Raw genomic sequence first — 72,089 nt, forward strand, 5'->3', positions numbered from 1 at the left:
AAAATCTCCAACTAAAATCCATGGCTCGGAATCAGAAATACCATTGTTGATTCGTTGCAACTGATCACATAAACACTTGTAAGTACTCTCCACTGGGCTCCCATAAATAGCTGAGAGGAACATGCGGAAAGACCCATTCTCAAAGAGGCAACAATAAATAAATTGGTGACGGTTTTCCAAAACCGCACTGTCCATTCATCCTTCCACAAAACCTATATGCCCCCAGAAAAAAACAGTTGCCTTCACCCTGTGAGAGAATGGAAAATTTAACTTCTTGATCACTCTTTCCGCTTTTTCACCACTAATAAGTTTCCAGCAAGATTTCTAATTGCATGTGGCCAATATAAAAATTATAAAAAAAATTTGAAAATTCATATAAAATTATAATATATAATCATTGAATGTAACAAAATCTAGCATTTATATGTATATATTTCTACTTATGTCCAAGTTACTAATAAAAAAGAGAATTTCCACGCATAAAATGGCCAATAACACTTTTTTTTAATACTTAACACTATAACAAAATTACTAAATATCGAGAGAATGATTTCTATATGTAAAGAGCTATCTTTGTATAACTATTATATTCTTTGTATAGTTGTCCTATTCCCTTACTTAGATGCACCCATCATAGTGTCGTAGCTTTATTGTTGGCAATGATTATCTTCTTTGTATAGTTGCCATATTCCCTTACTCCTAGTCATGATAGATGCACCCATCATAGTGTCGTAGCTTTATGGTTGTATATTTTATGGTTTCCATCATTACCTTTTGTAAATCACATGTATTTATATTTGGCTATTCATGCCTAAGAGAATATACAATTTTGCTCTTTCTTCATGGTATCAGAGCAACCAACCCACATGGCTTCAAACATTCAAACTCCAATTTCGGCCACTACTACCTCACATCATGCCTTTTCAATCAAGCTCACAAGCAAGAATTATCTTGCCTGGAAAACTCAATTTCTACCTCTTCTAAATTACCAAAATTTAATGGGTTTTGTTGATGGCTCTACTCCAAAACCCCCTACCATCATAGCTGACTCTAGTAAACCATCTGAAACTATTCTAAATCCTGCATATCAAACCTGGTTCCAAAAGGACCAGATGCTTCTTTGTTGGCTGCTATCCTCCCTATCCGAGGAGGTATTCCCATATATTATTGGCATGACATCTTCCCAAGAAGTCTGGTCAGCCCTAGCCAGTACATTTGGCTCAATCTCTCATAATCGACAGCTTCAACTGAATATTGAATTACAAGAACTCAAGAAGAATGACTTAACTGTATCTCAATATCTCCAACGTGCTAAATCCCTTGCTAATGAATTAGCTGCTGCAGGTCGTACCATGACCACATTTGAATTCAATGCCATTGTTTATCGAAATATTGGAAGCGAATACCACAACATCATTACAGCATTAAACCTTAGACCTAAACCTGTGTCATTTAACGAACTTCATAGCCATCTATTAGCCCATGAAATTCTTTTAAAAAGTGCCCAAGAATCACCCATAGCCAATCTTGCTCAGCGAACACCCACTCAACAACAAATCAACACCACGCAATCACCAACTTCATCAAACACCACCAACAATCGCAACCTAAGACGATATCGGGGACCTTGTCAAATTTGTAACCTTCGAAATCATACGGCAGACCGCTGTAGACGTAGGTATGAACCTCATCCCATTTATGGAGCCCAAGCTAATTTTATCCAGTCATCTCATATCTGACCTCCTTATATCCAGCAACCAAAACAATCATTTCCTTGGATAGTGGACTCTGGAACCAACTATCATGTCACACTTGACCTCGCCTCACTCCACATTGCTAATGACTACCATGGTGTTGATCAACTCCGGGTTGGAAATGGTCAAGGATTGGACATTGCACATGTTGGTAATGGTCAATTACTCTCTCCTCAAAAATCTTTTTCTTTAGAGCATGTTTTACATGTTCCCACAATTTCACAAAAATTGCTTTCTGTCCATAAATTTTGCCTTGATAACAATTGCTACTTTGAATTTTGGCCCTCATTTTTCTTTGTTAAGGATCAGGTAACAAAGCAAATAATGTTCAAGGGAATGAATAAAGATGGCCTCTATATCATGCCTGGTGGCAAGAGGAAGGAGGCAAATATGGCAGCGGTATTTTTGTTTGATGAGTGGCATAATAAATTGGGTCACCCTCACTCTAAGATTGTGTCCAAAATAATTAATGAAAATAATTTGGTTTCGGTCACCTCTTCGCCAAGTTCCAAATGCACAGCTTGTTGTATGGGAAAACTGACGAGAACTCATCTTCCATCTGTGTCTCATACTAGCACAATGCATTTGGAACTCATTTTCTCCGATGTATGGGGACCGTCTCCTACCCTATCTAATTTAGGTTTTAAATATTTTGTTTTATTTGTTGATGACTATACCAGGTTTACCTGGATCTATTTCTTAAAGAACAAAAGTGATGTGTTTTCCTCATTTCTTAATTTTCAAGCTCTTGTTGAGAAACAATTTAATCTACCCATTAAATCCTTTCAATCTGATTGGGGTGGAGAATTTCAAAAATTACAATCTCATTTTAAACGCTTAGGAATTCTCCATCGCGTTGCATGTCCTCATACTCATGAGCAAAATGGTGTAGCCGAACGCAAAATTTGACATATTGTTGATTCGGGTTTAACTTTATTAGCTCATAGTCAAGTTCCTTTCAAGTATTGGCCATATTCTTTTCAATTATCAATTTTAACTATTAATCTATTTCCCACTTCTGTTTTAAATGGGCAAAGTCCTTACACTAAATTGTTTGGCAAAACCTTTGATTTTCATCAATTGCATGTGTTTGGCTGCACCATTTTTCCTTTGCTTAGGCCATATAATTCTCATAAATATTCTTTTAGAAGTACTCCTTGTGTCTATCTTGGTTCTTCTCCTAATCATTCTGGACACATATGCTTGGATAAGGATTCGGGTAGGATTTACATTGCAAAACATGTTTCTTTTAAAGAAAATGAATTTTTATTTCACACCAGTCAAACTACTGCTACCCAGGTGTCACCTTCCTCAATGCAACCGTGGCTGCATCTTTGGACATTTCCTCATTTATCAAGTTCTGCTTTGGACATTGCCTCACATTCACCGAGTCCTAGTCTTCCTTCATCTCCTACTCACCTTGACCACACAACCCCATCTGTTCAACATTCAAATTTAACAACTCCATCACTTAATTCTTCTCCCAACCGCAACTTATCCTCTACCATCCCAGGCCTTAATTTGTTAGTTGATCTCGCCCACTATGAAACTTCATCATTCCTCTTCACCTCTTCCTGCCTCTCCTCTGCATGTTCATCCAATGTCCTTATGTCCATCCACCTTGGCTAAACGACAATCTCATTTTTCCACTCTCTCGTCCGATCCTAAAGCCAAAATTGACTACAGCAATGTGGAGCCCATCACCTACACCTAAGCTAAATCCTACCCTCAATGGCAAACTGCAATGCAAAGTGAGATTGATGCCTTACTTGCTACTAAAACTTGGACCCTTGTTCCTAAGCCACCAAATGCAAATATAGTCGGAAATAAATGGGTTTACCGCATTAAGAGAAAACCCAATGGCACAGTTGATCGCTATAAAGCACGGCTAGTCGTAAAGGGTTACCATAAAAAATCTGGAGTTGATTTTCATGAAACATTTAGTCCCGTTGTCAAAGCCACTACCATAGACCATTTTTGCTTATGCTACAACTCAAAAGTGGCCTCTTCGACAACTTGACGTTTCAAATGCATTCTTGCATGGATATCTTGATGTTGATATCTATATGGAGCAGCCAAAAGGATTTGTTGATGCTTCCAAACCCCATTATGTCTATAAGCTTGCTCGTTCTTTATATGGTCTCAAACAAGCTCCACGAGCTTGGTTTGAGCGGCTGAGCACGTTTCTATTTTCTCTTGGTTTTATTTCATCCAAAGTTGACACATCTCTATTCATTTATACTAATGGTGCTACAAAGATTCTTATTCTTGTGTATGTAGATGATATTATTATCACAGGTACTTCTGCCCCTGTGATTCAGTCCTTTACTGAAGCATTACAACGAGAATTTCCAGTCAAGGACGTAGGCAATCTTTCCTACTTTTCTTGGAATGGAAGTCATTCATACACCAAAAGGATTGATTTTGAGTCAACAAAAGTACATTCAAGATCTTCTACAACACACGGGAATGGCTAATGCAAAAGGATGCTCCACTCCTGTTGCTACTGCTCCTCCGTTAACTAAAGCTGAAGGTACTCCACTTGCAGATGGTACTCAATATCCCCAAACTATTGGTGCCTTAAAATATGCCACAATCACTCGCCTCGACATCACCTTTGCCGTGAACAAGCTATGTCAATATATGCATTGTCCAACTGAACTTCATTGACAAGTTGTCAAATGATTGTTACGGTACTTAGCTGCTACAATCTCCTATGGCTTATTTTTCTCTACAAATTCAAATTCAGATATCCAATGCTATACTGACAGCGACTGGGGGGATTGTAATGATGATCGCCGTTCTACTAACGGTTATGCTATTTATCTTGGCTCCAATTTAATTTCTTGGGTGGCAAAGAAACAACCTACCATAGCACGATCTTCAACAGAAAGTGAATACAAATCTATTGCAAATGGTACAGCAGAAGTTCTTTTGCTGCAATCACTCCTTCGTGAACTTGGTGTTGAATCAGCCACTCCTCCTACCCTTTGGTGTGACAACATTGGTGCTATTTATCTCTCCTCCAACCCCGTTTTCCATGCTCGTACAAAACATATCAAACTGGATTATCACTTTGTCCGTGAGCGTGTTGCTTCAGGTCAACTTCAAATTAAGTTCATTGCAAGTGAGGATCAGATTGGGGACATCTTCACCAAGCCTCTGCCTACAGCTCGTTTCCTCTTTTTGCGCAGCAAACTTCGTCTACTTCCTCGACCAGCATCCGCTTGACGTGGGGTGTAAAGAGCTATCTTTGTATAGCTATTATATTCTTTGTATAGTTGTCATATTCCCTTACTCCTAGTCATGATAGATGCACCCATCATAGTGTCGTAGCTTTATTGTTGGCAATGATTATCTTCTTTGTATAGTTGTCATATTCCCTTACTCCTAGTCATGATAGATGCACCCATCATAGTGTCGTAGCTTTATAGTTGTATATTTTATGGTTTCCATCATTACCTTTTGTAAATCACATGTATTTATATTTGGTTATTCATGCCTAAGAGAATATACAATTTTGCTCTTTCTTCACTATAGGCATTTGCCTATCAATTACCAATTGACAGTAAAAGAGTTCAAGAAATTAAAAATTATTAAACGGAGGAAAAAACGATGACAAAATTCTGTAGGTACTTTGTCACTAATTACTGACAAATACATTTTTGTAGGTATTCAATAGGTAAATTTTGCGGCAATGTTTAGCGGGATAAAATTTCGTGGCAAATAACCTTTGATTTAACCCTTGGTAATTGTTTGTTACTTTTTAATTTACTACCAACCAATTACCGACTAAAAAAATTTAACTTTAAAATTACAAACCAATAATAACGTCTGTTTTCAACAAAAATATCAACAAATTTAACGAGAAATATTACCAACAAAATTAGCTATAAATTTTATGACAAATGAAATTTACTTTTACCAAAAAAAATATTAGTTTGGTGACATAAATTTGGTCGGTAAATTATTGACAGAATATAAATCAGTCAGAAAATATTTTATAATAAAGACCTCACCGATAGAATTTTTCTGTCGATATTCGGTAGGCAATCTAAATTAGTGACATAATTTTCTGTTGATAATTTATGATTTTTTTTGTTGTGTAAATTGCAATTACAACATAATCTAACAAGCTAATGAAGTCCTGGCTTAACATTCAAGCAAAGATCCATATCTAGATTTGAACTTTACCCTCTCCCAATTTAATTTGTAATCTCATTGAAAAAAACAATATTATAACTAATAGAAAAATGTTGCAACCAAATATAAAAAATCAATTTGCTAATCGAAGAGTATTAAGTTTATTTAAAAGTAATATATAAATATTGTAATCAAATATAGAAAAATCAACTTATATTTGAAAATTCTAAATAAAAGAATAAGTTATATCAATTAGTTGTCTACAAATTTACCATAACATGTTATGTATATGGCAAATTATCTATTAAATAATGACAAATTTTCTTCTGCAAAATGCAAAATGAAAGCAAATCTAAGGTTTTATTTATTTTTAGACAATAACTTACGTTTGAAAAATATTTTTCAAAATATATTTTTATTGCTTGATTAAAACATTGAAAATTAATTAAAAATATTGAAATACCATTTAATCAAAAAATGATTACCTATACTAAGGGAAGAAGTCCTCAACATATCGTTTATAGCAAACCTAAAAATTGTTTATAATGAAATTCAGACAAAAAAATCTTGATAGCCAAAGAATTTATTTGACAAAATAAATAAACTTTATGGTATTTTTTCTCCAGATAAAGTAATCATTTATATAGTGGTATGGTAGGATAAAATTTCCATAATGAAATTCTAATTCCTAACTAAGACAGTACAAAAGGGTTATTTGCACAGACGGTATCCCAACTTAGGCGGTGCGCACTTAATTGTGCCTAGATTTCAATTTGTAACTTAAAAATACTCCAACTTTAATTTGATATCGGTAAAAAAAACCTTTGCCTGTTTTTATTGACTTCCGATTACCGGAATGCCATCTGGCAATACATGTGGCTTATTTAATATATAAATTTTAACATGTCAACGAAAACTATAAAAAATAAGTGTTTTCCTAATGCATAGAAAGGAAAAAAATAAAAATCTTGAAAATAAGAAAAAGAAATAAAACAATTATACTGAAAAAAAAAAAAGAAGAAGAAGAAGAATCAAGTGCAATATAATTGCTCAAAGAAGAAAAGGAGAAAATAAAGCCACAAAATTATAAACATAAATAACAAATAGCAAATGGAAAATGAAAGGGAAAAGAAATAAGAAATAAAAATAAATAAAGAAAAAGGGAATTAAAAGAGAAAGAAAGAGAAATAAAAGAAAAGAAAATAAATTTTTTTAAAAAAAGGAAAGAAATTAATAAAAAAAAGAAAAAGTCAGCGCTCCCTTCTCTCTCTCCCCCTTTCCATCGACTGACAGCTAGGCTTGGCCACGGTTCCGGAACCGGCGGTTCCGGTTCCAGATTTTCTGGAACCGGAACCGAACCGTACAGGACCGGTTCCGGTTCCGGTTTGGAACCGTCCGGTTCCGGTTCCGGTTCCGGTTCCGGTTCCGATCCGATTACAAAACCGACGGTTCCGATCGGTTTTCCGGCGAATCGCATAATTTTAACATTTTAAAATTTGAAAACCGGTTTAAAAAAATTTTTTTTTGAACATAAAAAATTGAAAAATACACCTAAAAAATTTAAAAAAATTTCTTTTTTGAACATAAAAAATTGAAAAATACACCTAAAAAATTTTAAATCTTGAAGAACGGTGTAAAAAAAAATTAATTCAACATAAAAAATTTAAAAAATAGAATAAAAAAAATTTAAATTTTGAAGACGGGTTAAAAAAAATTTTTGGAACATAAAAAATTAAAAAATACACTTAAAAAATTTAAAATTACTTGAATTCCATTTATTTTTTTAAAGACTTAACAGTTGAACATAATTTTTTTTTTTAAATTTCAACTGAATTTTTTTTTAATGTTTGAACATAATTAAAAAAAAAAATGGGCTTGAACTTAATTTTTTTAATTTTAAAAAAATTAAGTTGCCTACGTATCCTCTTGGGGTTTAGAGAAATCAAAGCCCACGTAGTTCTTACTTACCTTATACCAATTTCACCCCTTTTACCTTATTCGCTATTTGCACCCCCGGTTGATGTTCCCGTTGAGGACCCATCGTATAAATCATATAAATCTTCATTTTTTTTTGGATTTTCTTGGGCTCTTAGTTCGGCCTTGGTCCAATCATCCACGCATGCTTGTGCTTCTAATGAATCGGGTGTGAAATGATTGCAAATTACATCGTACATTTTCTCACCTTTGAATTTTTTTGTGAAATGAATGGAGAATATGTCGGAACTTTGTCTTGCTCTTGTAAAAATTTTTGCTCGTTGCTCTTGCTCTTGTTCTTCATCTTCTTGAAATTGCTCATTAAATTCGGATTCTTGAGTTGGAATATCCAAACTTTCATTTGGAAACCCCTCAAAATTAAATTGCTCGGGAATTATATTATAGATGTCGTTTGTAGGAATAGATGATTCTCCAATTTTTCCCTTGCCCTTACCCGAATTTGAGTTTCCTCCACTTGCCATTATATGATAATAAAATATAATTTGGAAAATTGAATAAAAAAAAATAGAGACAATAATTAATTAATAAGAGAGATTATAGAGTAGAGAAGAATAAATGAATAATATAGAGTAGAGTGTAGTATATTGTATAGAGAGTAAGTAGAGAGTGTAGTTTATTGTAGAGATAAAGTAAGTAGAGAGAGTTGAGATTTTTTTGTAATTAATTTGTAAATAAAATGAGGTATTTATAATAAATCCAAAAATTCTTTTTTCCCAAAATACCCTTAAAACTAGCCGTTATATAGCCGTTTATAGCCGTTGGGAGGGGTAATTAAGAGATTTTACAACAAATTTACAAAAAAAAAAAAAAAAAAAAAAAAAAAATTCAAAATCTGACAGTTACAACGGCTAGAACCGCCGGTTCGAATCGGTTCGAACCGGCGGTTCTAACCGGCCGGAGAACCGGCGGTTCCAACCGGTTCCGGCCGGTTTTCTAGAACCGCCGGTTCTGGTTCTAGAATATCTGGAACCGGAACCGAACCGGAATCTTCCGGTTCCGGTTCCGGTTCGTCCCGGTTCCGGTTCGCACCGGTTCCGGTTCCGGTTCGGAACCGGTTCGAACCGGCGGTTCCGGTTCCATGAACCGTGATTTGGCCATGCCTACTGACAGCCCCTCCCCCTTAATCTCCCTTGTTTTTCGGCCACTGGCTATGGAATCTGGCAACTAAACACTCAAACTTCAAGTGCTCGTTGTGAGGGACTCATCCATGGTTACCGTTCACGCAGCAAACAACCAAAGCAAGAGAGGTTGGGGTTTGAAAGCTTCACAGCATACCAATCCATTTTTCGGTGATCCACGTCGTTTTCAGCGACCTTAGCCACGAGACATGAGCGAATTGCTTCACCTCCTTCCCCTCTTCCATTTGATGACCTCCAACTCGAGCTTTGTGGCCTCAATCGAAAAATCCAAATGCAGCAACTGACAAAAATTTTAGGGTCGATTTCCGGCCAAATTTTCAATGATTGAATTCGATGGAATCTACTTCTTTCTTTGTTTATGTTACCAAATCAGGAAGAAGCGGAGATGAATAAGGATATTTAAATTTTTTTATGTGAAACAAAAAAAAAAAAAAAGTTGACTTCGAGGAGAATTTTTTATTAATAAAAATCTAAATTAAAAAATCCACGTGTGTTGCCAGATGGCATTCTAGAGACTGAAAGTCGATAAAAACAAGCAAAGGTCTTTTTACCGATGTCAAATTAAAGTCGAAGCATTTTTAAGTTACAAATTCAAGTCTAGACACAATTAAGTGCATACTTCCTAAGTTAGGGAACCATCAGTAAAATTAACCTCTATACAAGACATCCGAATTAGGATTGGTCATTTATATTTGATTTATTATTAATGAAACATATTTTAATTTTATATCATGTTCTATAATATCTACAATATGTATAAAATTCTTTAGGTTTATGAAAATTTATATAAAATTCTTTATGTTTGTTCTAACTTTTATGTCATATAGTTTATTTAATAAATTTTCAGTTAAAAGTAATTTTCTTGCTACATACTCAACTTCCTAAATTAAAATGTGTAATTACAATCTTTTGTAATAATAATTTTTTATTTTGTTTATTAGCTATTAGCATTTAGATTTAAATAGGAAACTAATGTAACCAATCAAATTGGATTATATTTATTTTCAACTAATGAAATTAAAAACTTTAAAGACAATTTTTAATCCATATATTTAGTAGGGATATTTTTGCCAACCTCATATTTTCCCTCCCCAAGTGCGTTCTATGTCAATATTCTGATGGAGTTTAATTAGTAAATTAGTAATCTTCCAAAGTGACAAATTGAAGTCTAAAAATGACAAAGAGATAGGCCATATAATTGAGAGACTACGGATAAAATTAAGGCACAACAATATGCATCCGTTGACTATATAATAAAATTGAAAAAAAAAAGTTTCTTTTCCTTAATTTTTTTTATCAATTCTAAATATTTAAAATTATTGGAAGATATTGGACAATCTTCACGATTCTGTAGCTATTTTCATGATTTTATTTTCCTTTCCTTTTCCCTTCTATAGATACTTTCCTATTGTAAAATCTTGATACTTTATCTTTTAGGAGATTATTCTTGTTCTATAAGTTTAAGAATTTAACTTGTACAAAGAGATTAAGTGAGTTGTAATTCTTGTATATAAATCGTTTTATTGTTAATGAAAGGTAGAACTTTCAGCCTCATTGTTTCTCTGTTTTGCTCATGGTATCAGGGCCATAGTTGATACAAAAAAAAGAAGAGGAGAGTTCTGGCATGGACAAGAAAACTTCGAATCCTTATATACTGAATTAAAATGAAAACCTGGGTAATATAATTACCCAAGTTCAGTTGAAAGGCGAAAAATATGATAAATGGGCATGTGCTATGCGGACTGCATTACGAGCAAAAAAGAAATATGGCTTCGTTGATGGAATTGTGAAACACCAGCAAATGATTCGCTTGAACTTGAAGATTGGTGGACTCTTAACTCCATGCTTGTTTCTTGGGTGTTTCACACAATTGAGCCTACTCTTCGTTCAACCATATCTCACATGGAGAATGTAAGCGACTTGTGGGAGGATATTAAGCAACGATTCTCTGTTGGGAATGGTCCAAGAGTGCAGCAAGTGAGATCAGATCTAGCAAATTGCAAGCAAGATGGGCAGGCCATAGTAACTTATTATAGTCGACTCAAAACAATTTGGGATGAATTGAATAATTATGACAAATACCAATATGTAATTACTTCGGATGCAAAAGCAACATCACTCTTGAATTAGAAAGAAAGCGTGAAGAACAGAGAGTTCATCAATTTTTGATGGGCTTGGATGAAGAAGGGTATGGAGCAGTATGTTCCAACATTTTGAGCATTGAACCCTTGCTGAACCTAAATCGAGTTTATGCCATGATTATACAACAAGAATGAGTGCGGACTATGAAACGAATGAAAGAAGAAAGAGATCATCCTATGAGCTTCGCTGTCCAAACTGGCAGTCGAAATTTGGGGGGGGGGGGGATGGAAAGGATAAAACAACTATTTGTTCAAATTGCAACAAAGAGGGACATGATGCTGATAGTTGCATTCAGTTGATTGGGTATCCGAAATGGTTGTGTAATAGAGCACACACAACCACAACTGCTCAAGCTTTTGGAACTAATAATAGGCATTATGTTGTTTTTTATTCAGATAGAAAAGCACTTATTGGGCTGAATTGAGCAATGGGCGACGTTGCTTGGCATGTTGAGCTCACACAAACAGTACTAATGAGAGGTTGACAAGTAAACAAAAGCTTTTGTCTTGGATTATTGACTCAAGAGCTTCCCACCATATGATCGGAACATTTTCATCTTTAAGAGAAGTACGTGACATTAAACCACGTCAGTAGAATTACCAAATGGAAAGGAGGTCACGGCAATAAAAGAGGGGACCGTGTATCTTGGAGGAGGATTGAAGTTGCAACATGTTCTTTTTGCACCTAATTTAAAATGCAGTTTAATTTACGTATCGCAGCTTCTTGATGACTCAAATTTTATAATTCTAATCACTAGAAAAATTTGTGTTATACAGGACCTAAGTTTGAGGAAGCTGATTGGAGCGGGTGAACGTCGTCAGGAACTTTATTTTCTCAAAAGGAGTGGCTTCAGTGCATGCTTGCAAGATTAATGGTATTTCGTCTTTTGAGCTTTGGCATAGGAGAATGGGTCATCCTTCTTCTAAGGTGATAGAGTTGATTTTTCAATTTAGTGGTTCTAATAGAAAAAATAATAATAAGGCTTGTGATGCTTATTTTAGAGCTAAACAGACTAGAGAGGTGTTCTTTTCTAGTGAAAATAAAGCTAAAAGAATGTTGTGATATAATACATTGTGATTTATGGGGACCTTATAGAGTTTCAGCTTCTTATGGTGCAATTTATTTTTTAAACTATTGTTGATGATTGTTCTCGCGCTGTGTAGATTTATTTATTGAATAAGAAAAATGAGGTGGCTTGTGTTCTTTAAAGGTTCATTATAATGATTCAAAGACAATTTAATAAAGCTGTAAAAATCATTAGAAGTGACAATGGAAGTGAATTCTTGTGTTTGAAAGAATACTTTAATGAACATGGAATTTTGCATCAAACATCATGTGTACGGACGCCTCAACAAAATAGACGTGTAGAAAGAAAGCATCGTCATATTCTTAATGTGGCAAGAGCATTGCGTTTTCAAGCACATTTACCTATTGAGTTTTGGATGAATGTATTCTTACAACTGGATATTTGATTAATAGAATACTTTCTATGCTATTAAATGGTAGAACACCATATGAAATTCTTTTTGGGCAAGTACCCTCCTATAGACATATTCGGACTTTTGGATGTCTTTGTTATGCATATAATTTGAACAAAGATAAAGATAAATTTGCTAGTAGGAGTCGAAAGTGTACTTTTATAGGATATAAATATGAGAAGAAAGGATGGAAATTATATGACTTAGAAACTCGTGAGTATTTTATTTTTAAGGATGTAGTATTTGTGGAGACTGAATTTCCATATGCCAATGATAAGGTTGCAGCTGTTGAGGTAGTTGAAAATAATTCTATGGTTGAGAATGGTGTTGTAGAGAATTCGGAAAATGATGTGGGAGACCAGCATGATTAGAACACAAGTAGAGAGAATTAGGTAAGTCATGATGTTGAGGAAATAATTACTATTGATGGAAGAGTTGATATTAAGAATAGAAGGGATGACAATGAAGAAGGAAATAATGTTGTTGAAGAGCAACTTGGTAGAGCGCAAAGGGTTAAGTAACCTTCTATTGGTTTGAAGGATAATGTGACTAATACCATTCAAGTAACCCCTCGACATGTTCATCACTCAATTCAAATTCCTCAGGTATTGCTTATTCTATAGCATATTATGTGAATTATGATAAATTTTCTTTGCAACATCGATTGTTTTTGGCAAATGTTATTGTAGGTCGTGAGCCTCTCACATATGTTGAGGCTATTAAAGATGAAATTTGGAGAGAATCAATGAGAAGGGAGATACATGCTTTAGAGGAGAATGATACCTGGATAATAGAAGACTTACCTCCTTGAAAGAAAGTAATCGAGAGCAAGTGGTTACATAAAATTAAATACAACTCAAACGGAAGCATTGAACGATGCAAGGCTCAATTGGTAATACTTGGAAACAATCAAGTTGAAGGTATTGACTATCATGAGAGGTTTGCACCTACAGCAAAGATGGTTACTTTACACACCTTTTTTTGCTGTCGCAGTCGCATAGAATTGGGAATTATTTCAAATGGATGTACAAAATGCATTCTTGCATGGTGACTTAAATGAGGAAGTTTATATGAAAATGCCACCTGGTTTTGTTTCTCAAACTTCTAGAAAGGTATGCCGACTTCAAAAATCTCCATATGGTTTAAGAAAAGCACCACTGTGTTGGTTTGCCAAATTGGCAACATCCTTGAAAACTTATGGTTTCAAACAATCATATTCAGGTTATTCTTTGTTTACTTTTAGAAATGGACATGGTCAGTTGAATATCCTTGTCTATGTTGATGACCTCATTATTTTTTATAAAAATAGCTCGGCGATACAAAAATTTATGGATTATTTAAACTGTTCTTTTCATATGAAAGATTTTGGTAAGTTAAAATATTTCTTAGGAATAGGGCGACAAGAAATTCTGATGGTATTTTCTTGTGTCAACGCAAATGAGCGTTAGATATCATTACTGAAGCTAGTTTACTTGGAGCTAGGCTGGCTCAGTATCCTCTTGAACAAAATCACAAGTAGGCACTTGTGAAGGGACCTGATGTTGACGATCCTGCACAATATAGGTGTTTAGTGGGGAGACTTATTTGTCTGACTCTCACACATCCAGAACTATCTTACTGTGTGCATGTTCTTGGACAGTTTATCCAGCAACCCAAGAAAGACCATTGGAAAGCAGCTTTGAGAGTTGTGCGTTATTTGAAAGGAAACCCAGGCCAAGGAGTTCTCTTGCGTGTCAATTATGATATGACATTATATGCTTATTGTGCCTCTGATTAGGCAAGTTGCCCTTTGACTCGATGATCTTTGACTAGCTATTTTATTCTCTTGGGAAATTCTCCTGTTTCATACAAAACTAAGAAACAACAGATTGTACATTGCTCTTTCGCTGAAGCCGAGTATAGATCTATGACGACGATAGCTTATGAACTCAAATGGTTGAAAGGGTTATCAACTCTTCTTGGTGTTGACCACTCTGGGCCTATGCATCTTTACTGTGACAGTCAGGCTGCATTGCATATTGCAGCTAATCCAGTTTATCACGAGCACACGAAACACATCGAAGTTGATTATCACTTTATACATGATGAAATACAAAATGGAACCATTCAGACAACATATGTGCATACTTCTAAGCAACTTGTTGATATTTTTACAAAGGCCTTGGGCAAGGATCAGTTTGATTTTCTTCTTTCCAAGTTGGGCATTTCATGATCTTCATACTCCAACTTGAGGGGGGGGGGGGTATTGGAAGATTTTAGACGAGCTTCATGATTTTGTGGCTATGATTTTCATGCCTTTTTTTTTTTCCTCTTCTTTTCCCTTTTGTAAATACTTTCCTATTATAAAATCTTGATACTTTTTTAGAAGATTATTCTTGTTCCATAACTTTAGGAATTTGCCTTGTACAAGGAGATTAGGTGAGCTGTAATTCTTGTATATAAATTGTTTTATTGTTAATGAAAGGTAAAACTTTGAGCCTCATTGTTTCTCAGTTTTGTTCAAAAATAAGGAATAATATATTAGATCTCATAAAAGAAAAAGTTTTTTTTTAATTACACTTCCCTGAAATCAAATTTGTATTAATTTTCACATGATAGAATAAATAATTATCTAAGGACTTATTTGTAATAATAAAGGACTGAATATTGGTGAACCATAACCTTTAGGGTTAAAAGGTAATATGCCATGGGATTAACCTATTTCGCTATTTGGACAAGGTTTGTACAAACTGACGTATGAAACCACTCATATATTATTGGCTCATATTTATTGCGAGGCGAATTCTTGTGCTGATTGGCTCTCCAAAAGCGCTGGGACTGCTCCTTTGAGCTCTCAGATTCATGACATTCCTCCGGCTGGTCTTTTTCCCGTCCTCTTTAATGATCTATGTGGTATAGCTCCCAGCTCATTTGTGTTCTACCTAGTGTTGTCTAGCTTCTCTTATTTACCAAAAAAAAAAAAAAAATTCTCATTTGATCAAATAAACAGTTTTTCATTGAGAGATATTCTCTCCAAATATTTTTTTTTTAAGAAAATTTCTTGTCATGGTCTCATAGACGAAGTTAATTAAAAAACTTTTTACACCAAGTCAATCAAAAAAATTTTTTTTTCAAATGTTAATTTTTCTCAGTGCATGGTTAGAAATACATTCGTTTGATACAAAACACTATTTGTAATTAGTTTGGTATATGAATGAGTCGATACACTAAGTATAGGCAAGTATTTCACTTCTTTTAAATAGTTATCTCCTCTCACTTTTCACACTATGAATAGAGTACTTTGAGAACCAATCGGCCATTTGGCTAATTTTACAACTCTAATAATAGTTGTGCTGCATTCAAAGAACTCTTAAGAACCAATAATTTAAAATCAATAATCTAATCCTGTTAATCTTAAATTTACTTAAACATAATATGAAATCATGTTAATTGGATTATCCTTTTTTGACATCTAACATAACCCTCGTAAGATCTAATATTGTTTTTTTCAAAGGAAAAGAATTAATACTGTTTACCACCCCAATAAATAGGTTATTGCTCAATAGTTCTTGAATTTATAATATTTATTGTCCATTTCATTATTGTTGCGAATATTTTTTTTTATTCAGTTAGCATGTGCTTAAAAGTTTAAAAGTACCTATTAAAGTAGGCAAATTAGTTCGGAATAACATTTTACATGTCTTTAAGGCCTTTAACAAACAAAAAATCAAACACCTCCATCTCATCCGTCTTCAAAACTAAACAATCTCAACTCCACCATTCCCATCTTTGCTTTCTACTATAGAAATGGATCCACCTGTATCTATAGATGTAATCTCCACCTTCTTTGGCTTTTCCCATCCAAATTCTGTCCCATAAACTTCAAATCTAGGTGACCCAGCAACCCCTATCGCTATTGAATCAAACTCCTTCCCCTTAAGAAATCCTGCATGCACTTCCTTTGCTCCTTCATTATTTATCAGTCCTTTCTCTAACCCCTTTATTTCCTTGCTAAGCTTTTCTGCCACAGTGGTTATCCCATTATCTTCAAGTAAAGCTTCTGCTTGTGTAAATATAGGTAACCCTTAACACAGTTACCAAAATAGTTTTCAGGTATTGGTGGGTCCAAATGAGCTCTACAGTCTGCTACACTGCAAAACGAATATTTGTTTTCCTTTCTAGCATTCTTGCTTTAACGATGCAAACCAAAGTATATGCAAATTAGAGAACGAATGTTGATAAATTCATTGACTTTATTTTATTTTGATCTTCTAATTGAGAAAGTACCTTTCGCCTAAGTTTCTTTATATCTTCATGACACAACTCGAATGTTGATCGTACTAAGCTGGAGAGATCTCTTGGAACTTGCCATAGCTTTAAGCTTCTAGGCTTATCATTTACACATAGCAACCTGGACTCTAACCAGTTGTTCAGAAAAATCATGTCAAGTCCTGAAGGGTCTTGAATAAGTGTTCGATCGAAAAATGGAGTTAGCTCCGGTGATAATGTTGGATTCTTCTCTATTTCGCTCTGTTTACATAAGTAAGCCCGTGCGTTAAGAAACATGCTTATGCTTTTGCCATCAAAGATGGCATGGTGAAAGGAGACGCCAATGGAAAATCCTTGATTTGGAAATAATGTTATTTGAAAGGCTATGGCTGCCGCTTTTGAGTCAGATATAGGCAACTCGGGTAGATAAAAATGTGACTGAATAGCTTCAACCTTTTCGTTGCCAGAAAAACCTGTGACCAAAACGCTGTCATTTGGGCTGTAGAGGATGACTGGTTTAGGGGCATGTGGAGGCCACGTGATTTTTCCTGCTACAGGAAGGAAGTGTAGGAGAGTAAGGGAGAGAGAAGATTTAAGTTTCGGAACGACCGCTAAGTTGAAGAATGACCGAGTTAAATTAATGAGTTGGTAGGAAAAATTGCGCTCGGCTGGGTAAAGTTTAAGCCAACAGGTATCAAAATACGTCAGGTATCAAAATTGCGGTTTTTATTCTGCTCGAATTGAAAATTTTTTATTTTTTTTTTAAATAATAATCACTTAGCTTATTTTATTTATCTCTAAAAGTTTCAATAATATTTTACTATATGATATACTTTACTTCAATTTTTTTTTTTTTAAACACACTGTACTTTAAAAGTTAAGAATCTAAAAAGTAAAATGATAAAAAAAGAGAGACACAGTTAGTCTAAACTTATATTGTTTTTACTTTTTTTTACCCTTTTAAATTATTTATTAAGTTTAAAATTACATTATTTTGAAGCATTTTTCAAAATTTTTTTATTATTTATTTAATTAATAACATTTAAACAAAATAAAGTGATAATTTATTTGATTATTTTGTAAAATTAATTAATTTTATTATTATATGAATATGAGTATTCTAAAATTTATTTTAAAATAAAATTTACCAATATTTTTTATACTCATATTAATATTTTTAAAAGAAATACGTAACATTAAAATTGATTTTTTTAAAAAAATATATATATATCGTCAGAAATCGTGATCGGAAACGCACCGAAATCGGATTGGCATCGACAGTTCAAAAGCTGATTTAGATTCAACATCTTAAAAATTTTGAACCATTAATTAATCTGAAAAATTTTGAACCATTAATTAATCTGAAACTGGCGGTTCAGTGAACCCGCTTTGCCAACAGAGAGTGGAAAAGGTAAATGTCTGATGTGGAGGAGTGAGTGTGCAATAAAAAATATATATAATTAAAAAATTGTATGTGTAAATTATGCGGCATTTGGGTTGATTGGAAATGCTTGACAGCAGAGAAAGGCCTTTTATTATTATATAAATTAATCGATTTTTCGTTCTTCGTGTGTAGATGTGATGTTTAAAAATAAAAATATTATTTTTATTATAATAAATAATCACTTTTAATAATTCAAATATTCATTATATTATAATTACTAATTTCCAAAGAAATAAAATAAAAAATAATATTTTTTCATAGATTCTTGCAAAAGGATCAATATATTAACATATATATACATAAATCAAGTTTATAAAATAAAAAATAATATTTTTGCATAGATTTTTGCAAAAGGATCAATATATTAACATATACATACATAAATCAAGTTTATAATTAATCTTGAATTTTTTATTTTCTAAAAATTTTACTCGGTTTTAAAATAATTTTTATAAGTATCAATTATTATTGAATTCATTTTGAATACATAGTCTAAAATATGGGCATAAATCCAATAAAAATTAAAAATATAAAAAAATTTTCATTAAAGTTTGCCCTGATTTGAAATAGGTCGAGAAATACTGTCATGTACATTCACAAAAGAAAACATACATATCAATTTAATCATACTTTAATTTAACACCGTGAACTGAATATGTTTTGTAATTTCATCATCATAACCATATTGATCAAGCTTAAATTTATTAAATGCCATGAAAATAGTCTTGTATTATTTGCAAGGAATCCATTTTTTTTGTTAAAAGTATGATGCGATTTTTTTTATGGTTTCATTTATATTAAAATAGATGTTTATACAAATTCCGTAAAAATAGAAAAGAAAAAAAAAACGAAAATGAAAGAGAAAATATTAATGACATTGTTAATTATTTATAAAAAGAAAGTCAAAAGTTTTAAAAATATAAATGATATTATTAATTTTATTAATTATTTAAAAACTAAAAGTATTAATGATAATAATTAAATTCTCTATTAATAATATTAAGAATATTTTTTTAAAATATAAAAATTATTTACAACTCAATAGATTAACACTATCACATACACACCTTAATACTCTAAAATGATGCCACCTAAGCTTTTAGGACTCAACTTCTATGTATTTATATAGATAGATAGATTGGAGATGAGGTATTTTTAAATTACAAATTGAAGATATCTAAATGCGTACACATATATTTCAAGTCTTTCCCGTAAAATTAACTTTTTTTCTTTTTTTTTTTTCTCAACTCATCTTTCAAAGTTTACTAGAATTCAAATGCTAAAAAATCATTGTGAACTTTTTTGGTTACAAAACACTTATTATTACTTCAATTATTATTTACCCCATAAAACCATTATTTCAAGTTGACATGAACATGCATTAAATGGATTGCAACTCTCAACCATATACATTGTACCATCTGTCATTGTTGTACAAGATTTTTATTGTCTTTGTTCGGTTTTTGAGTGTCAACTTCAGATTGTAAGATTCTTCTCAATAAAATTACACCATTCTCTAGAAAGTCCATCTTCTTTTTTTTTTTTTTTTTTAATCTCAAAATATAATCCATTTTCTTTCTTTATTATAATTAATTCTTAAATTATTTATTATATCTTTATTAAATTATTTTATTTTTAATAACTTTTGTTAATTATAAGTTATTATTTTAATACTCATGTATTATTTAAAATGAGCATAATAACAAAATTATATAAATAAAATTATCTTTTAATTATATTTTTTAATATGTATAAAAATAGAAAATAAATTATTTTTTAGACAGCCCTAATATATATTTTTTAACACAGAGAACAGCTTCAAAAGGTCTTAAATGACTGACTATAAAGTTACAAAGGTCTCGTCATAATCTATTCCTTAGGATTGTGCGAATCCTTTTTATATCTATCAATCTTCCAACTTGAAAGAAAATGACGTGCTCTTTCCCAAACTTCGAGAAAAAAGGACAAAAATTAAAGTAACATCTTTTAAAAAAAAAAATTCTTTTCAAAAAAAAAATCTTTTAAAAAATATTTTTTTTAAGTAAATGAGTAAATCAAGTAAGCATTTAATTAAGATGGTAATCTTCTCTCTACAAATTAATAGTACTGCTATTTTCAATTAATTTATTATTCATCAATCACCGCCGCAGTCATAATAGCAAACTGCTAGCAAAATCAATAGCATACAAAGCATCAACTATAAAATAAGACCACAAACAAGAAAGAGACCATTTGAAAAAGTTGAAAAAAATTACAATACTATATCATTTTCATAGTATTTTATCTATTTTAAAAAATACTATTTTAAAAAAGCTAATGCTTATTTCATTTGGCCTAACATGATGTGTTTGCCCGTTAAAGTTAAAGTTGTGTTTGACGGTTATTTTAGATAGCTTTTAGTATTTTGATCGATAAAAAAATTAAATTTTATTTTTTATAATATTCAGTAATATATAATTTCAAGTAACTTTTAGAAGTTAAAAATAATGTTTTATAAATGGTTAATTTTAGTAACTTTTAACTTTTAATATTTTATGAAAAGCTACTCAATAAGCTACTAGCTACTTAAACAGTTAAAGGCTACTAAAATAGCTAACAGTTACCAAAATAACCACTTTTGCCGAACACACCCTAAAATAATTTCACATACTTCTTAATTTTCATTGGTTGATATATTTACTAAATAATATAAAATTTAATGTTTATATGCAAATATGTTAAAAAAAGTACACTGCATTCATAAACATATAACATTTTCTTTTAAAATGTTTAAAAGGAATTATAGTATTTAAAAAATGTAATCAATTCAATTTAGTTGAAATTTAATTAAATATGATTGAAACTTAACTTACTCAAATAAGAAAAGTATACCTTTAATTTTAGTGATCTTGAGTTAAATAAAAATTCATGGGTCAGTAGCAATTTTTTTTTACCTACATTCATCAAAAAAAAAAATTTATAAAACTCTTATTAAATTATTAAGAGTTCTAGATATAATGATAAACTAATAAGACCTAATTTAGATAGGTGCTTAAGACTCTGTTTGTTTCCGTAAAATAACTTGCAAGAAAATATTTTCTATAATTTTCCTTTATTTAGGGCGCTAAGAAAAATAAGTGAATGGAAAATTAAGTCATTTTTTAAGGAAAATTAAGTTATTTTTTTAAGGAAAACAACTTTTCATTTTTGAGAGAGTAAAATATTTTTCGAATATTGGCAAATCTTATAAATTCTAATTTTTTATTTATTAATCATCATAGTCACTACCATCAGTCACCATTTACCACCGACCACCACTACTGGCCATCGGCGGCTTTCATAATTTATATTTCTCTTTATATTCTTTTAATATTTAACCATAAAATTTTTAAATTATAAAATTTCTATTATTATTAATATTTTTTATGGTCTTATGAGATAAAAACTTTAATATTTTTAACTAATTTTCAATATTATAACCAAACAATGAAAATAAGTCATTTGGAAAATATTTTTCATGAAAGTATTTTTCAATAAGTTATTTTCTTGAAAATTATTTTACGGAAACAAACAGCGCCTAAAAATTCTTGGATTCTTTTTTTTTTTTTCCAATCATATACTAATAAAATTAACGTAAAATTTATAGATCTAACATTAAAAAAATATTATTTTACTATAAAAAATAAAAAAATTTATGAGCTCAAATTCATGATTAAACATGATGATAATGGAAAAACTTTAATCAATTAATTAAATTTAAATATAAAAATTATTTTACACTCTTGCCTGCTGCATACGCAATAAAGCAGAGGATATGACATGCTCAATACGCAATAAAGCATCTACGTCTAAAAACGTCATGTCTAAATCCATTAGCTTAATGTATACTTTAACCCTCAACTTTAAGCTTTGTTGTAATTTTTTGATTTAATTTTTATTTTAATTTCACTCCAATTTAATCTTTATACTAATTTTACCTTGAATTTTGATCTTCTATTATAATAGCACCCTAAATTATAATTAAGACTTCAATTATAAATAAAAAATAGATTCACTCTTCACTTTAAGCTTAGATTAACTTAATACATTTATGTGAAATGAGGGAGTTTGGGTTAATAATAAGAACACTCTCTATTATTATTTTTATTATTTTTAAATTCTTTCTTTTATTGATAATAAGTCATATTTAAAAATTAATTATTTGATAGATGAATTATTTTTTAAAAAAATTAAAATATAGTAATAATTATTATTATGGTTTAATTTTAATATAAATTTTAAAATAATTATAAAATCTAAAACAAAGCTATATCAATTTATTTGACTCCTAAATTATTAGAAATTATAACATTTTTTTATCAAAATAAAATATAAGATTTAATTATATTCTATTTTTTTAAATATCGAAGAGATTTTCATCTCTTTAATATAAATTTCCTTTTGAGTTTGATTTATTTCAAATATCTATTTTAAATATAATAAATAATGTCTAATTTTCTACTCGTAATTCTTCATACTGCACGTGCGTATAATTATATGTTTAAATAATTTTTGTTATTGAATTACATTACTATTTTATTTTGATTACAAAAAATAAAAATTAAAATGCATTTAAAATATCTTTCTCCCTTTTAATTAGTATCCTTTATAAAATAAAAAAATAAATGGACTACTGTTTCAAAAGAGTGATGAAAAACCGAAAAGTGTACACTATCCTTCCAAAAAATCAAAGAGAAAGAGTATATTTAAAATATATTATTTTTATTATATTTTATTTAACTAATAGAGTCAAATAATAATGTATTTATCCATATTTTAAAAAATTCAGAACATACTTGATTAAAAAAATTAAGTTCAATTGTCAATACATGAATTAAAATTTCCGATTTACTTACTAAAAACAATATCACTTTAGAACTTATAAATTAAGAACATCGAAATATATTAATTATAAAAATCATCGGGTAATGTTACAAGATCAAATACAGAATAGACATATACATATTTTCTCTAATTAAAATGTAAAAAAAAAATTCTAACTGAAAAATTTAAAAGAATAAATGAAATCCATTTTCTCCAATTAAAAGGCATAAAAAACATAATTAAAAAGATTTTCAAAAGAATAAACGAAGCTATTTTCTCCGGTTAAAATGGATAAAAAATCTAACTAAAATGATATATTAGAAATTTTAAAATTATAGATTTTTTTTTTCGAAGGGAAATTATAGATTATTAAGGATAGTCAATTACGTGCCCAAAATAATTTTTAATCAATCAATAAAATACCAATAAAATTAAAAATTGTCTAATTAGAATATGACTAAATTATCCTTAATAATATTTTTAATCAACCAATAAAATTAAAAGTCTGTAGGGCGTTTTAGGAACCCAGTGTTCCCACATTCATACTTTTATATATACTAATCTTTTTATGACATGAGTTGCCCATTTACTATATATTCATTTTCTGTATTCATTTAATTTTTTTGTTTATATAATATCAAAGCATAAGTTTTTATCTAGATTAAATTAATACAATATTTATTTACATTTTACTTTGCCGTAAAAACTTCTTGTAATGTTAATTCTATATACTTAATTCTATCTTATATAATGAAGTGGTCTTAAAATAAAGTTTGATCAAACTCCTAAATCTAATTTCAGCCCATAATTTATACATGCGGATTCTTGAAATCTTAATAGATGTTCCAAAAGTAAATAAAGTCATTATATATATTTATAAAAAAAAGTAAAAAAATGAAAAATTATTTCTTACTACTAGATAAAAGAAAAGAAATGGAAAAGAGATTTCAATTATTTAAAAATAACACGAGCCATAATGCTAATGGTAATCACTTTTGCTAAAATGATAGTATTACTTACTTAGTGCATTAGAAAAATAAATATATTCATATACACGAATTCTTGAAACCTCAAAAGGCGTCTCAAAATAGAAATATATAATTCTAGTTTTTTTTCAATTTCTCAAACTATTTTCCTTCAAGTCAAACAAATTTAGGATATTAAGAGAAAAATATCAAGAAATTAAAAATATTTAATTATCACGAAGCTATCTATTTATTAAATGGACAATACAAATCTATTACTAAATGAAAGTGATAGTAGTTACAATTGATTCAATAACGAAAAAGAAGATAAAAATAAAAATTATTTTTAAAACTCAACATATAATAAGAAACAAATTACCTTAAAAAGATTACGAATTTGAATCTCCAAAATCAACCCCTTCTTCAAATGGAAAGGCCATAATTCAATGAAATTTGATTTTAACGGGGGAAAAAAAAAAAAACCAAAGCCAAGTCAATATATATATATATATATATATATATCCAATCAAATTATACAAATATAAAGAAAAAGTAATATTAAAAATAAAAGAATAAATTTTTTTTTCTTTCCTTTATCCCTCTCCTAAAATAAAATCATAAATTACATAAAAAAAATCTAACTAAAAGGATATATTAGAAATTTCAAATTAAACTAAGGTTATTATTGAAAATTCCATTATTTCCTCTCATTTCCTCATTTATATATAGTATAGATAGATTTAAAATTTTATTATGAAAAATATGTATCCAATCAAATTATACAAACATGAAGAAAAAGGAATATTATAAAAAAAATTTTCCTCATTTATATATATTTGAAAATCTATTTTTAAAATTATATATCCAGCCAAATTATAAAAAAGAAGAATATTATAAAAAAAATATACGTTTTTCTTTTTTTATCTCTCTCCTAAATAAAATTACTTTAAATTATAATAAATAGAATCAAATATTTAAAAAATATATTAAAAATTTTGAAATGTCTCATTACAGATATATTTATTAAAAAATAAATTTAAAAAGATAAAACTTAAAATTTTGAAATGCTTAATTATCTATATGTATTTATTTAAAAAATAATTTTAATAAATTATATCCAATAAATTAATAAAATAAAATTTTCTAATTAGTCATGACTAAAGTTATTTTTAGGATATTCAAATTTCATCAAGAGCGCTATCGAAAATTCCATTATTACCCTCCCTATTCTCACATTAATATATAATATAGATTATAGATATGTTAGGCTTATGAGTTGAAAGATATATTATATATCATTTTTATCATTTTTGTAAACATTATTTCATATTTATGAATCGTTTTAATTGTATTTAAAAAATATTTAAGAATATTATATATTAAAATCGATTGAATCGTATTAAATTCAGTTGAACCCTTCAATTTAGTAAGGCTCTTGCTTTCATCAGTTTAATGATCGATTCAACTTTTAGAATATTGGTAGTAACCATACATCAAATCTATATAAAAGCTAAAAACACAAAAAAAAAAAAAAACATATATTGCTAGTGTGGAGAGGTGTGTAATAGTATTAAAATTCATAAATTTAGGGATAAAGTATGTCCTTTATTAAATTTGGGTAATACAAATACTTTTTAACCCTAAAAATAAAAAGTATTTTAAAAATGAGAATCCACTGATTTTTATAAACAGAAGAAAGAAAAGAAAAGTATTATGTTGAATTTTTATTTTGATTTATTGAAAATTAGGCAAAGGCCCACGTATTTGCGTTGTCACTTTATTTCTTTATTATATATCATTTTTTTATATGAACAATATACTCATTAAAAAAATAAAGATATGTAGAACTTTAAGTAAAAGATTAAAAGTGTAAAAATTTTTAATATATCATCAAGCTATTACACTTGATTTGAAGCAATAATATATAGAATTGGATTATATATTATATAATTATATAAATTTAGATAATCAAACGTTAGAACACTAGATAAAAAACATATGCTAAAGCTAAATTGAAGTAAATAAAGAATATATTACATTTATAAATACAATTCCGAAATTATTATGAACTCATACAGATCCTAAAAAATTAATAATCAATTATACATAGGTAAAGAATTAATTGGCTATATATTTAGGGAAAGAAAAAGAAGCGAGGGCAAACAAAATAAAAAATAATTACCTAGTACAATAAACCAAAGAATTAATTGGCTGCTTTGCACTTATCTTGTTGGCGCTCTTGAATTTCAAAACCTGATTTGCAAGCCAACCCATAGATAAAAAGAGAGATAGATGATTTAAAAGTTAAAAAATTGATTTGCAAGTTAATTCATAGGTAAATATAGATAGGATTATATTTTAAAAGTCCTAATCAATACTTTTTAAACAATAGAGTAAATGATAGATGAATAAAAAGGATAAATGCATGATTTTATGGTATGAAAATTTGTAAAAAGAAAAAGGAAAGATGCAAATTAAACTAAGATTTAATTTAATTTAACTAAATTAAAATAATCATATAAAATAAAATAAAAATAAAAAAATTATAGGAATGCATTAACAAACCAAGAGGGAAACTCTATAATCATAATATAATAACAAAGCAATGAATTATTTACTTCGATGGACTTGAGATTGCTAAGAGAAAAAGATTTCTGTCAAGAAAAAAAAAAAAAAAGAAATGAAAAGAAAAGTAGTCAACATTGACCTAAATTCTAAACCAATGGAAAAAAAGTATTTATAAGTATGAGAAAACCTTCGAAAGCCATGTGTAACTATAAATTAAATCATAGTAATTATAACAAATAATGTCACAATATTTACGACGAATAAAGAAATCCATCTATATATATATCATCCTAACATGTAAAATTTTTTATAAATACTGACTTGGCATCCTCTGGTTTCAAAATTCCTCTTTTTCTTTTTCTAGACTTTTAATTTATTTTTAACAAAAAACTATAATTATTTTTCAATTAAAAATAATATAAGTTTCATTATTATCACTAATAATTTATTTTTAAAAAAAATCAAATTCTAAATCTCTTTAACAATCTCTTTAACTAATCCAATCCTTATTTTCTAAAAATCTCATCTAAAAATCTCAAAATATTTTCTATTTTTTACAAATTTATAAGTTGTAGCTAACTATTTATATAACTCTACTGTTCTCTATCTTTTAAATCTCAAACTAGTCAGTTTGATTCAACGATTGTTTTTTATTTTTCAGTTTCTTTGTTTATCTTTTTGTCTTGACATATTTATATTTCTTTATATTCATATTAAATTTTGCTATTTTTGTTTTTCAGATTATGAATTACAGAGCAATTTTTTCTTCGTAAAGGTAACATTTTCTCTTTTTCTTTACTATATAATTCTTTTCCTTCTCTTCCATTTCTTCGTTTATAATTCTCTCTTTCTATTTTTATTGGTTCATTTACTTTTTTTATTTGATTTGTCATTGATATCATTGTTAAATGAAGAACGGTTGGAAAAAACACTAGAAAAAACATGAAGCTTAAATATGATCAGGTATTGTTTTTGTATTGCTCTTTTATATTTTTTTTCCCATATTTTTATTGTTCGTTTTTTTAATTTTATATGGAATATAAAGATACTCATCCTCTTAAGTCGATTTTTCATTATTTTTAATTATTTTTTATTTCTTCTTCTGCTGATTAATCACAATTACTCTAACACACTCTGTTTATTGATTGGTCTGTATAAGATTTTTATTATGATCGAGTTATTGGGATACAAAATGGTGATTACTCTCCATATGTAGCTTTTACTATGACAGCCTCAACAAGAAATCTCACTTGGTTGTAGAATGCTGAACTGAATTCTTAGATAGGTTGATGGCGCTTATGTTGTCACATTTAATTGGGACTTTTTCTAATTTCAGATCATAGTCTGCCAATTATTGTTTGATCCACAGAACTTGTGCAACACATTACACAGCTTCCAGTAGCAATATATTCAGCTTCTGTAGTAGAAAGAGCAATAGATGTCTGTTTCTTGCTAAACCATGATACAAGGGCGCTACCTAGAAATTGGCAAGTTCCAGATGTGCTTTTTCTATCTATTCTGCTTCTTGCAAAATTAGAATCACTATACCCAACAAGATCAAATGTATCACCTTTAGAATACCTCAGACCAAAATTAGAAGTTCCACAAAGATATCTTAGAATTCTTTTTACAGCAATAAAATGAGATTCTTTGGGACATGATTGAAATCTAGCACATTAACAAACTCTAAAGTGAATGTCAGGTATACTTGCAGTTAGATATAGTAAAGAACCAATCATACTTCTATACAATTTAATATCCACATCCTTACCTTTTTCATCTTTTTCTAATTTTGAGGATGGACTCATTGGTGTACTACATACTTTGGCATTCTGCATTTTGAACTGTTTCAACAATTCTAGTATATTTTACCCTGGTTTATGAAAATTCCATTATCACATTGTTTGATTTGAAGTCCAAGGAAGAAATTTAATTCTCCCATCATGCTCATTTCAAACTCACCCTGCATAATCTTAGAAAATTCCTTACAAAGAAGGTCATTAGTAGAACCAAAGATTATGTCATCAACATAGATTTGCACAACTAGAATATCATGTGCTTTATTTTTAATAAATAGTGTAGTATCAACCTTTCCTCTAGAAAAACTATTTTCTGATAAAAACTTACTTAACCTTTCATACCAAGCTCTAGGAGCTTGTTTCAAATCATAAAGAGCTTTAGTAAGTTTGTAAACATGATTTGGTTTATCATAGACTTCAAAACCGGGTGGTTGTTCTATATACACTTTTTCATTTAAAAAACCATTTAAAAAAGCATTTTTCACATCCATTTGATATAACATGAAAATTTTAAAACATGCAAATGCACAAAGCATTCTAATGGCCTCAAGTCTAGCAACCGGAGCAAAGGTCTCATTAAAATCAATGCCTTCCTCTTTGTTGTACCCTTGAGCCACTAACCTTGCTTTATTTCTCACAACATTATCTTATTCATCAAGCTTATTTCTAAACGCCCATTTTGTTCCAATGATGGAATGGTTTTTAGGTCTAGAAACAAGTTTCCAAACTTGGTTTATCTCAAACTGATTTAGTTCTTCTTACATAGCAAGAATCCAATTTTCATCATTGTGAGCATCTTCTATGTTTTTAGGTTCTAATTGAGAAACGAAAGCAACATTACCAAAATATCTTTTAAATTGAGCTCTAGTCATCATTCTTTCTGAAGGGTTATCCATGATGTCCTCTTGAGGATGATACCTGTGGAATTGCCATTCTTTTGGTAATTGAGAATTTTCATTTTCTATTTCTTGCATTTGACTTTCAGTTACTTTTTGATCTTCATGTTCATCTTCTGATTCAACCTGATTATCAACGTTCTACTCATTTTCTGACTGTTCTAGTTGTTCTGATTATTCATTCTGCTTTTCTTGATTAAAATCTACAACATCATCATTTTCTAAAATTCTAGAAGTAGAGTCAGATTCATCAAACACAACATGAATAGATTCTTCTACAACTAGAGTTTTCTTATTAAACACCCTATATGCTTTACTATTACTAGAATATCCTAGAAACATTCCTTCATAAGATTTAGCATCAAACATAGCAAGGTGATTTTTCTTATTGTCTGGAATAAAACATTTATACCCAAAAATGTGAAAGTAACCAATATTTGGCTTTCTATCTTTATATAGCTCATATGGAGTCTTTTTAAGTTTAAATCTTACCAAAGCCCTGTTTAGAATATAATAGGCAGTGTTAACGACTTTTGCCTAGAAATACTTTGATAACTTAGAATCACTCAGCATGGTTCTGACCATTTCCTAACGTGTTCTATTCTTGCGTTCCACTACTCCATTTTGCTGGGGTGTTCTAGATGCTAAGAAGTTATGGAAGATTCCTGACTCTTTGCAAAATGCATCGAGTTTTTGATTTTCAAATTGTCCTCTATGATCACTTCTAATCGCAGAGATGTTGTATCCTTTCTCATTTTGTATTCTCTTGCAAAGATGAACAAACATGTCATATGACTTATCCTTATTTCTAAGGAAGAGTGTCTAGGTGAATCTGGAATAATCATCTACAATAACAAATGCATAGAATTTTCCTCCAAGACTAGAAGGAGTAACAGATCCAAATAAATCAAGGTGTAGTAATTCTAAAGGTCTAGAAGTAGAAATCATGCCCTTAGATTTGAAAGATGTTCTGGTTTATTTGCCCAATTGACAAGCATCACAAATGTGATCTTTTTCAAACTTTAGCTTTGGCAAACCACGAACTAAGTCTTTCTAGACAATTTAGAAATAAGGTGCATGCTTGCATGTCCAAGTCATCTATGTCATATCCAACTAGAATTGTCAATAGAAACTAAACATATATCTAGGTTATGCATATCAGAAAGATCTACTAAGTATATATTCTCAAACCTTTTTCCAACAAATAAAGTTTTGTTATTATGCATGTTTTGAACGTCACAATAAGAAGGTTCAAAGATCACTCTTTTACTTTTATCACAAATCTGCCTCACATTTAACTAGTTATAATATAATCCTTCTACTAAGCATACATCTTCTATTGAAGGATTAGAACCTACCACACCAATACCAATGATTTTACCTTTTGCTTTGTCTCCAAAGCTCACTATACCTCCCTTTTTCTTTTCTAGTCTGGTGAATTTCTTTCTATCACCAGTCATATGTCTAGAGCAAGCACTGTCCATATACCACATTTCTATTTTCAACTCTCTCCTTAGGCACACCTGAAAAGATCATGCAGATTTAGGTATCCAACTCATATTGGGTCCTAGAGGGTTAGTGGTAACATGTGTATTCAGCTTACTATGATTTTTCTTTTTGTTGAGACTGTCAGATTTCTGATGTTCTAAAGTCAAAACATTAGAAACAACATTTTTCTTATTGGAAACATGATTCTGTTTTGAAATGCTATCATAGCTAAAACTTGTCTTTTCTTTAGAAAATGACTCTAAAATTGACTTTAAAATTCTAATCTCAGTTTTGAGAGATTCATTTTCAGAATTCAGATTCTTACATTTTTCTTCAAAGTGTTTCAGATTTTCAGAAAATTTATTATTACAATCTTTAAGATCTTTGATCTCTATAATAAGATATTTGCATGTAACTTCTTGATAAAAACCATCTTTCAAATGATTACATTCAATTTTTAATTTTCTGAAATCCTTCTTTAGAACTTTATACTTTTTAACAAGCTTTTCAAATTCAGTGCACAGGCTATTATAAGTATCTAAAAAAAAATCATTTTTCAAATTCGAGTTCAGAAATACTTACATTGCTTTCTTCACGCTTTTGGACGTTGCATCTGTTTCATTACTTTCAGCTTTCTATGTTGAAGTCAGAGTGTTGATTTCCTTTGAGTCAGAATTGATAGTGGCCATTAGACAGATATTCGCAGTTTCTTCTTGGTCACTTTGGCTTTCAGAATTAGAAACATCTGAATCACTCCAAGCAGCTATGAACGCCTATTTCAGATTTTCTTTCTTTGACTTCTTTTTCAGCTTAGGATAATTAGGCTTGATATGGCCGGGCTTGTTACACTCATGACAAACCACTTCAGAAGGTTCTTTTTTTGGCAAGTTACTATTTTTAGGTGAAAAGTTCTTTTTAATAAACTTTTTCTGTGGCATATCACTCTTTTTATAGAACTTTTTGAATCTTTTAGCAACAAGTGCTAAATCATCACTATCAAGATCAGAAGAACTTTCTTCACTAGAAACTACTTTCAACGCTAGTCCTTACTTTTTCTTATCTTCTATAGTCAAAGAAGATCTCATCTCTTCTGAAACAAGAGCTCCTATCAAGTAATCATAAGTAACGAGAGTCTCTTTGTAATTCATAACAGTTATTATAGAATTCCATTTTTTAGGTAGAATTCTAAGGACTTTCTTAACAAGCTCATCTTTTGAAATTTCCTTTCCGAGAGTTCTCAAAGGATTAACTATATTAGTAAATCTAGAATTTAATTCAGCAATAGTTTCTCCTTCTTTCATACTAAAACATTTCAAATTCTCTCCAAAAGGATATTAATTCTGGATTCCTTCACTTGATCATAGGTAACTCTAAGTTTTTTTCAGACTTCTGTTGCAGACTTACATCCAGACACTTTGTTGTATTCTATTAGATCTAATGCACAGTGAATAATATTAATAGCTTTTCCGTTTATAGAAATATCATTCCAATTAGCATCAGTATATTCTTCTTCCGTTTTTAAATATCATTCCAATCAGCATCAGTATATTCTTCTTCTGTTTTTCTAACTCTCTCATTTTCTACAATTTTCTTAGGAATACGAGGACCAGTAATAACGTTCCTCCAGTAGTTTATGTCAATTGATTTTATGAAATTTTCCATTCTGGTTTTCTAGTAAGAGTAATTAGAACCATTGAACAAAGGTGGTCTAGAAACAGATTGGCCTTCTAAAGATGTAAGAGGAAGTGGGGCTGCCATGAGATCTTTCTCTCAAGCTGTTAAGCTTCGGTAAGTCAAGAGCCAAAGCTTTGATACTAGATTGTGGGTCCCGTATATGTATGGCACAACCCAAGAGGGGGGTGAATTGAATTTTCTAAAAATATAAATTTAACATTCAAAAACAAAATCAGAATTCTGTTATAGTGAAAATAGAATGCATTTGTGAGAATAAGTTATTAAGATTAGAGCTTCCTCACAAAGGTCTATGTAGAAAATAGAAAGACTTTATAAAAAGCAGCTATTGATTAGAATTGCTTCACAATATCTTAATCAATTTCAAAACTACTTCATGAAGGAAAGTTATTACTTTTTTAAACTACCTCATAAAGTTTAGACAAATATTAAAGAGTATGTAGAGATAGTTATTGAATTTCTAAACTGCTTCACAAAGCTTTAAGTAAACTTAGAAAACTGATTAGAAATCCAAATTGTGAAATATACTGAATATAGAAGAACAGATTAGAACTTGGTATATTCACTATATAGAAGTCCAGAGTTCTAATGTTCAATTAAGATAAAGCTTATTCGTGTTTAGAACAACAAAACAATTAACAACTTATCATTTCTAAAACATTAACATAAGTGTAAATAAAATGGTATCAAACAGAACTTCAGAAAGTAAAAAGATTAACACAGCGATTTATAGTGGTTCGGCACTAACTCGCCTACATTCACTCCCTAAGACTCATCTTGAGATCCTCCACTATGTTATCTCTTTTTAAGGGCAAGAGACAAACCAACAGTACAAGGCAATAGATCAACACCTAGATCTACCCTTTGTCCCACTAGATTTTCCAAAGGTTTTAGTCAACCTCAACCCTTTCTGTTTTTGCAAAGAACAGAAACTCAAATCAAGACATTAGAATCCCACACGAGGAGAAGGTTGCTTGATAACCTATTTCACAATGGCTTTTCACCTAAGCTATTACACAAATATTTTTCAAATAAAAACATGTCTACAATAGATTACAAAATCTATATAGACAGTGAGAAATGTAAATATAAGTACAGGAAAAATAGAAATCAAGATTAAAAAATTGTTTTAAAGACAGAACTGTTTTTCAAAAGAAGTTGTTATAAAATTTTCTTTTCTCTTTTAAAAATAATATGTGAAGTAATAAGATGAAAAGAAATAAGGGGGTTGAGAGTAAGTTTTTTGAGAGATTACAGATTTGATCAATGGACTTATACTCTTATAACAAAAACCCACATATTTACAAGGGAAAGACACCTTTTATAGAGAGGGGTGAAAGTCCTGTTTTAGAAAGTAAAGTCTCTCCTTTTAAATAAAAATATTGACTTTCTAAATTTTTAGAAGATACGGAGATCTTGTTGCCAAAAATTCTTTGAGTCAAAATCTTTTCTTTTAAGGTAAGCGAAATAGAATAAGATTTTAGACTTTCCTCTAAAAATAGTTTTCGAAAATAAATATAAAATTTTTTTAAAAAATGTTTTATTATGGAAAATAATTAAGATAGAATCTCTTTCATTTAGGTAAGTGAATTAAATTTTCGAAAGTGAGAAATTTTGTTACCATAAATGATTAAAAAAAATATCTTTTATTTAGGTAAGAAAATAAAAAAGGATCATGATTTATCTTTTATAAATTAAGGTAATTTCCAAAAATCATGTTGAGAGAGAGACAGAAAAAAAAAATATTTTTGTGCTTATAAAAGAATATTCTCTCTATCCTACAACAAATCCTAATATGCTAACCACTAAAATCTTCAATGGTCTTCATGATCTTCAATTATCCATGAATTTGTTGGAATTTGCCTTGTTTATTATTTTCCATATTTGAACATAAATAAATTTGCATAAAATATTATTAGCACAGATAAAATAATTAAATTTATTTGTTTTGCTTAATCATCAAAATCTTAAGATAAAATTGACACTTGAGCCAACAGTTTAGATTTCAAAAGTTGTCATTATGATTTTAATTATTAAATATTAATTTATGAAAAAAGGAAAAGTAAGTGATTAAAAATTAGAAAATTTGTAAAAAAAAAAAAAAGAAAAAAGAAATAGTCAAAGAGGAGAGTGCCATGTCAAATTTGTAAAGTTTTTTTGTTGCTTCAGGATTATATATCTACTAGATGAATGCTTGCACTTCGCGGGTTATTTATATAATTTATATTATATTAAAAATTATATTTGTCCATGGATTTAGTTATATTCCACTTTTTCCATTTGTTTATTTTATATCATTTGGATAAATTTTAAAATATATGACTATAAGAGTTAAATATGGTGTTAAATTTTGGATAGATAAATGAATTATAAGTTCATTTAACCAAATATTTAATTTTATTGATAAACTCTTAACATAATAGTTTAAAAAGCTCACTATCTAATACCCATAAATTAAAAAAAAAAAAAGAGAGAAAATCACTTATCGATATAATATCTAAACCTAGTAATTTTGATGTTAGCACTTGATATGAGAGACAATTTTCTAATATTATTTCTAATAATTTGAAGTATAAAATGCTTAAAACACCTCTTTAAATATTCTTTCTAACCGAAGGCTTTTCTGCGCAGCAGTTGAAGAACATGGTCGATGGGTGTGTTGCTCTCCTGGATAGGCAATGGGATGTGCGTTTGGCAAAAATTTTCATGGAGGCAAACTTTGTGGTAGATGCTTTAGCTAATGAAGTCATTATTAGTTCCAGGGGTTGCAGGTCCTTCACCTCCCATCTCTTTCGGTTAAGTATTTTCTTGCTACAGATTCTGTGGGGGTTGCATGGCCTCGTGCTAGCTAGTCTTTCCTTTGGATATAAATCCCTCCTGTTTATTTAAAAAAAATAATGCTTAAAACACCTCTTTAAATACTTTTAATATGTCAAGAAATAATGAAACCAAATATTTCATACAATTAAACACAAACATTTCAGTTTTAATATTTAACCTTTTCGAATACTAATAAAAATAATTACAATAAATATTTATAAATTGTGTGAAATATATTATTATTATTATTGAAACATTAATTATATCGTGTAAAGAAATAAATTATAAATTTATAAAGATTTTATTATGAACAAATAAAAATAATCAGCTTTTCATGACAAAATTGTATTTATAATTGCAATTCAACAGTAGACTACTCAAGTACTCTCAATTAAATTAGATCAATTTGTAAATACTAACGTGTCACTTAAATTAGTATTATTTATTTATCTCAATCACTTTAAAAATCATTAATTATTATGAAAGTGTAAAAGTATTAAACAAGGTAATTAGTGTCAAGTTACATAAATTGAATAGACAGTTAATAGTCTAAATGATAGGAGAGCTCCATCTCAGCTTTTTGATTTTTTTTTTAATTCAGGATTATATATATATATATATATATATATATATATATATATATATATATATATATATATATATATATATATATATATATCTGTGTGTGTGTTGATTATTAAATAGGGATTGACTTACCTAAACCTAGTTTATGGAGCACTTATGATCAAACTAGTGAAAAATAATTTTTTTTTTATAAAAATAAATATATTTGTAACCATTCATTGGAAAAAAAATAAAGTGCAAATAATTTTTAAAAATCTCCATTTTGATTGGTTTTCGTCTACAAGTGAACCAATAGATAGGATTAGGCAAGTTTAATCCTATTAAACATTTTAATTTAACAAATTACATTAATTTAATGGTTAATCAGTGGATAGTTAAAATTAGAAAAATGTTTGTTCAATAATTTATATTAAAAATATATCAAAATCATATTTATTGAATATTTTATGAGTAATTAGTAGAACTCTAAACTTATATTCAATACATAAAAATGTTACATTTTAAAGTGTTTGTTAGAATTAAACAAGGCCAAAATAATATATATTAAATTGTTTATTAGAATTAATTTAATCTCAAGAATTAAAATTGTATGTCTAAAATATTAGACTGCTCTATGAATGTGTTATTTCTCATAAATATTTTATTATTAATTTTTAATTAGAAAACTGGGATGGTTTAATTAATTAGAATTAAAATATTTTCCTTTGTGGATATTAAAAAAAAGGAAACAAATCACCATTTTCTAGAAAGGAAATGAGCTGTGTACAACAATGACGTAACTACCCTTCGTTCATTCTCCATAAATTATATTTCTATTCATCGTGACATTTGGCCCCATACTTTCATTTCTTCCTTCTGTCAGATAATTTCAGACCTTTGTTTCAATGGATTCATCTTCCTCCTCCAAAGTTGCCTTGGATCTCTCTCCCATGCTCAAAATATACGAAGATGGCCATGTAGAGAGACTCTTAGGCAACGAAACTGTCCCTCCCTCTCTCGATCCCAAAACCCAAGTCCAATCCAAAGACGTTCTCTATTGCCCACAGCATAATCTCTCTTCAAGACTTTACCTTCCAAAACCCTCAACTCCAAACAAGAAACTTCCTTTACTGGTTTATTTTCATGGCGGTGGCTTCTTCATCGAAACCGCCTTTTCTCCTACTTACCATAACTACCTCAACCAATTAGTTGCAGAAGCTAATATCATAGTAGTCTCCGTTGACTATAGGAGGGCGCCGGAGCATCATCTTCCGGCAGCATATGATGATTCTTGGACTGCCCTTAAATGGGTTGCTTCTCATTTTAATGGTAATGGCCCTGAAACTTGGCTAAATGAATATGCTGATCTTGGTAAGGTTTTTCTTGCAGGAGATAGTGCTGGTGCCAACATAGCCCATCATATGGGTATTAGATATGGGCAAGACAAAATTCCTGGTATTAATATTTTAGGTATTGTTTTAATACATCCTTATTTTTGGGGAAAGGAGGCTGTTGGTGATGAGCCTAAGATCTTGGAGATGAGATCAAAGGTTGAAGGGTTCTGGACTTTTGCGAATCCAACATCGAGTGGAGTAGATGACCCTTTGATCAATCCATGTGTAGACCAAAATTTGGGAAAGATTGGGTGTAGGAAGGTGCTTGTCACTGTTGCAGAGAATGACATTTTGAAAAGTAGAGGTTGGTATTATTACGAGAAGTTGAAAGCTAGTGGGTGGGAAGGAGAAGCGGAGATTATGGAGGCTAAAGATGAGAATCATGTGTTTCATTTGTTCAATCCCAGTTGTGAGAATGCTTTTGCTATGCTCAAAAAGGTTTCTTCTTTCTTGAATCAAGCCAATTAAGGCCTCAACGAGGATGCACTTTATCATTTTAAAATTATGTTATCATGTCCTTTTGAATAATACTCTTGTAACGTTGTTATGTAATCAATCATATCGTTTATGAAATGCCGATCCCTTTATTTTGACCAAAAAAAGAAAAAATTGTCACCCTAAATTTCACTTTATGAAATAATGTTATGCCTCTTTACAGTAAAACAATTAATTTTAACGATTTTGAGTTGTATATGATAAAATATTAATTTAGTATATGATTAATGTAACTTTTGGAATAATAAATTTTATATTTTTTAAATATTTAATAAATATTTAATTAATTTAATTTTATGAAATGAGTTTAATAAATCAAATAAAGTATTTAATATGTTTATTTTTAAATTAAAATATTTAATATATTAAAATATAAGTTAACTGTAGAGGTTAATTTATGTATTGAACGGCTATGAAATAGTTACTGCTGTTATTTCCAAGAGTTGGTGGTTCTTATTAAAAAAATATGTTTAAGTGCAATCATGGACTTAGACTGAAAAAATTAGGAGGTAAAAAATAAAAAAAAAGTTAAAGCTTACAATGGTTAAATCAAAGTGAAAAATATTTTACAGCGCAATGAACTCCATCTGTCCTTTATCCATTTAATCAAGTGCACGTCTTATAAAACCTTTTTCCTGACTGTACAGCATTGTTATTAATTTCCACGCGGACCAACGGGTGACTCAAAAAAAATTGAATCTATTTTATTTCGACCATCTGATTCAGTTCTTTAATAAATGCAATTATCATTAAAATTATTTCAAATTATACTATTTAATTAATATATATTATTAATATTTTTGGTTCTCGATGTTTTGATTTAACTCACTTATTTAAATAAATCCTTTTCAATTATGCAAAATAACAATTGAAAAGGAAAAAAATTAGTGGATTTCTATTTATACAGAGCGCACCGTACTTTGTTTCAAGGGAAAAAATTTATATAAATTCTGTTCATATTTCTATTTATGGACTAAATCAATGAAATTCAGTATTTCTATTGAAATGAGATTGTTCCTGATTATCCATTTGAAAAAAAAAATCAGAACAGTTTTAGAAAATTCTTAATTTCATTTGCTTGGTCTATAAGTGGGTCCGGTCTAGACAAATTTTTTTCTTATTTTCAATTCTATCAACTGTTTGAAATCTTTGCAATACATTTTATGCCGTGTTACAAGCCAAATCCAAAAATCAAGGAGTTAAAAGAAGAATTTTTAAAATTTAATCACATCTCACTGTTTTAAAAAGAAAATTTTTCAAAGGAAAAAGTCTCTTTTTACCCCTTAATCTTGGAATAGACATACAAAAAGCCTATAAATAACTTTTAGGTCAAATTTCTCCGTAACTTAGCTTTTTATGATCAAATTGCCCATTTATTTAGATAAAGGACCTGCATGAGCATCACACGGTCAATGAATTTTAAAATATTGAATTTAATTTAATATTTGGTATGTAATTTGCAACAGTAACAAAAGCACAAAAGCTCCAAAGAAAACGAAATCCCTAGTTTCTTTAAATGGAGAACGAAACTCCTAATTGGAGAAGAATATCAAGTTATAGAGCAAGAAAGATGAGTTATGATAGTCGCTATTCGATTTCAGGTACTCCTTGAAGCCACTGTAGTTCGCTATTCGATTTCAGGTACTCTTCGAAGCCATTGTAGTTCACGGAAGAATTCAAGAAGAAGATGTTTTGCTTATAATTCTTGAAGATAAATTCGAATTTGTTTTTAAGAAGGTACCATCTCGATTTATTAAGAGACTAAGCAATTGCCGCTGCTTAATCTATTTATTCTCTAAGACAAACAGATGAACCAGTAGCAATCATTTATTGATTTTTTCAGCCAAGAGATTGCAACCACTTAGAATTACACGATCCTTAGATGGATGAAAGAGCGATAGAAGTGATTGATTAGTCAGTTGAAGTCCCAATTAAATTTTAATACTTTCATTTTATGTCAATGAAGGTCTACAGCTCAATAAAAGTGATGAATATTATTAATTCTATCTCAGAAACCGAGTTGAGAGAATAAGAAAAAAGTATGAGATTTTTTCTTTTGAATAAATGGCTAAGCAAAGGGAACTTATTTGCACTATTGTCATTGTTTATGCAGCCTGGATGATCGAAACGCTACTGTAATGTTTCAACAAATGGACTGATTTGTTGTTTTGTTATTTGCATAGGTCGTTTTGTCGTTTGCATGAAATTGTTGCAAATTTGGATCGAATGGATGTAGTGACAGTGTTGGTTGTAATACAAAAGGAGATGATCCTTGAACTCGGTTTTCATGGAACGTTGGTGTAATTAGGCCTGATGGACGGTTAATTTTTCTTTTTCTGAAAGCTGCAGAGTTTGGAGATTCGGATTCAGATGATATTGAAATAAAAACTCTCTAGATAATATTTTTTTTTCCAAAATATAAATCGGACACAGGAAATAATTAATTCTTTTAAATTATAATAAATTAATAATAAATTAATTAAATTATCTTTTATTTCAAAAATTAATAATTACTTGGGTAGAGCTAAGTTAGCATTTCATTTATCTCAAATCCCTTATGGTCGTGCTCGGTGTTTTCTTCTTTTTCGTCGTTTAGCCTTTTCCAAAGCAAGTTGCAAGAAAATATAATAAAAGGAAAGCGATAGGTTCTAGAACTTTGAAATAATTGTAAATTGTAGCACATCCCAAAAAATGTACATAAAAATAAAAAATATCTTACATGAATGTTGCCAGGGGTAGACGCACGTGGGACCCAAAGCGCCCTGACCCCAATATAATTTTTTTTTCTATTATAGTGTTAAAGAAATTGATAAAAATATTTAATTTACCCATTTCATTAGTCAAAATTATGATTTGACCTCTAATTTTCTGGATCTGCCTGAATGTTGACATAAAATCTCATATTTCTATTGCTGTAATTTTACAAAATATGAGTATTTTTCAGCATATGTATTTTTATTTTGATGTTAGTATTCGAGAACATGTGATGCATATTATTAGTCGTTGAATCTATCCGTTAGAATGTTTTTAATTATAATTATTATATATATAAAAATAGGTGTAAATCACTATCATACATATATAGTATTTGATGAAAAATTTTATTAATTTTTTACAATAGATTTTTTGACAAAATGAAACAGCTATAAAGTTAAAAAATAAATAATAATTTGATCTAAGATCTTGCTATATATAAAAATAAATTGATTAGTCTATTGCCAGAATTTTTCCGATCAAAGAACATATATAAATTATTGGTAATTAAATTCAAAGTTTTTTTGTGATAGTATACCAAATAAAAAAAAAAGATCAAAAGTTAAAATTAGTACCTTAACCATTAATAATAATAAAGTAAAAAAATTTCGATATAGCAATAGCAAAAAAGCTCTTGATAGAAGGATAATAGAGAGTCTTCAATGAATTATTGATAATAAAAGCAAAAAAAAAAAAAAAAAACCCTTGATAGTAGCCAAAGAAAATATAGTTATTTGATAGATTAAATTTTCAATTGAGTCATAATTTAAATATTTATCCTTTATTATCATAATAATAGATATAATATTAAAATCAAAGTATAATAAATTTTTAAACTAAAAATATGCAACAACTTAAAAAAAAAAGAAGCGTTAAATATTAAAAAAATACAATCATGATTTAAATAAAATTTTTAAAAAATTAATAAATTTGTACTAATTAAAAATTAATCAAGAAATTTACTTAGCAAATTCAAGATAAAATAATTAATAAATTTAAGAGAATGATAAGGCTAAAAATAGCTAACAATATTAACAAAGTAAACAAAAGGAAATATGAGGAAAAGAAAAGAATTTCACTTTATAATTTATAAATTTAATTATTTTTAGATTTTAATATAAATAGTTAAATACTTTTATAATAAAATTATAAATATAATTGATTTAATATTGAATTCAATCAAAACTTTTACAATAGGATTTTCATTCCTAATTAAGATTGGATAGAATTTTTCGGTTATGATTTCTAATATATATTTGATTTAATATTAATAAAACATATATATATATATATATATATATATATATATATATATATATATATATAGTTTATTTAATTAATTTATTATTATTAGGAATCTTATATATTTGATTAGTTTATTATATTTTGTATTAATTTATATTATTTAATATTAACTAATATTTTGCATATATTAATTTTCAAGATAATACAAATTTCAATAAATTGAGACAAACTATATTCACAAAAGTCAATTATATTTATTCCCTACTTTTTTCCGAACTAATGAATTTATAATTCAAAATTAAAATTCTTAAAGTTTTATATTCTTACCATATATATCTTATATAATAAAATCTATTATTTTATCCAATAGAATTTATATTTAAATAGAAAATTTTATATCCTTAATAATTATATTAATTTTATTTTTCAACCAATAAAATTAAAATTTTTAAAGTTTACGTATATATCATATAATTTATTATTTTATTCAATAGAATTTATATTTAAATAGAAATTTAAAATCCTTAATAATTAATTTTATCTTTATTTTTCTACCAATAAAATTAAAATCTTTAATTATTTCCTATTTAGAATTAGATTAAACTTCTTGTAGTTGCTAGAACATACTTAATAAATATAAATAAAAATTATTCTATTAATTTGTAAATATAGAAAATTAAGATTATACTTAACGCAAGAAGAAAATATAACTATAAACTCAATGATTTCAAATTAATAAAGCTTGATGTAATAATTCTTGATAGTCAAAAACAACAAATTCGTAATAGTCAAGAGTAATAAATTCTTGTTAGTCAAAACTGAAAAGCAATTAAAACCAAATATATATATGGTGGTATGATAAGACAAAATCCTAATTAGAATAGTATTAAAGGATAAATTCTTAATTAGAGTGGGATTAAATTTATAGTAAAAATAATAAATTGATATCATAATTATAATATGATTAAAGTCAAATTTCTAATTAGAATGGGATTAAATTTATAATATTAATAAAAAAGAGCTGCCAATAAGGGATTAATAAATTTAATATCTTATATTATAATATATTTAAATTATAAGATATTAAATCATAGTATTTTTATACATATAGAAATTCCAAAAGTTTCCTAATTAGCATAGAACTAAATTATTTTTAATGATATTTTTATTAATCAACTAATAAAATACCAATAAAATTAAGAGTTTTCTAATTAGAATAAGACTAAATTGTAATTTGAAATTCCTATACATGCAAAAAAATTATGATTTATTATATTATAATTTAAATATTGAATTTTCATGGCTATTTTATTTCCATCGAAATACTTAAAACTAAAAAAAATAAAAAATAAAAGATATTATCTTGATAAATATTAATCTTATAATAAAATTCAAACTTTATTAATAAAAATATAAAATAAAAGGGAGGAAGAAAAGAGAAAATGAAGTGAAAATAGGTTTTGAATTTTGGTTAAGGAATGGATAAAAACTCCATTGCTAACCTGTTTGTAGAACTAACTCTGCAACGGAAGAAAAAATCAATGTAGGATATAGCTTTAGAAACGGACAGAAATTCCGTTGCTACAACATTTGTAGAAATTCATCAACTCTTGGCAATGGAAAAATAATGAAACAAGATTTATTAATTAATAAAAATAATATGATTAAAGAAACTAATATAATCAATCTATTTAAAAATTATTATATAATTTTAATCGATAAATAAATTAAAATTTTTCTAATTAGATTGTCCATCTCTTTATGATATTTCATGATAATGTTATTAATGAGAAAAAGCTTGTAAACTTGTAATTATTCGTGATTACTAAACAATTATAGTTAATTTATAAATCTATAAATATAAATTATAAGAACTATAAATAAAAATTATTCTATTAATTTATAAATAGAGAGAGAGAGAGAGAGAGTTAATGTTATACTTATCACAAGAAGAGAGCACGATTGAAAACTCGACAATTTTAAATTTGCAAAAGCTTGATATAATAATTTTTGATAACCAAAATATATATAGTGGTATGATAGGATAAATTCCTAATTACAATGAGATTAAATTTATAATATTAATATAATAAAAATAATAAATTGATATCATAATTAGAATAAGATTAGTAATGATATTTTTGTCAATTCATAAATTTAGCAGGGGCATTTTGAAAACCCAATATTCCCCCTCATTCGTACTTTTATATTATAGATAAATATAATTGCCGTGTACACTATTAAAATTATTAAAAATATAATTTTTATTTTTCCATAAAATAAAAATGTAATACTTTTAGGATTTACATATAGTTTACTTTGAGGAAGCAGTTTTAGTATTTATATATAAAAACAAAATTTACATATTTTGTGCTAATAAATTGATAATAGATAAAACATATATTAATACAATAAGTAAATAAAAAAAATTACGTTACACATATTTATTTAGATATTTTTCCGAATATTGTATACTTGGTTTCTATGCTTGTATGTTACTATTAAAAGTATGTATCTATCAATATTTATAGGATCTTAATTAAATTAAATTGCAAGAATTAATAGGTGCATTAAATAGTTTATATTAACTAGGTAACCAAATTGAGTCTGCTTTTACTGCAATGGTTTGTTGAAGACTAAATGGGTCCTTTCATGTTTATTAGGATTGCAAATGAGCCGAGTCGAATCAAACTCTGGTGAGCTCGAACTCGTTTTATAAAAATATGTTCGAGCTCATCTCATAAGGACATGCTCAAGCTTGTTTTAAGCTTGAAAATTGGAGCTTGAGCTTGGCTCATTTAAAATTAGACAAGCTCGAACTAGACTCGGTTCAACTGGACAACCATGAACAAGCTCGAGCTCAAGCTTGAAATTCGCAAATAAAAGATGATGTCTTTTTAATTTAGCTTTAATTAGTTTGACTTATTAAACTTGCGCGGGAACTCAACTCGATTTAATCAAAACTGACTCGCGAGCTAATGAGTTGAGCTCAAGCTCGACTCATTTATTAAATGAGTTCAATGACTTGGCTCGATAAGTTTATTGAAGAGCTCGAGTGAATTTTTATTGAGTAGAGCCTCGAGCAACTCACATACAGTTTGTACTTGGACAACCTATTAATACTTACGATAAAGTCACGATAGCACAAACAACTGTCATTAACATCTTCTTAATCAGAACGACGTACTTTTAAAGGTCGATTAATTTGATTAATTCAGTGATTAACTAAATTTCAACATGATAGATTTAGACAAAAATCCATCTATAGCGCCCATGTAGAAATCTTCAAGATATGGGCGAAAAAGGGAGAGAAAAGAGAAGCTTTATACCTGAAACCACTCCGATATTTAAATCAGTAAGAGAACAATAAATACTTATAATTGAATGAGATATTATGTTGCTTATTGCATAGATGTTGCGTCCTTGAGTAGGGAGTTTGTTCCCCTTTATATAGAGATAGAAAAACCTTGATTAGAGTTATAGTTATAATCATTTTTTGATATATATTTGGAATACCAATTGAACATGTATTTTAGAGTGATGGACTGTCAATTAAGTGTTCACGGAGAATTAGGAATGGGATTTCCTAGTCCTATTCTGATTCTATATAAAATATAATTAGGCTTTATACATAAATTACTATTAAATCCCTGATAAATATTTAAATTCTATCACAACACATTATTGAAAAATCTGATTTTCTTTAATTTAACCATTGACCAAACATTTATTTACTGAATCATATTAATCTAATTAACTGAATTAGCGGAATCGAATGTCTATAATTGACAGAGAGTTAAGAAGAAGGAATTGCAAGCCATTTTCTAGTCCATGATAAGAAATGTGAAATTACCAAAAAGTAATTTCTTTTGAATTTGATAAAAAGACTGTTGCCCTAAAGTCCGTGGAAAGGCACGTTCAAAATTGGAACCGTCTCCATGGCTCTTACTATTGGCGTTCGTATCTCGCTTTGTGGTCCTAATGAAAGATCCTGTACATGTTGAAAATTTTAATACTCTATTCATTTTAAAAAATAATTCTATCTTTCTTTTTTGATTTGTTTCAAATATAGTTTACTTTCCTTTTTTATATTATAATAAGTACTTAAACTGTCTATTATATCTTATTTTATTTTATTTTATTTTCAATAAATTTCATTAATTCTTACTTATTATTCCAATATAATAATTGTTCATGTGTTATTTAAGATTGGTATAATAGAAAAATTATATACATAAAATTATTCTTTAACCATAATAATTGTTATTTTTTAAATCTATATGAAAATAGAAAGTGAATAATCTTTTTGGGACAGAGAAAATATATTATTATTATTATTATTTAAATTTGCAATTTCTAATATATTAATATTTCTCAATAAAATAGAACTTAAGTTAAATGCTTCTAAGTTTTTATTATCTCAAATATCAACTTATCAATCTTTTTAATAGACCATCTCATATTATCCCGAGAAATTGATCTATTATAAAAAGAGATTTGAGACAAAAAGTTAAAAGAACACAAATGAAAATAAATTTTATTTTAATATTAAAATTTTATCTCTATATAAAATAATTTATAATGCGCTAACATAAAATACTTTGAAACATTAAAATAGGAAAACATCATCATTTAATTGAAATAAATGGAGAAAGGTCAAAGTCTTCTATCTTCTAGCTTTTCGCCTTACTGTCTTGTCACGTACCGCATGGCCCATACGTCGTTGAGCTCAATCAAGAGTTTTGCCCATACACGGCACTAAATTTGGACCTATTCTAAAACATCTTTTTGACCTTGCGTTCAGGGTTTTGATGGGTCAAAACTTTATCGGTGTTACTACGTTATTAGATAAACGATTGATAATAATGTTTAAAAGTTATTTTTAAATTAAATAGTTATTTTCATAGAATATTTCTAATTTAAAATATTATATATATAATTATCAACTAAAAGCTAATAGACGAGAGTTAATCGCTAATGAAATAATTAATAACTATTATAATAATTAAAGTCTATCAAAATAGCTAATATAGTCTAATAGATTCTTAGCCTAGGAGACCATCTATACACTAAGCCAACTAAAAAAGATTTTTCTAAATTTTTTTTTCTATTTTATCTTTTTTTCCATGTTTGCAATCATAAATGCCTTCGTTTAATTAAAAAAAAAAGTTCTTTTTATTGATTTGGTATACAAGGTAGTTCTATAGAATAAATCTTTTTCTCTAATTTAATTTAAAATTATAATAAATGAAAAATAAAAAGTGGAAAAAGGATCTGATCAGAGGAAGGAACAAGGAAATGATCCAACTTTCAATGGTCTAAGGACCCCATGCTTGTACAATTATTGCATCATGTAATAACAAAATAGAGGGAAGGTCGGGTTTCTATGCTCTCTCATTTTCTATACGCAACGACACTTGTTCGAGTAAGTTATTTATTTATTTATTTTTTGTCATAGTTAGTTTGTTTGTGAAAAATGACTTATTATTTAAAAATATTTTGTCGAATTTTTTACGTTTGGGTGATAAAAAAAATAGTAAGTGAAAATATTTTTCTTATAAAAAAATTAAACCATTAGCAAAAAATGACTTTTCCTTTTGAAAGAAATTACTTTCAAAAGTAAAGTTACTATAATCTTATAAGTATATATATAATTTATTAATTACCATAATTATCATTGATCACTATTGGGTATGTACCACCGCGGGCCATCACCAACTGTTATCATAACCTCTCACCAATTGCATGATATTGCTGTCAGAAATTTTAATATGAGCTACTATTAATAGTGGGCTATTATAGTTTGTAAAAACAAACCGAATAAATACAGTTTAAAAATATATGTGTGGAGCTAAATTTGTGCTTATGTGATCTAATGTGTAATGGATTTATGTACCTCTAATGGGACAGTATGATAAGACGGTTAAAAGTATAGGTAAGGACTTGTGATGGAAATATCCATAGAAATCTAAATAAGCTAAGTCTTCTCTTCTTCCTTAACCTTGATATTGGCGGGTCATTGAAAGCCGCATTGTGAATAAAAAAATAGAGACGAAGAACTAGTCCCTCTTCTACAAATTCTAATTTTATAGTTGAGTGTTTTCATTGCAAATAATCGCAAAACAAGAATCGTGAACTTTGTTTTAAATTACAAATCAAGTATGCAAACTGCTTCTGTGTAATGATAATTGATGTTTTAAATTTATGTAATAAATCCGTTAATTTTCTTACAAGTGGTAATAGAGTCTGATTGTGTGCATGAATTTAAAATCCAATTAATATATTATATAATTAATTTTGATCGGGGAAAATTCTAATTTCATGGTTGAGTGAATTCATTGTAAATAATTGCAAAAGAGGAATCGTAAACTCTAATTTAAATCACAAATCAGGTTCACAAATTGCTTACGCATAAAAATAATTGGTGTTCTAAATTCATGTACTAAATCTATTAATTTTCTTACAATTACACACCAAAGAGAAAAGAGAGGGAGAGAATTGGCAGTCATATTCAATCATAAATTTTCTTGAATTTTCTATCATTTTCCTACATGCCAAACTAGTAAACCAAGACAAATTTGTATTAACGGCCTTGAATTTCTTTGTGAAGAAACATAGCTAAAATTCGTTCAGCAATTATGAAATCAAGCTTTGGATTTAGCAATTGAAGAGAAAAGATAGGATATAATACTCTTTGTTTTTTTAAAACTATTGTGTTTTGAATTATTTGATTTATTTGACATATTGTTAAATACTAATTTTGATATGAAAGTTATGTTTTTCTAGAGGTTGTGAAATATAATGAATATCTAATGGTATATTATTGAAAATTTTCTCTCAATAGGATAATATAATCTTTTTTTTTTTTTTTATATTGAGATGGTGTCCCACCCTTAGGACTGACTAGCGGAAAGACGTAATTCCTGCTCTTCATTTCGGGTGCATGCAAATGCCCTCTCCACATGGATCGAACAAATTTTCAATACACATGGGTTAAGATATCCATGAACATTGGTAGGTTTAGGTCCAAATATGGGTTAATTAATTGCTTGAACGCCCCCATGAATCGATATTTCTTATAGAGAATATATAACATTGTGAATTTTAATGGGGTATCATGTGGTGGAGTTTATACAAAATAAAATTATTTAATGAATTTATCATGGTAGAAGTGTATTGATATTTCTTATTGATTTATCATATCAAAACATAAAAATAAAGAATGAACTAAAAATTTTCTTTAAAAACTAAAAATATAAAGCTGAATAAAGAAAACAATGTTTTTGACTAATGAAAAAAAAACTTTCAAATGAAGATAATGTGGACAAACATGCTTTTTTAGAAATAATGATGTATTTAATTCAATTGAAAAATTACTTAATGAACTATTTTTATTGTATGGTTGAGCTCGGTAATTTGAGGTTGATGTATATATCAATATGCTATGGTAATAAATTACGAGAAAACATATTACAAAATTGAAAGGGTAGAGGTGAATTGGATAAGAGGTAAGAACTCATGAGGTGAAAATGTGTGATACGGGCTCACTAGGGTTTAGGCCAATCAATGCTAAAAAGTTAATACTGACTAATTAGTTAGTTAGCTTGCCACCTTTACAGGTCTTTTATGGATTAGGTATTTAATCAATGTGGGATTCTTAACAAATCAGAGCCTTACATTTGTATTTATAATGGAAGTCAAACAAAGATAAATAAGTAATAGTTAATACAATTACGCAGGGAGGTGAAATACTACCTTCGGTTTACATAAATTAAGTTAAAGCAGAAGAATAATTTTGAAAAGCCAAACACTGCCAAGCAAACAAATAAAACTAAATAAAAAGCTTTAGCTATTGCCTCTCTATTTTGTAAAAAGAGAGCTCATAATAAAGGTGGAGATATAGAAAGATTGTTTATATAGAATGGTAGTATATAATTATGGATAAAAAATTCAAAAATATAAATATTCATATCTATTAATTATAAAATATATTTTTTGTGTAATTTTTTTTTTTTGAGACTAAAATGAATCATTTTATAAACTAAGGAGCAAAATCATCCAAAACAATAATGTCAATTGGGGAAGGGACTTCCTCCATGAACATAAGCTCTTCTACTTCAATAGTTAGAGCCATTTGAGCAAGAACATGTGCAACCTTGTTACAAATTCTAAAGGCGTGCACACAAGAAAAGAGGCAAAAGAATTAGAAACTAGACCTAAGTTCAACAATCTAGTTCCCAACTTAGAATATGAGAAATATATTATTGGCTCAATGGTCAATTTTATCTTGAGATTTTGATGATTATGCAAAACAAATAAATTTAATATTCTTATATGTGTTAAAGTTATTTTATGCAGATTTTTAATATGAAAATTGCTAAAGAAATCAAGCTCCTACAATCCAAAATTCTTTGAAGACCTTGAAGATTTTTGAAGATCTTTTAGTGGTCAGTATCTTAGGAAATTAATGTATGATAGAGAGAATATTTTTTTTATAAGCACAAAAAATATTTTTATCTCTCTTAAAAATCATTTTAAGATATTTTCTAAAAAGAAAAGTCAAATATTTGCTCTTTTAATTCCCCTTACCTAAATGAAAAAGATTTTAGGAAAAATTATTTTTGGCAACAAATAAATAAGATTTACATATACTATCTTTTTATTTTCAGAAAGTCAAAAAATATTCTTTAAAGCAAATGATCAATGGCCTTTATAATGGGATTTTTATTCCTCTTATAAAAATGTTTTTCTTTCTTTGAAGATGTGTGATTTTTGGAAGAGTAAGAGTCCATTTATTAAAAGTTTTAAATCTCTCAAAACTCTCTTTTCAACACTCCTTTATTTCTTTTCATCCATTTGCTTCAAGAGATATTTTTTAAGAAAGAAATTGGTAATAACTATTTTTGAAGAACAGTTCTAAACTTTCTTTTTTTTTTCAAAATATATTTTCTGTTCTTCCTATGCTTATTGCGTTTCTCTCTATTTATATAGATTTTGCAATATGTTGTAGACTAGAGGTTTTTAAACGAAAAATTTTTATGTGACAGCTTAGGTGAAAAGCTGTGTAGTAAAAGGTTATCAAGCAATCCTCTCCTTGCATGAGATTCTAATGTCTTGATGTGAGTTTTTTGTTCTCTGCAAAACAGAAAGGGTAGAAGTTGACTAGAACCTTTAAAAATCTAGTGGGACAAATATTAGATCTAGGTGTTGATATATTTTCTTATAAAGTTGGTTTGTCTCTTATGAAAAGAGATAACATAGTGGTGGATCTCAAGATGAGTCTTGGGGAGTGGATGTAGGCGAGTTAGTGCTGAACCACTATAAATCTATGTATTTATCTTCTTTTATTTTCTGAAGTGTTGCTTGATTATATTCTATTTACACAACTGTTAATCTTTTTAGAAATGCAAAGTTGTTTGGATTTTTAATTCTAAACGTGAATAAGTTTTATCTCTATGGAACATTAGAACTCTAAATTTTTGTATTGTGATTATACCAATGTCTAATTTGTCCTTTTATATTCAGTATAAATCACAATCTGAATTTTAAGCAATTTTCTAATCTTGCATAAGCTTTGTGAAGTAGTTCTAAACACAATAACTATTCTTCATAGAGTCTTTCTAATCTTGCAACAGCTTTGTGATAAAGTTCTAAACTTAATAATTGATTCTCACAAATGCTTTCTATTTCCGCTGCAACAGAATTCTGATCTTGAGTTTTGAAAGTCAAATTTTTAGAAAATCTAATTCACCATTCTCTTGGGTTGTGCCATAATAAATGGGACCCATAATCTAGTATCAGAGCTTTGGTTCTTGACTTACCGAAGCTTAACTGCTTAAGAAAAAAGATCCCATGCCAGCCCTACTTCCTCTTACATCTTTAGAAAGTCAATCTATTTCTAAACCACCTCTATTCAATGGTTCTAATTACTCATACCGAAAAACTAGAATGGAAAATTTTATAAAATCAGTTGATATAAACTGCTGGAGGAACATCATTATTGGTCCTCGCATTTCTATGAAAACTGTAAAAAACGTAAGAGTTCGAAAGATTGAAGAAGAGTATATTGATGCTGATTGGAATGACATTTCTATAAACACAAACGCCATCAATATTCTTCAATTTGCATTAGATCCGACAGAACACAACAAAGTTTTTGGATGTAAGTCCGCAATGGAAGTCTGGGAAAAACTTAAAGTTACCTATAAGGGTACTGACCGAGTTAAGGAATCTAGAATTAATATCTTTTTGAGAGAATATGAAATGTTTAGTATGAAAGAAGGAGAGACTATAGCTGAACTAAATTCTAGATTCACAAATATAGTTAATCATTTGAAAACTCTTGGAAAGGAAATTTCAGAAGATGAACTTGTTAAGAAAATCTTTAGAATTCTACCAAAAAAATAGGATTTTATAGGAACTGTTATGAACCGCAAGGAGACTCCAGTAAACTATGATTATTTGATGGGAGCTCTTGTTTCAGAAGAGAATCTTCTTTGACTGTAGAAGATAAGAAAAGGAAAGGACTGGCTTTGAGTAGTTTCTAGTGAATAAAGTTCTTATGATCTTGATAGTGATGATCTAGCTCTTGTTGTTAGAAAGTTCAAAAATTTCTATAAGAAAGGTGAAAGGCCATAGAAAAAGTTTATCAAAAAGAACTTTTCACCTAAAAATAGTAACTTGCCTAAGAAAGAATCTTCTGAAGTGATTTGTTATGAGTGCAACAAGCCCGGTCATATCAGGCCTAATTGTCCTAAACTGAAAAAGAAGTCAAAGAAAGAAAAGCTGAAGCAGGTATTTGTAGCTGCATGAAGTGACTCAGACGATTCTAATTCTGAAAGTCAAAGTGACCAGGAGGAAATTTCAAATATCTGTCTAATGGCCATTACTGATTCTAACTCCAAAGAAATCAGCACTTTGACTTCAACACAGAAAGCTGAAAGTACCAAGGCAGATGCAGCCGGCCAAAAGTATGATGAAAGCAATGTAAGTATCTTTGAACTTGAATCTGAAAGTGATCTTCTAGATACTTATAATAACCTTTGCACTGAATTTGAAAAGTTTGCTAAAAAGCATAAATTTCTAAAGAAAGACTTCAGAAAGTTGAAAATTAAATGTAATCAGCTAGTATTTAAGAGAACTTAAAATTTTCAATTTGAAATGCCACTCAAAACTTGTAAAAAACCCTATTTTATAGCAAAATAATATTTTTAGACCGATATAAAATAAAGCCATTCAAATTATCATAAACGTGCAATATAATAATATCCATAATAATAGTCATTCAAAATATCGCAACATTCATCTAGTTATTTTCATCCTGTCTTATACGATAAGTTAAAAAAAGATCAAAGTGAACTATTTAGAACAAATTGTACATAAAAGTGACAGTGATTTTCGCAAGTGTATGAAATCGCAACAAGTAATAAAGAGTGAGTAGAGTATCGTTCCCATGAGGATTGTGTACCAAGTACCAAAATTATGTTAACCTACTATTATTTAAACGGCAATTTAGAGAAATTATTTTAAGAAATTAAATTCAACAAATAAAAGATAATAAAAAGAAATCAAGCAAGGCAATTTTTGATTAAAAGAAACTAAGGATTAAAAACTACTAGGGATTTTGACTTCACTTAATTCTATCCAATTTATTTTATTAGTTTGATAACAAATTTTAATTGTTCAAGTAGGGGAAACAACCCTAAAATCACTAACAAGCTCTTCCGATGTATTGTTAGCTATTTTAACCCGGCCTAATTATCTATCTTCCAATAGCGCAATCGAACATGAATTAAATCATTAAGTTTTATAGTTTGTTTTGTAAATTCATAACCTAAGGTCATTAACTTATGAAAACTCCCATAAGTCAAACCATATAGCTTCCACATCAAGTTATTATTCTCATGTAATTTATTACCTTTTTCATATAAAAAACCCTTCTCCTGATAGTGATTAATGAAATAAATCAATCCAGGGAAGAAACTCTGCCTGGAAGCATTCAGTTCAATAATAAATTGTACTTTGAACAAAGAAAAGCAAATCTGATATTATAAATTGGAAAAGAAATTAAGCTACATCAAATCCCTAGTATGAAAATTTAGTACGACATAATAATTAAATAAAACTCAATTAAACTTGAAAATAATTCCATAATCAATGTGAATAATGAAAAGTAAAAACAAGATTAAGAGTTTAGAGATAAAAACTAGGCAACAAATAATGTGGATGGCTTCCTTGAATCTTGACACAAATCTCGAATGCTTGAAGTCTTGGGGAGAGAGAGAACTATATAGAAAATAATAGAATAAGAAATGGAATATACAATGAATGACTTTCCTCTTTATATAGATTTCTTGGGAGAAAATCCGACTTCGTTTAGGAAATAGAGACCTCATTAAGTAAGAAATCTTTTTGGAAATAGGAAACTGTTTAGGCTTTGAATTTCTTCTCAATTAGGACTCTTCTATGTGCCTAAATAGGATTAGAACTTGATTTGCATGTTAGGAAAATATCTCAGGTGGACCCATGTAAGTGATAAGGACTTGTTTGCGTTCTCGACTCAAAATAGCACTTGATTCGTAGCACGGGCGTGCTATGAGGCACGGTCAGGGCGTGCCGAAGCCTGAGTTCCAAGGAAGGTTTAGCACGGGCCGTGCTTAAGGGCACGCCAAGATAAGGATTTGTGGCATGGGCGTGCCACATAACACGGCTAAGGCGTGCTAGGCTCTGAGTCTCCATGATGAGATGTAGCACAGGCCGTGCTTAAGCAAGCATGCCATCGGGTTGATGTCCTCTTTTGGCATGGGCATGCCATATAGCACGCCCAAGTCTGAGTCTCCACTTAATTTTTCCTTGAATCCAGCATGGGCGTGCTGATGTGTACGGGCAGGGCGTGCTAGAGCCTGAGTGTTTTGCTTTATTATGCTCTTTTCTGTGCCAAAACCCAACAAATTTCCTTAAGATCAAGTGAATTATGATTCAAGGAAGATTTGAACAAAAACAGAATTAAAACTAAATAAAAATAATTTTAAGTAAATAAAAAAAATACTAAAAATCCTAATAAAAACTATATTAAAAATACTATAAAATAACACCTATCAAAAAGCTAAAACTAATCATCATCCAAACCAACGTCATCTCGATCCTCCTCCTGAGCAACTCTCTCTTCTGCACCCATAGATCTACCACCATTAGCAAGATCAGAACCATTATTTGGTATTGCAAACTGAGTAGCAACACCAGGTGGGTCAATATTAGCAAAAGACGAATCTGGTGCACCCATTGTGGTCGCAGGAGCTCGATTCATTTGCAAATGTCGACTAAGCTGAGAATCATATCATTTTGCTTCTTAAGCTCTCGCTCTATCATCTCCTTTTGTTCCTTAAACTCTTGCTCCAAAGAGGCTATCTGCTTCGCTTGAGTTTGGGACAACTCACTAGTCTCAAATGTAAATGCAACAAACATCCTAGAGCTTAGCATGCCATAGTAGTAGCTCGATGCCTGTGATCCAATCCCATAAACATGCCTTTTGTTAGAATCTCCTGTAACTTCAAGAAAAATTTGTGTCCTATCAACAATATTTTGCTCTGATCCTTCTATATGGGCAGAGGCACTCTCTTTGATCCTCTTTTGTAATGTTTCCTGTAAGATATTAGTGAATTAAACACTCAAACAAGCATTTGCAATAATATTTAAAGTACAAAATCATATAATAAAGTAGATATTATTCATTATACTTAATATAACATTGACTTACAAAGATTCCATTAGAGCGTTTGTGAACCCAATTATTATTGCCATCTCGTTTGTTGGTGTAGAGGTGCACAAAAAGCTCCCCTAATGTAGGCTCCTTACCTGTCCCATCAGCCTATTGTTTTGGCGAAACCATTTGACTTCAAATGCCTAAAGATATGAAATTCGAGATAAATATTTTTAGCATATACGATAGAGCTTACGATGCATTGTTGGTGTTCGAATGCTGAGATAGAGCCTCCAATGTGGAGAGATAAACTAGATCCTTCTCCACCCTTCTTGGATTGATGATTCTTAGAAAATATCTCTGATTTCCAAATGGCCTCAGGAGTCTTCCAATATTCAGTCCAATTTTTCCAAACTTGACCTTTAATATAGGGTTTTCTGCCTTTTCGCTTTAATTGAGAAACAAAATCAGAATACTTGTGTGCTGCTTGCCTACACCATGCTCGCTTTATCATTGCCTCCGATTCAAAATCTCACTGGCATTTTTTCTATAAAATTTTAAATTAACATTTGAAGTTATTAAAATCAAAAACTGTATCACAAACATTAAAAGTGATTTTTAACGACATGAATCAATTGATATGAAAAAAATTAAAGTAACCAACTATTATAGCAGAAATGGCAAGTCAGTCATAATTTTCAAGTAACTAAATTCATGACGATTTCTATGTATTAGGTTTAATTCAACTAGCCTATTGAGAAGTTAAATAAATTCACCTAAAATTCACTCCAAAATCTGTCTTCATCTCAGCACTAACACTTTCCAATTGATGCCACACTCATCATGATGCTCCTGAAAACTATCATTCATCATTTGCGAACATTTTGAAGAAGGATACAACTTGTTTAATAAATCAAAGTGCATAAAATGCAACATCAATATTACATCAATAATGATATAACATAGAATGAACAAATGAAAAAAAAAAAAAAAGACATGAACCACATACCCCTTTCCTATGATCTGGACATAGATTGTTTCATTTTCTAGTCCGACATTTCTACTATCTAACTGATGACTTGACTGGGATGTAGATGGTGCTCTAGAAGCTGAAGCACCATTCCTAGGTGCAACAGGTGGAAGCATCTGAGATGAGTGAGATGGTGTTGTTGTAGGTGGAACTGAAGGCATATTCTGATCATTCCAAGGAGCAGCAAAGCCTCAACCTATTGCATGACCCCTCTACTACTTGATGTTTGATCATTTTGACCTCTATCTGTATTAGTACATTGTTTTTGAGTACCACCATCCCTCCCTCGACCTCTACCCACCATGATATGTAATTGTTGTGTACTACATAAAAATTTATCAAATAATTGAGCAATCAAATATTTAAGTGCAATTAATTATTAGAATATAAAGTAAAATAACAATTTCAAAGGTTAACAAATATATAGTTGGTTATAACATGGTATTTAGAATAATTTTTTTTTAAAGAAAGCATAAGTTCATATTCCCTAATACCACTGAAATTGATCTATTACAGAGCTTAATCAATATCTACTCTCACAAAGTTCATCTTCATCTTCTTCAGCCTCTGATGTTGAATATTCATATGTTTCTTCTTCTTCCTCTTCATCAATTTGTTGTATATCAATATTTGCACCACTCGGGTCATTCAATGCTTCAAGTAAATCATCCAATTACACTATGTCTAATGTATGAATATGTGAATCATCATTTTGAAATGCTGCATCATTGGATACTTTTGGAGCTTCTATAATAGGTCTCGCCTTCACTTTGCTAACTGAAAGTCAATCACTTTGCTATATGAATCATCTCTTCTCGAAAACGGATAGCTAAATCCTGAGAAGCTTGCATTGCAAGAACGAATGGCTCATACTTAGAATAATGTCTCCTACGATTAATACTAGCAAAAGAATTCCTTATTAGAGACTTCAAATTCACCAATTCTTTTGTATTGATAAGCCAAATCTTTTGTAGGGAGTTTTCCAATATTTCTCAATCTTCCTCTTCTATCTTTTACTCAATTCAGGTGATTTTTAATGTAGTTGAGGATAATAAAATCCTGTTTGGATTTGCTTATTTGTTTTTCATGTCTAGTCTTGTATTGGAATATGATATGGAGATATTTACCTTCAGGTCTTGGGATCAGATAATCATCATAACTGAGCAGCTATTATTAGAAAGAATGTTGAAATGCAATCAATCATCAAACAAATTTTCTTTTTTCTTTTCCTTGAAACATTTAGAATATAATGATTTCCAACTTGTTTTGCATTTTAAATTTTCTTCTATCTTTGTCTTGTTTTATTTCTAACACTAAGTTCATGATACTTCTAATTCAGTAATCCATAATAATAGTTTTTATTTTTCAATCATAATTCCATAATATCTGAAAATAGTTCTGATAGTTCTAAAGTGAACAATCATCAACCATCTAAATAAATTTTAAGTAACGATTACGCTTTCCAAAAGTGAACTGATAATAAGATGAAGAACATAATGTGTCATTTATACAACCATAATGACAAACAGAATCAAAGCACCATCATCGTGCATATAAACAACCTACTGATTTAGAAACGAATAAATTACAAATAAATTGAGTTACCTCCAATTTCGGGAAGAGAGAGTTGCAGAGAAGAACGAAAGAGAGTTGCAGAGATTAGCGTTTGAAGAATTTTTGCGGAAGAGAGATTCTGAGAGTGCGAGATTTTTTTTTTTTTCTAATTTTTTTCTGCCGGAATTTTGTCCCGCCAAACATTGGCGTCAACGTTACCTACTGATTACCTACAAAATGATTTTTTTCGCTAATTAGCGACTAAATGCCTACCGAATTGTGTCATTATTTTTTCTTCTTTTAACATTTTGCACTTTTTTCAATTCTGTCGCTGTTTGTTTGTCGGTAATTAGCAGGTAAATTTCTATAAAAATGGATCTATAAAAATGTATCTGTTCGGTATTTAATTTTTTTATAGTTGAACACATCCTGGGACTCAAATAGAACACTAAAAGCTATATTATACAAATGTCAAGAGCTGATGCTTATTTTGGAAGATAAGGACATTGCGTGCCCGCCAAAAGGCCCAAGATACCATCGCAATGAGCTTGATTAGAGGGTCTTCCAACTGCTGCATTTTATTTCTAAACCATGTCAGAAAGCCATCCTCTGCATTTACATCACTGAACCTTAATGGAAACAGCAACCACACTTCTCTCACTAATGATTTAAAGCTCTTCTTTGGTCAATATTTTATTTTTCTTTTTTCAGAAATTTTGAAGTTTTATTTTATTTTTAGTGTCGTGATTGGGCAACTGAAGTATTTTAATTAACATTTTACTATAAATTATCTATATTAATATAAACTATTTATATTGAATTATTTAAATTACTGAATTTTATCCATAAATAATTATCTACCATAACACAGTTTGAAGATAATTCCATATTTCCATTGTGTTTTCTAAATTAGAATTATGAAAAATTTTAAAATACGATAACGTGTAAATAGTCCAAATAAGTGTACACCATTATTTAAAAAAGAAATCAAAGAGAAAGAATATATTTAAAATTTTATTTTAATTTCATCATGTTTAAGCAGTAGAGTCTAATCGTAAAGTGTTTTACTATATTTTAAAAAATTCAAAAAATAATTAATTGAAAATTTTAAATTTCATTTTTAATATGTGAATTAAGATTTTCGATTTATCTCTTATAAAACAATATCATGTGACAACCTATAATTAACAACATCAAAGTCTATTAAATATCATTAGACAGTAAGATCAAATAGTGAAAATAGATATAAATATTTTCTCCAATTACAATGCATAATATATAACTAAAAGGATATTCAAAAGGATAAATGGAATCTATTAAAATACATCTAAAAGGATCTTTAAAATGATAAATGGATATATTTTTTTCAATTAAAATGCATAAAAATCTAACTAAATGGATATATTAGGAATTCCAAATTAATCTAAGAATATTATATGAAATCCATTTTTTCTCCCTATTCCCACATTTGTATATAGTATTAGATTATAGATATATATAGATGTGGTTTTATTCTTTCTTTTTCCTTTTAATAAAAAAAGGCTGATAAAATAAGTGAATAAAATTAAACAAAATAAATCAAAAATATAAGACGTAAGTAAAAATTGAATTAAATTACGAAATGAAAATTAATTATAAAAATCACTGTAACTTCAAAAAAAAGAAAAATATAAATAATTATAAAAAAGTAAAAAAATAAAAAAAATTTGATTGGATCGAATTCGTCCATTTTGACCACGATCTACTAATCAAATCTGTTAGATATCCAACTCGATTTTAATAACATTTGATGGGTTTAAATTGTAATACTTTCTTTGTTTTGATTTCTATAGTCTCAATACATAAATTCGCCTATATGCTTTTTATGAAAAACCTTGTGGCATTCTCAACTTTTTATTGAACACTTCAATTTATAAAATTGCACCTATTAAACACTTGAATTTATAAACTTAAATCGATTAAACACTTACGCTTCGTTTTGTATAAATGAATTCAGAATATGGAATTCATTCATAAATGAATTCTAGTATAATTCATTTGTAAATGAATTTTTTATGGTTGATATTATTAATTTAAAATAAGTAATTTAATTGAATTCCATATAATTATGCATGAACAAATTCATAATTGAAAATTTATTTTTTTTGTTTTTTAAAATATCCTTAAAATAGTAATTGCAAAAAAATAATAATAATAAAATATCAACTATATTTATGTTATGCTATATAATTTTTTTTTATATTTTTATCAATAAATAAAAATAATATTAATATTAATATTAATAAAACTATTACATTTAATTTAGTGATAAATGTATATTTAACTTGAATTTTCACCTCAATATTAAAAAAATACTAAAAAATATTAAAACAAAAGATGAAAAATATTAAAATAAAAACACAATAATAAGAAAATATTTTTCTAAAAAAAATAAATTTTTAAATGGTTTTAGTCAACTTTGATAAAATAAATAAGTTAAATAAGTAAAAAAAATTGAAAAATTGACTTTGTAGAAGAAGGATGGTAGTTTTGTCATAAAAATTGGATTGCTTAGTTTTATAGAATTCATTTAGAAATTCCACCTATTTTTGTGGAATTTGATGCAGTTATGTTCAATTCCAAAGATATGAATTCCTAGAATTGAAATCTACTACCTTCGTTCCACAATACTTGTCACATTTGAGAAAATAGTTTGTTCCAAAATACTTATTATATTTATAGTTTCAAGGAGTAATATTTTTTTTTCCGTGATTACTCTTTGTATATGACCAATAATTATTGCTTCAATTTAATGATTTTCTCATAGAATTAATATTGAATTAAGGGTAATATAGTCAATTTACTCAATAATTTATTGTAACTTCAACAAATTTAATAGTTTTCTTAAGAGATGTGAAATTCCAAATGTGACAAGTATTATATAACAAAGATAGTAACTTTTTTTTTTCCAAACACAAAAATATGGATTTGTGAATGAATTCCACAAAATTTTGTGGAATTCATTTGTTCCAAACAAGAGATTAATAGATAGTTGAAAAAAAAATTATTATTTCAAAAGTTATAGTAACTACATATTAAATCAATATTTTACATATAAAGCCAAAAACCTTATAAATTTGTTTTTTACTAACATGACAAGTTATGAGTTTAGTAAAAAAGAGAAGTTGAGGGTGCTGCAAAGTCTATTTTAAAATTTAGTGTGCTTTTTTTTTTTAAATTTCAAAAATTAAATTATGTATTAGGCCGCATTTTTATATTTAAAAGGTATAGATTAATAGATTAGATTGGATGAATAGTTATTATTACTAAATGTTAATTAGTTTTTAAATTAAAAAATTAAATATAAAATCAAAACATAAAAATAAAGAATGAAATGAATATTTTCTAAAAAAATAAAAATAGAAAGCTGAATAAAAAAAAAACACTATATTTGACTAATGAAAAAAAAAAAAAAAAAACCTTCAAATGAAGATATGTGGACCAACACGCTGTTGTAGAAACAATGATGTATTTTAATTCAATTGAAAAATGATTGATGAATCATTTTTATTGTACAGTTGAGCTTAATAATTTGAAGTTGATGTACAAAACAATGTGCTATGATGTCAAATCATGAGAAAGTAGAGCCTTGTATTTGTATTTGTATTTGTATTTGTATTTGTAATGCAAGTCAAATACAAAAATAAATGAGTAGCATAGTCAATCCAGTTACACAAGTAGGTGGTGATAGGGTTATTTTTATAGTATTTTTAATATAGTCTTTATTAAGATTTTTAATGTTTTTATTTACTTTATTTAGTTTTTATTTAATTTAATTTATATTTTTATTTAATTGTTAATTTTTAATTCCTTTCTTGTTTTGATCTTATTTGGAAGGTTTTTGTAGGGATTTAATTAGAAATTTGCCAAATATCAAATAAGGAAGAGTGGAGACCATAAAACTACCGCCTAATTCGAGTTCTATCCTAATTGATCAACTTAGACTCCTAAGTTGGAAGAAATAAAAGATTTAATTGTTTCTTTATTATAATTCTATTTCTTCCTCAACAAGTTAGGTGGTTTTCTAATTAGACTCAAAGAAGCCCTACGAAGTCTATATAAAGAGAAATCCCTATACTAAAACATACATTCGCATCACATCCATTATTCCATATTCTTTTCTCTATATTGTTTCTCTTTACAAGACTTCAAGAAATCAAGCTGGAGATCAAGATTCAAGGAAGCGCTACAAGCCAATTGTCGACTAGTTTTTATTTCTAAACTCTCTTATTGTTTTTTTTTTTCAATATTCATGTTGATTATAGGAGTATTTATAAGTTTATTTGGGTTTAATTTATTTACTATGTCGAACTAAATTCATATACTAAGAATTTGATGTAATTTAATTTCGATTCCAATTTATAATATTAGATTTGTTTTTGTTTGTTCATGGTATAATTTATTATTGAACTTAATGCTTTCAGACAGTGTTTCTTCATTAAATTGATTTATTTCATTAATCACTATCGGGAGAAAGGTTTTTAATATGAAAAAGGTAATAAATTACATGGAAATAATAACTTGATGCAGAAGCTATATGATTTGACTCATGAGGGGTTTTCATAAGTTTAACGACTTTAGATTATGAATTCATAAATAAATCATAAAATTTAATGATTTAATACATGTTTGATTGTACTATTAGAAGATAGGTAATTAAACCGGGTTAAAATAGCTAACAATATATCAAGAGAACTTGTTAGCGATTTCAGGGTTGTTTTCCCTTCTTGAATAATTAGAATTGATTATAAAACTAATAAAATAAATTGGATAATGTTATAAAATAAATGGATGTCCTATACGGGCTAGAAGTCTGTATTATTAATTATTGCAAACTCTATCTTCATGATTGTGTAGGAGTCTATTAGGGTTCCACTTATGTAACTATATATACGTGGCTTTTTATCAATAATAAATACACTCCCAAATTTCTCCCTCATTTTGCTCTTTATTCCTTCTTTTTGTTCACTTTATTTTTATATTATTTTATAACACGTTATCAGCAAAATTCGCTCTACCACCACGAGATTCGTTCTACGACCACAATTGTTCTACAGCTTCTTTAATCAAAGAGGAAAACTTATAGTTTGTGACAATCAAAGTTAAGGTTAATGTAATTTAAATTTATTCGCCTTAAAAAGGTAACTCTATATGCCCTTTCTTAAGGCTACAATTATTTAATAAAATAATTTGTTCGTGGATCGAAATTGTATTACTAGAACTAATTAGTAATTTAGAGATATGTGGTTGAAAAATAAAAAAAAAAAAGAAAAAGGAAAATGAAAGATTGAAAAGAAAATCGTTTTTCCAAACGTAGTGTTTTATCAAATCTTATTTGTAAAGTTTTAATTATCAAAAAAAAAAAAAAAAGATTGAAAATCGTGTTACAGTTCCAATATATCATTCAAAATCAAAACCTTTATTATTATGTTATCTTTTTATAATATTAAACATATTTATTGTTTATTATATTTATTGATTTATTTTATTAAGTATGGTTTGAGATTTATACTTGATCTCTATTTATCTTTTTATGATGTTCTATTTCGGTGAGTTATTTTATAATCTTGTTATTTGATATAATAATTTTCATGATATTAAATCTTATAGATCTTTAATTTATAGCCTTTAATATTATGGGCACGATTTATTTATTATGAGGCATTAGATGCTATGTGTCTTTGAAGACACAATCAAAGGATAGAAATCAACAATCTAATTAAAATAGTTCCAAGGCAATAATTTTCTTCTATTGCATATTTGATAATTGAATATCCGTTTGCTCCTAAAGTAGTAATATGGAGAGAAAAGTTTTAAGATATGTTTTGAATTTATTTCATATCTTTTTTATCATTGAGCAAAATAAAAGAGATCTTAATGAAAAATCATGATGCCTGTCCAACTAGATATGCTCTATTCCCTGAAATGAATGGAACCATATATAATAATGAGCACGGGATAGTGAAACCCGACTAACTAGACATGAAACATCCCTGAAGTGAATGCAACAAATGGACATGGGCGTGAATAATGACAAAGATATACTTGTCATTGAGAATATTAATAAGATAACAGTTGAAGTAATCATCGTGGCAATTATTGTGGCCACATAACTAAAAATAAATTTACCACTAGAAGTGGTACAAATAACATGGCATATATAAATATTGATTATGTACTTGTTGTACACCAAAATATTGAAAGACAAATTTGGCTTTAGTAGTAGAAGAATATTTAAAAGCTCCAGATGAGCTAGTATTACTACCAAGAGAAATGAATGCATAATGTATTATTTGAAAGATATTCTCAAAACGAATATCATATAGAAATAATGATTGAAATAAATATGGTTGTAAACTAAAAGTTTGCAAATCCAAGTACTTTATTGTTTGACATGATCAGTTAGACCATCTCGATCAATAATAATGCAAAAAGAAAAATTTAATCCTTATATGAATATTTATTAAAAAAACCAGAAGTTTCTTCAATTATAATGAATTTTTCATGTTTAGTTTGTTCTCAAAGTAAATTAATTATTAAGCAATCACCAAGTAGAGTTCAAAAGAACTTCTTGCATTTTCTGGAATATATAAAGTGAAATTATTGATCAATTCATCTATAATGTGGATTATTTAGATATTTTATGGATGCATCCAAGAGATAGTTACATGATTATTATTAACCTGCAACCTGAAATTTGCAAAAATTTTTGTCAATATGCAACTTGAAGTTTATATGATTATTTGTGCAAATAACTTGATTAAGAATACAATTTCCAGAATATGTTATTAAGCTTGAGAATGATTGTGAATTTACACATTAGGCCTTTATTGATTATGACACGTGTTAATTGAAATAATTATAAGGCTACCTATTGTTGCTTTTTATTTATACTCAAAATGATTTAGTATAATCATTTGTTAGATAATTGCAATTAATTGCAAGGATTATTATGAGAACGAAGCTCCCTATTTTTTAGAGGGACATGCTATTAAATTTAATAGTGCTTATTCACATCAAGTCAAATAAGTTATTATAAGTTCTCCCCTTTATAATTGATTTTGGATTAGGAACCAAATATTACCCATTGAGGAATTTTAAATGTGCATCATATGTTCTAATTGCTCCACCACAATGCACTAAGATGGGTCCTCAAAAGAAGTTGGAAAATATCTCGGGTATGAATTTACATCTATCTATCTAGAACTTTAAAAAATAAGAATGTTATTTATGGACAAATTTGCTAATTGTTATGGATCCTGACATTAGGAAAAGAAAATAAGCAGCTAGAAGAAATAAATTAGTTGAAAAAGAATTATCGTTATTATTTGATCCTCATACAAGGTAGTGTGAATTTAAAATTTTAAAATAATTTATTTGCAAAACATTGCAAATTAGTTGCCATATATATATTTACTGATCTAAAAGGAGATAATTAAATCTCATATACTAGCTGTAAATTGCTCCTGTTATAATTGAAGTCGTTGAAGGACGAACTGCCTATGTTAATGAATCTACAGCATGCCTGAAGCATGGTAGATTGGTTCCAAAGATAAAAGAAAAGGAGCAAATATTTAAGATGGTCAAGTTCTAGAAGAGTAAAATCTAGAAGAGATCCTAGACATGACTAATAAGTTTTTTAAAAAAATTTAGGTTAAATGAATGAAAATTATGAGATCTCTATAAATTATGTCATGTCAGGACAACATGGAACTAGTATAAAAGAAATATCGACAATATTTATATAATATAGCGTTTGAAATTGTGAAAAATGATGAGGATCTTGAGTTTAGTCTATTGGAGAATATATGCATAAAATTGATTGGCCAAAATAGAACGACGCATGTGGCATTTAAATTTACTTAAAAAGTAAATTTAGAAATTTTATGGGCATCAAGAGATGTCAAACCAGTAGAATATAAATATGTATTTGTGCGAGATTGAAACGGGGTCATGAGATATAAAGCAAACTTGTTTCAAATGTTTTTTTCTTTTTTTTTTTTTTTTTTTGCAAAAAACTCGCATTGATTATGAGGATAAATACTCTCATGTGGTGGATACAATTATAATTTGATATTCGATTAGTCTGACAATTTATGAAAATTCTAAATGCGTCTAATGAATTAATGGCTGCCTATTTACATGACTAAACTTGATGTAGATATCTATATGAAAATCGCTGAAGGATTCTAGTTGCTTGAAGCATAAAATTAAATTCTCAAAAAAATTTATTCAACTAATATTATAGAGCTCTATATAGATTATTGGATAATGATATCCATGAAATACTGAAAAAATGCTTGAAGCAAGCAAATCGACACCTTGGAAAATATATTTAAGATTTCTATATGGGTTAAAGAAATCTCAATACATATGGTATAATTGCCTTAATGATGTTTATGGCTAAGAAAATATTATATTATTTTATGATTATATTCTTTTTATAATATTTTATTATACTATCATGAGTAAGGTGATCATGAGTAAGTTGATCTCTTGATTAGTGAGTATCTCTTGAAATAATATTTTAATAGTATTGTTATATGTTCATGAATTTTTATAGAGATATTTGAATATGAATTTGTCATTATTTGGTTTATGAATATTATTAAAATTCCTGAAGAGCTTCCAAAGATTATAAATTCTTTAAGGGAATAGTTTGAGATGAAATACATTAGAAATATAAAGTTTTGTCTCGGCCTGAAGATCGAGGATTTTATAATGAAATTTTGACTATGAATCCATATGTATGACTAGTTATTCAAATTATTTTATGTGGATAATCGTGGGGTCACTTGATGAAAAGATGACCATTTTCACTTTGAGAAAATTATGAAAAACTCTTGGTCCTGAAGTATCATATCTTAGTGCAATTCAGATGCTAAAGTATCTTGCTACTCATACTTAACTTGATTTTTATAAATTTTATTAGCAAGATATAGTTCTTCCTGGATACGTAGAAATTAAATAGAGTTAAACATATATTTTGACATCTCCATGGCATGATATATATGGATTATATTATAACTAACATGTCAAAATCAATTTTGATCGACTATGAAAATGCTGATTACTTGTGTATTCAACATTATGTTAAATGATAATCAAGCTGTTCATTTACATTTGGAGGTACAATTATTTCATGGCATTCAAGGGATGAAGCATTGCTACTACTGCTTTTAGCCGTGCATATATTTTAGCAACTCATGAAGAAAGACAATAATGTGTTTGTTCATAGTATATGCAGTCTACTTCTCTAAAGAAAAAATTCCTACAATATTACACGGAGATAATATTTTGTACAATCATCTCCTTGAAGGAATGATATATTTAAGAAAACAAGAAGATCATATTTTACAAAAATCCTTCTTCGCTTATGACATATAAAAGAATGATAATCTTAAAGTTCAACTACTCAAGTAACAATATTGTTGATTTGCTCATCAATATACTTTTTACTTCTATTACAAGTTTTCTACCACAAGTTTTGAAGAGTTGACGCACAAAAATGGACTACACAACCTCAAAGACCTGTAGATTTATCTTTATGTGGAGGAGTAAATACGCACTATACTATTTTTCACTTTAATCAAGGTCTTTTTTTTTTCCATTGGGTTTTCTTGGTATAGGTTTTGAATGAGACAATATTTCAACAAGTATTGAAGAAAATAATAATGTATTCTTTTTCCTTCACTAAGATTCTTTTTTTCCTACATGGTTTTTTTTTAGTATGGTTTTAACGAGACATATTCTTTAAAGAATGAACATCCAAGAGGGAGTATTATGAAATAAGTGGATGTCCTATACAGGCTAGAATTCTGTATTTTTAATTATTGCGAACTTTATTTTCCTGATTTATGTAGGATTCTATTAGGGTTTCACTTATGTAACTAAATATATGTGGCTTCTCATCAATAATAAATACACTCTCAAATTTCTCTCTTATTTTGCTCTCTATTCCTTCTTTTTGTCTTTAGTTTTATATTATTTTATAACAGATATAATTAAGTAGAGTTAAAATCCCTGGTAGTCTTTAATCATTGATATCTTTTCATCAAATTATCTTGCTTGATCTCTTACTCATTGTTTTATTTTATTTCTTTTATTTTACTATTATTCTTCTTATTATCGTTTGGATAACTAGTTCTTTTATGACATGCGTTGCATGTTGACTTTACTCGTTATATATTCGTTTAATTTTGTTATTTATATAATATTAAAGTATAAATTCTTATTTAGATTAAAATAAATACAATGATTAATTAATATTGCGCTTTATATATACAATGAATTTTTTAAAATGTCTTGTATTGTAACATCTAATTGAAAAGAAAATGATATTTTTGCTTCTCCCTTTAATAAAAATATATAATGTTATTGTTAATTAATTATATAAAAACACTACAAATTTGCATTTACCATACTGCAAAATATTCTATAATCTAGCAATGCTAATAAATTAAGATTTATTCTGCATAGTCGCAATATAAGATATGATTTTGATCTTCACATCAATTATTTTTGTCGGATGAAGTTAAGCTGAAATTTTATCAATAGCATATAATATTTTGGATCATGTCCTTGTACAAAATCAAAAAATAAATTGCTCCACATGGAATCAATATGTAAAGTTGTAAACAATAATACATATAATAAAATGTACTTTCTCAAGTTTAAAGAAGATATAAAGGAGATTAAATTCAAAAATTACAAAGTCATATATAAAAAATATTTGAAAAAATATTAAAATTTGAAAGGTCTAATTATCTTTATATCTATTTAAAAATATTTTTAAAAAATATATCCAATTAAATCATAGAAAAATTAACTAGAATTTCTTTAATTCCAAAAAGAAAAGAATAAAATATTGAATAAAAAAAGAGCTCTTGAATTTTCTCTCTATTTTATTTTTAATATAGAAAAGCTGAAAATAAAAATGATAGCAATTCAAATATTTATAGCCTATTTTTCAAAAATATTTCATTCGACGAATAAAGGAAAAACTCTCTTTTTTTATATTAGTCAAATACTATAATTTCATAATTCCGTTGCTTTTGTTAAATTTAAAAAATTTTAAAATACAGTAATATTTAAAAGATTCAAATAAGTATACACTAACATCTCCAAAAAAAAAAAAAAAAAAAAAAATCAAAGAGAAATAATATATTTAAAATTTTACTTTCAGTGAAATTAACTAATAGAGTCTAATAATAAAGTGTTTAATCATATTGTAAAAAATTCAGAACATAATAAATCAAAAGAATTTAAGTTTCATTTCAATAGTTGAATTAAGGTTTTTTATTTACTTTCTAAAAAATAATATAACATGAGAACATATGATTATGAATATAGAAAACTATTAATTATAAAAATTATTGGACGGTTATGGTATAAGATCAAATAGAGAATATATATATGTATACATTTTTTTTCGAATTAAAATGCATAAAAGGATACTCAAAAGGATAAATGTAATCTATTTTCTTTGATTAAAAGACATTAAAAATACAACTAAAAAGGATCTTCAAAATGATAAATAGACTTATTTTCTCTAATTAAAATGCATAAAAAATGAATTAAAATGATATGTTAGGAATTCCAAATTAAACTAAAGCTAGTTTTGGAAATCTTATAATTCCCTCCTCTATTCTCACATTTATGTAGATTATAGATTATAAATTTATTTTATTATCTATTAAGTTTAAGAGAGCAAAATACTTATAATAAATACATGAAATATGTAATATGTATTTAGCTCTAGCATTTAATTTGAATCCTAAATCGAATAAAACTAAAAATATATATAGTAAATAAAGGAATTTTTAATTTTCATGTATAGCTTATTATATAATATTAAAATAATTAAAAATAAAATATATTTATTAATATGTAATTAACGTTAATTATCTATTAAGCATAATATTTACAATAAAATGTAATTGATATACATTTAAAATTAATTATCTATTAAGCATAATATTTAAAATAAAATTTAATTGGTCATTAATAATATTATTTTAGAACATTTTAAATTTCATTAAATGTATTATTGTAACGTTAATTATCTATTCAGCATAATATTTAAAATCATTAATAACGTTATTTTAAAACATTTAAAATTTCACTAAGGACATTATAGGTAATCAATTATTCTCCCCCTCCATCCCCACTTTTATATATAGTACAGATAGTAGGTTAACACAATTTTGGTACGTGGTATACAATCCTCGTGGGAACAATAGTCTATTTATTCTTTATTACTTGTTGCGATTTCGGTGCACTTGTGAATTTGCCCTAGCAGGTGGAATACTACTTCCATCTTATTAATGCGAATATATACTATATTGACAAAGAAAAAAAATATTTCAATTTATTTTTCTATATAAATTGAACTAGCACAAAAGAAGAATTTTGAGAATTTTCAAAAGAAAAACCTCCTGAGCAAAGAAACGAAACTAACTAAAACTCCCGAGCAAAGAAATGAAACTAAGTAAAAAAGCTCAGCTATTGCCTCTCCGTCCATAAATAAAAGAGTTGGTATAAAGGTGGAGACATAGGAAGATTGTTACACAGAGTAGCATATAGTTATGGAAAAAAAAATTCAAAATTACAAATATCGGTATCTATTAATTATAAAATATATTTTTTATAATTTAAAATATATAGATTTTTTTTTTTGAAAGAAATTTAAAATATATAGATTAATAGATTAGATTGGATGAATTATTATTATTACTAGATGTTAATTAATTTTTTAATTAAAATTTGAAACGTGGAATCAAAATATAAAAAAATAAAAATAAAAATAGAAAGCCACATAAGTAGCTGAATTAAAAAAAAAAAAGATATATAGATGTGGATTTATTCTTTCTTTTTCTTTTTTAATAACAAAAGGCTGATAAAAAACGTGGCTGATAAAATAAGTGAATACAATTAAATAAAATAAATTAACAACACAATACGTAACTAAAACTAAATTAAATTACAAAATCAAAATTAATTATACAAATCACTGTAACTTCTAAAAAAGAAAAATATAAATAATACTAAAAAAAAAAATTTTTGATTGAATTGAATTGATCATTTCAATCGCGATCAACCTCGATTTTAATAACATTCGACGGTGACTTGTAGTATTTTTTTTTTTTTATATATATATATATTTAAAAGGGTATATATGCGGCCCACATGTGGGCGGGATCCATTCGTTTCCATTGATTATATTCCCTTCTAACAATGGGAATCATATTATCTCTTATAAATTCTTTTGTCTCCTCTGTCTCCGTCCAGAGCTCTTCCCTTTACTTTCAACAGCTATTTCGTTTCTCTTCCAAACCAAGAGCAAATCGCCACTTCTCAGTTTCTTCATCCCTCTCCATGGATTCAACCATTTCTGAAGAAGTTGTTCATGACTTCTCTCCCTTCCTTCTCTTATACAAAGATGGCCACGTAGAGAGATTGATTGGGAATGACATAGACCCTCCTGGTCTAGACCAAAATACCCAAGTCCAATCCAAAGACATTATATATTTACAAGAAGAAAATCTCTCTTCTAGGCTTTATCTCCCAAGAAATGCTGTTAACTCTGACAAGAAACTCCCTCTTCTCGTTTTCTATCATGGGGGCGCCTTTTGCATTGAAACTGCTTTCTCTCCAGTCTTCCATAAGAATCTCAATAACTTAGTTGCAGAAGCAAATATTATAGCAGTTTCTGTTGAATATAGAAGAGCGCCAGAGCATCCTCTTCCGATTGGATATGAAGATTCATGGACTGCACTTAAATGGGTTGCTTCCCATGTTAATGGAAATGGACCTGAAGAGTGGTTAAATAGCTATGCTGATTTTGGTAAGGTGTTTTTAAGTGGAGAAAGTGCAGGTGCTAATATAGCACATCATATGGGT

General features: G+C 28.3%; 2 protein-coding genes, 1 non-coding gene and 2 pseudogenes across 3 annotated transcripts in view; 3 read left to right on the plus strand and 2 right to left on the minus strand.

Annotated features, from left to right (window-relative positions):
* Positions 1–10,873: 10,873 nt before the first annotated feature.
* Positions 10,874–13,022, plus strand: LOC149495537 (uncharacterized; annotated as a pseudogene).
* A 3,301-nt stretch (positions 13,023–16,323) lies between these two features.
* On the minus strand, positions 16,324–17,598 carry LOC105645342 (malonyl-CoA:anthocyanidin 5-O-glucoside-6''-O-malonyltransferase pseudogene; annotated as a pseudogene).
* A 19,213-nt stretch (positions 17,599–36,811) lies between these two features.
* On the plus strand, positions 36,812–37,944 carry LOC105645336 (putative carboxylesterase 7). Its single transcript, XM_012230911.4, has one exon. It carries the CDS (start codon positions 36,883–36,885, stop codon positions 37,837–37,839), a length of 957 nt encoding a protein of 318 aa, XP_012086301.1. The 5' UTR covers positions 36,812–36,882; the 3' UTR covers positions 37,840–37,944.
* A 17,223-nt stretch (positions 37,945–55,167) lies between these two features.
* Positions 55,168–56,755, minus strand: LOC105645341 (uncharacterized). Its single transcript, XM_012230916.1, has 4 exons — positions 56,574–56,755; positions 55,821–56,055; positions 55,622–55,732; positions 55,168–55,506 (listed from the first exon to the last, which is right to left on the minus strand). Exons 1-4 carry the CDS (start codon positions 56,753–56,755, stop codon positions 55,168–55,170), a joined length of 867 nt encoding a protein of 288 aa, XP_012086306.1.
* A 14,674-nt stretch (positions 56,756–71,429) lies between these two features.
* The window catches only part of LOC105645335 (putative carboxylesterase 7), a 1,280-nt gene continuing 620 nt past the window's right edge, over positions 71,430–72,089 (plus strand). The window contains exon 1 of the transcript XR_016321358.1: positions 71,430–72,089. This exon is cut by the window's right edge and continues 620 nt beyond it. This is a non-coding gene — a transcript (putative carboxylesterase 7).

Source organism: Jatropha curcas, chromosome 6, assembly GCF_041381405.1.
Source record: "Jatropha curcas cultivar XTBG-Jc1 chromosome 6, XTBG_Jcur_1.0, whole genome shotgun sequence".
Taxonomy (NCBI): Eukaryota; Viridiplantae; Streptophyta; class Magnoliopsida; order Malpighiales; family Euphorbiaceae; genus Jatropha; species Jatropha curcas.

What these genes read in the sequence shown, in the direction of transcription:
- LOC105645341 (XM_012230916.1), bottom strand. Translation starts at nt 56,755, where the DNA reads ATGCCTTCAGTTCCACCTACAACAACACCATCTCACTCATCTCAGATG. An exon ending in GTCCAGATCATAGGAAAGGG is followed by an intron (nt 56,056 to 56,573) that starts GTATGTGGTTCA and finishes AGCATGGTGTAG; the next exon opens with GCAAGCAGCACACAAGTATT. An exon ending in TCGAACACCAACAATGCATC is followed by an intron (nt 55,733 to 55,820) that starts GTAAGCTCTATC and finishes CCAAAACAATAG; the next exon opens with GCTGATGGGACAGGTAAGGA.
- LOC105645336 (XM_012230911.4), top strand. Translation starts at nt 36,883, where the DNA reads ATGGATTCATCTTCCTCCTCCAAAGTTGCCTTGGATCTCTCTCCCATG.